The 71,733-nt window shown below is 48.1% G+C and overlaps 1 protein-coding gene across 3 annotated transcripts; it reads right to left on the reverse strand.

Moving 5' to 3' along the window:
• Nucleotides 1–3,742: 3,742 nt before the first annotated feature.
• Nucleotides 3,743–40,411, reverse strand: KCNA6 (potassium voltage-gated channel subfamily A member 6). Of its 3 annotated transcripts, none has more exons than XM_086402351.1 (4): nt 37,742–40,411; nt 16,219–16,362; nt 15,452–15,574; nt 3,743–4,158 (listed from the first exon to the last, which is right to left on the reverse strand). In XM_086402351.1, exon 1 carries the CDS (start codon nt 40,400–40,402, stop codon nt 38,816–38,818), a length of 1,587 nt encoding a protein of 528 aa, XP_086258477.1. In that variant the 5' UTR covers nt 40,403–40,411; the 3' UTR covers nt 3,743–4,158; nt 15,452–15,574; nt 16,219–16,362; nt 37,742–38,815. The 3 variants fall into 3 exon arrangements, with proteins under 3 accessions (XP_086258477.1, XP_086258476.1, XP_086258478.1); XM_086402350.1 differs by having other exon boundaries at nt 35,686–40,411; XM_086402352.1 differs by lacking the exons at nt 15,452–15,574; nt 16,219–16,362 and having other exon boundaries at nt 35,686–40,411.
• Nucleotides 40,412–71,733: the final 31,322 nt, after the last annotated feature.

Here is a 71,733-nt window from a genome sequence, read left to right on the forward strand (position 1 = left end):
ATTCATTGGAAGGACTGATGCTGACACTGAAGCTCCAGTACTTTGGCCACCTGATACAAGGAACTGACTCATTGGAAAAGACCCTGCTGCTGGGAAAGATTGAAGGCAGGAGAAGGGAATGACAGAGGACAAGATGGTTGGATGGCATCACCGACTCGATGGACATGAGTTTGAGCAATTTCTGGGAGTTGGTGATGGACAGGGAATCCTGGTGTGCTGCAGTCCATGGGGTCACAAAGAGCTGGACACGACTGAGTGACTGAACTGAACTGAGCAGGAGAAGATGTCTATGTGGCCAGCCCATAACAGTCACGACAGTGACTAACTTTCACTAACATTCACACATGTGCTGATAGCAGCCAGGCTCTGCTTCTGCGTTAACTCATGTGATCAGGACAACCCTGTGTTGCAGGCGATCCATCAACAAGCCATTCCTGCCTGGATCCCAGAACAGACACAGCCCATTGCCTCGTTATCACAATGCCTGTGGGTATTTGTGGTTCTGTCACTAAGTAGCGTTCAAGTGTCTGTGACCCCATGGACTGCAGCACGCCAGGCTCCCCTGCCCATCACTAACTCCGGAGCTTGCTCAAACTCGTGTCCATCAAGTCAGTGATGCCATCCAACCATCTCATCCTCTGTCGTTCCCTTCTCCTCCTGCCCTCAATCTTTCCCAGCATCAGGGTCTTTTCCAATGAGTTGGCTCTTCACATCAGATGGCCATAGTATTAGAGCTTCAGCATCAGTCCTTCCAGTGAATATTCAGGGATGATTTCCTTGCAGTCCAAAGGACTCTCAAGAGTCTTCTCCAGCACCACAATTTGAAAACATCAGTTCTTTGGTGCTCAGCCTTCTTTATGGTCCAGCTCTCACGTCTGTACATGACTACTGGAAAATCGTAGCTTTGAATATATGGACCTTGCAGGTATAGATGCTTAATAAGAATTGAATACATATGATCTCCCTAAGCAAGATGAGAGGGCTTTCGTCTGCTGTTAGGTATCCGGAAATCAATTTGCTCTCAGTTACTCAAGTGATGGAGTTAAACATCTCAGAATTCTAAGTGGGAAGAGACGTGGGAGATGGCTGAGTCCGGTTCCGCATTTCTCGGGTGATAAGGACATGCAAAGTCTCAACATGCGTCATGCAGTGAGTTTAGTGGCAGAGCGGGAACTGGGTCCCAAGTCTCTGGACTCTCGGCCTTCAGCACCTGCCGCTCTGCTGTGTTGAGGAAGCTAAGCTGAGCTGGAGGGCAGCCCCAAGACCCTTCACCTTGCATGGCACAGTGGGCTCCCCAGACACCAGCCAGCACAGCTGAGCTCAGGAAGCAGCGTTCCTCCTGACACCAGCCCCAGCGCCTGCAAGCGGCTTCGTAAATCAGTTTCCTGCTATCTCACCTCAGAACAAAGACAAGAGTTTGATGTATGATGCTGGGCACCCAAAGCTGGTGCTCTGTGACAACCTGAGCAGATGGGTGGGGAGGGGAGTGGGAGGGATTCAGGATGGAGGGGACACATGTATGCCTCTGGCCAGTTCACGTTGATATATGGCAAAAAGCCATCATAACGTGGTAATTATCCTCCAATTAAGATAAATAAATTTTTAAAAAATGAAGACAAGAGCCACTCCAGGAAATGGTGCATCCCAAGTGCAGACCAATGGCAGAGAGCAGGGCAGTCTGAGGGCGACCTGCTGTCCATTTCTCCACGCTGGACGAGGCCTCCATGGCCCTTCCAGGAGCCAGGAGAGAGGTGTTCTCAGCCTCTCTCTGCTGTTTCTTCTTTTCTCAGATCGATTTCTGGGTCTCCTACTGGAGCGCCCCAACCATCCCACCATTTCCTTCCCCAGGGTCTCAGCCTCAGGCAGTTCTGGTCTCCCATGTATCCACTCCGGCTTGGCTGCCCTGGGAGGCGACAATACCTTGACTGCCAAGGCCAAGGCCAGCCAGGTCCCCAGCCTTCCCAGCAGGGAGAGACTAGAATGAATCACAGAAATGCAGACGCAATCTGTCCTGGACATGGGGCCAGGGAGACAGATGGTGGGGGCAGAAGCAGCTGACCCTCACCCATCCACCAGTGGGGGCAGTGGGGCTGGGGGCAAAGTCAGGCTGTGATGGGGGCAGAGTCTGGAGGGTAAGGTCACCCCTCATCCCGGCTTCCGGGAGGGGGTTGCGGGGTCTCCAGCACAGCCACAGAATCCTCCAGCACAGTCCAGCCTCTGGTGTTTCGTCTCTCCCCCACAGGCTGGAAGTCATCCTTGCCTTCACTCTTTCTCTTAACCCCACACCCAATCCCTCCTGTGGGTTCTCTTTTCAAAGTTATGCAGAATCTCTGCTTCTCATCACTCCCCTCCGACTGCAGACAGCAGAATTCAACCACCGCTCTCACCTAGGTTATCCCACCAGCTTCCCAACTGGAAAGTCTGTTCAATTTTAAGTCTGATCACATCCCTTCTCCACTCAGAACCCTGGAGGAATGGCTTGCCCCCCAAGTCCAAGTCCAGGCAAAGTCCTTTCAGTGCCTCCAAGGCCCTGCCTGGCTGGCCCAGCCTCGGCGCTCAGCTCACCTTGACCTTGTGTCCTGCGGCTCACTGCCCTCTGGCCACGCTGGCCCCCTTGCGCTCCTAGAACACGCCGGCCAGTCTCCCACCCCCAGGCCTTTTCACCCAGATCACCTCCCTCATTCCTTGACCACTTCTGCTCTCCACTCGAACATCCCCTTCCAGGTCAGCCTTCTCCTGTCCCCCTACATTAACCTGGTCTCCACTCCCCTACTCTGGCTTCCCAGGTGGCTCAGTGGTAAAGAATCTGCCTGCCAATGCAGGAGACACGGATTCGATCCCTGGGTCTGGAAGATCCTTGGAGAAGGGAATGGCAACCCACTCAGTATTCTTGCCTGGGATATCCCATGGACAGAGGAGCCTGGTGGGCTACAGTCCATGGAGTCACAAAGAGTCCGATACGACTTAGCAACTAAACAAGTGCTAACTGAGTATATTAACCAGAGCCTACATTCATTCATTCACGACCTTACTCGTTCACCGGATCCTTTGTGAGTGACGATTCCACGTCTGGGGCTTTACTAGACATCAGGTGGCCATGTGGCTGAGAAGATGGTCCCTGCTGCCAAGGCACCTGCAGTTTGGTGACCCAGCACTCAGATCTGGGAGGGCCCAGCATTAAAGCAGACAGTAACCCTGGCAACACCTAATTAGAAAAGTAAGCCCAAGGCAAGAAAATCAGCCTCATGGGTTTTGTCACCAAGAGGACAGGACACTTGGATGAGTGGGCGCCCGTGGGAATGTCCCCCCTAGAGCACCCTGGACGGACGCTGCCAGGAGGGAGGGAGGTGAGGAGGAGGGACGTCCCGGAAGTTGAATCGCTCTCCTTCCCCAGGGCACAGGCCAGGAGTGGAGTGGGTCACACACGAGAAAGAAGCTCCTGCCTTCCTGGGAGACCCCGTGCACGGCTTCATCACCTGGCCTTGACATCCGCCTGCAGGCAGACCACTCCTTGACCACAGGTGGCACACCTGGCCTCCTTGGAGAACGTCCCCTGTCCAGGGTGGGATCACCGCGGAGGGGACTCAACCACTTTTCCTGATGCCACCCACTTTTTGTGGGTGGCCCCTGGGATGCTGGCCAAGTGTCCTGGCACCTCGGGTACCTGCCTGCCTTTGTCACGACTACTTGACGAATCTGCTCAACTTAGCTGTGGGTGTTTCACACAGTGAAACATGCAGCCTCCGAGACTCCGGCTGTATTTATTGTGAGTCCTCCATGGCCACCCTTTTCCTGGACGGTCCTGCAGCACAGCCATGCGCTTGCCGGCGTCACTCGACCCCTGACCCCTCCACACCTGGTTTCTTCTGTCTGCACCCTCAGTTCTTCTGTCTCACCTCCCTGCCCCAGCCTCAGCCCAGTATCCCAATTCCCATCTTTAAATGCCCATGGGTCCCATCCCAGTTTTTTCCAGCCTGGTCATGGCTCATGGGAGGCCACTGGAGGAGCGTCAGGCCTGTCCACCCTAGGAGCAGGGGAGGGGGGTGTCTCGTCTTCTGGAGAAGTTGAGGGTCCCAGTCCTCTTTGTCCAGTCGCTATCAGAAATACAGGTGTAGTTCTCCTGGTTTGGAACTCTGGGCCAGCCTCTTCCTTAGTTCCCTGCCAGGGACAAATCAGAAGAAAAGGAGGTGAGTTAGTGATGGGAGGCTTGGCTGCATGAGGAGCAGCCCCAGGAGACCTGGGATGAAGCTCCAGCCTCTTTCTTGGTTTCTCTGCATGCTGGTCCCCCGCCTGCCCCATCCCTGGACTCTTTGGTTCACTCACTCCCACCCCACTGGCTCCACAAGAGTCCCCACAGCCCATCAGTAACTGCTGAGCCCTGAAGGGCTCCTGCAGAAGCTGCCTTTATACATGGCCACAAATATTCCACCTGTAACGGCCCCTCAGTCTCCAAACTCAAGTCCAAGCAATTCATTCAACTCCCAGGCCCAGGAAGATGAAGCTTCATACAACTTATCAGCTGAGCTCCCTTCTTTTGGATGCTGACACCGTTCTCCTGGGTTCCAGGGCTTGTCTTGACCCTCGGCATCCATCAGGCACACCATCCTTCCCTGAAAGCGTTCTTGCCACAGCCTGACTACCCACCCTTGGCCCACCAGAATCTCCTGCTTCTCGCCCCAACCTCCCTCCATCTTCTCCCCATCCCTCCTGGCCCAGCCAAGCCCCAGAGCCTCCTGGAGCCTCCCTGGCCACATCAACACAATGGGTCTTTCTCTTCTCTGATTGCTGAAGCCTTTCCAGTCTGTCCCATGTGATATCAGACATCACTGTTTTCGACTGGAAAGCATGCGAGATTGGGAGCCCAGTGTTCCATGTTCAAGGTTTGTGTCTACTGTGCCCTGGGCTGAAAAAGCCATCTGGATGTGCCGGCATGTCCCTGTAACTCCCACAAAGCCCTTCAAGAATAGGCCAGGGTTGCCTTAGACCAATTCCTCCAGGTATCCTGCCCACTCCCACAAAACCAAGCCCCTACCCCTCTGCCACTCAGTCAGAAGAGGGGAAGTTTATCTGATTTGAAGAGGTACTGGCACCCCTATGTTTATAGCAGGACTATTCTCAATAGCCAAGACATGGAAGCAATCTGAGTCCATCAACAGATGAATGGATAAAGATGTGGTACACGTGTACAATGGAATACCACTCAACCATACAAAAGAATGCAATAATGCCTCTTGCATCAAGAGGACGGACCTAGAGATGATCATACTAAGTGAAGAAAGACAGAGAAAGACAAATATCATATGATATCACCTATATGTGGAATCTAAAAAAAATGATGCTGGCAATGCAGGAAATAATATTTGATAGTGATCATGGTATGAACCCTGAAAACTGATTTAACCAAAAAGTATGCTGGAAGCAGGGAAAGTGGGAATACGGTTTCCAGTCAAGACATGAGGTGCCGTCCCATCACTCAGGGTAGAAGCTGAGGTCATTCCAGCAGCCCACAAAACCCTACCCATTGGGCTTCCCCACCCCTACTAAGCCAACCTCACCCCCAGGGCCCTCCCTACTCATCTCGCTCCAGCAGCAAGGGCCTCTCTGCTGTTTGGACCCTCAGTGACCCCCAACCTCCTCCAACCTCAGGACCTCTGCAGTCGCTGTTGCCCTGGCCTGGAATGCCTTCTCCCCACACACCCACAGGGCTCTCCCCTCAATCCTTCCAGTCTTTGCTCAGATGCTGTTTCTCGGATGGGTCATCCCTTTCCCCCCTTCCCTTACTGACCTCTACATTCCTCCCCAACAGTGCCCACAGGACACCCATGGATGCCTATTCTTCACCATATTACCTATAACCATAAGAGCCTGGCGGGCTACAGTCCATGGGACCGCAAAGAGTTGGACACGACTGAGCGACTAGCACTTGCGTCCCTACAGAGCCCTGCCTCTATATAGAGAGAGGCTGACAGCCTTTTATTTAAACCTTTACGCGTCCTCCACACTGGCGTGATGGCTTCGTGAGGCGGGGGTTTTGTTCCCCACGTGTATTTGTATGGCGTGTGTTTTTGTTTACCGTGTATATTTTTCTTTACTATGCATACTGTGCTCAGGTGCTTTATAAATATTTATTAGCTGAAAAGACAAATTAGGAAATAACATAAGTATTACAGAGAAAAATGAAGGGAAATGACAGAAAGTAACTTAAAATAATTGAAAGCGCTAGCCTCTGAGGACTTGGATTCACGGTGAGAAGAGAGGTGGAGCCTGCCGGGTTTCCTTAAAAGCCTTACAGCATTATGTGGCTTTTCAAATTGTGTGTGTGTGTGTCTTGAATAAAAATGAAAATGTTTTAAATATGCTGTTTGCACCTCCCCCAGCTCTAATCATACTTCGTCACAATACTAAAGAAGTGAGTACTGGGTTTCCTATTCTTTTGTATTATTAATCCTAAAAAATCACCTCCTTCCTCTCTTCCACCTCTTTCTCTCTAACTCACCACGTCTCTGATTCACCCCGAGGCTGGAAGCGCTCACCTCCTCCATTGCTGTCAAATCCATTCACCTCCTCCTGTCTCTATCATTAGGGCTCTAGTGCCCTCATCCACCTGGATGCCGGCAAAAATTCTGTGACCAGTCCACCTTATCCATACAGAGCATCCAACCCACTGCACTGTGGTGAGACCAACTTGCTCCGTGGGTACCCTTCCCCTGTTGCCTTGGCAACCCCATCTCTGCACTCACTGTGTTAATCCCTTCTCAGGGGCTTTGGATACGGTTCACTCTGCCTGGGATGCTGTTTCTGGAACCTTTGCCTATTTAATTCCCTTCTCATCATTCAAATATCGTGAAGTCAAATCCCCCCATTTCAGGCCCTTGTAGCTCAGGTATGTGGATATCTGTGATCTGTAACACTTGTCATGGTTGTAGTTTTATGTTGGGGTTTACTAGATTAACATCTGCTTCCATATGCCCCATCACCGCACACACACCTCATGACTGCCATCAATTCTGTTAAAGGAAGAAATCATTTTTCATGATTTCACGTATCATTTTATTTATCATTCCATGTATCGTTCTATCGCCACTGCCAAGCACATACAGGAGCCCAATGAATAAATGCTGACTCTGTTGAACCACTACCTTTCGCTGCAGCAACAATCAATATGTATTGCTTGGGGGCGCATAACATTCCTCTCTGCCTTAAAACTCTAGGATATGGAGACTGCATCTTTTTTTAAAGCCCTTCCGCTCACACCTCTCTAAACTTGCAGTTCCCATCTTCACGCATAATTTCTGGAAATGTGTATTGATGTAAAATGTGCAGAAGATTATATGTTGTGTGGGGTTTCTATCCTGGAGTGCTAAGGTCTGATGAAATCCTTCCTCACGCTCTGCCGGGCGGATACAATCATCCAGGTCTATTTGCAGCAGTTCACACATGACTTTTCAATATGCTTCCTCCCTTCATAATCCAACAGATTCAACGGGCTGCATCCCAGCAAACCACTGATTGAAGCTAAAGATACAGCACTTCCGGCACATCTAATGATTCTTATCTTGTCTCAGCTCTACTAACATCCTTGCTTGGTGCTCTTAATTTTTCCGCGTTCCCCTCATTTTTCTAAAACAGAGGAAGAACATGCAATGGCATGTTCTGAACTATTGCATGCACACGACTACACAGAAAAGACGGTGACACTGGCCAACAGCCAGGCCACCGTGAGAATGATCGTTCGTTGCAGCTAACACACAAAATTCCAAATGCAACATAAGATCCAACATCGAGGGTTCTAAATTTGAACACGTAATGCTGAGCACCATTTGCGCACACTTCCTGTGCAATTAGGGACTACCTGGTAATTCAGTATTAATTTAACCCTTTGCTGAGTAAAGCAAGTTTTAATTCATCCATTTCTTCCTACTTATTCAGAATCGTATGAAAAATCAAACATTCTTTAAAGTTCCTTTTAAAGAGTGAGGCTGTCAGGTTTAACTCCCCTTCAGACATAAGCTAAAATAATCAGGGGGAGTCTTAAATTCTTGTGTTTCCAATGTAGCACAGTTGAACAACTAAATTTGAGAATTCTCATGCATGTATTTTTCAAACACCCCTTCCTTTGCCCCTAAAATCAACTCTTGGCAATTTCTGTTGGCAGGGAGGGGGTCACATCTTCAAACGGGCTGCACTCTCAAGAACATGGACCATGCCACATGGGCAGGGGAAGGCAAGGACCAGAATCTGGACGATTCAGCTTCTTGCTGGACCCAGTGTGAACCACTGACCACTTCAATCTCGTGTCTACACTCGCTGGTCTTATCGCTGTTTTCAGAGGTAGGCTCACCAACTGTTTTCCAACCACTCAGCCTATCTGTGAGTGATGTGGAATTTGGCATCCCTTCAAACTTTGAGCTTGATCAAAGTTTCTGCTCCTCTGGGATATGTCACCAAACCCTGTGCATCCCCAGAGAGATAGAGATGTGGCTTGCAGCAAAGTGAGGGCTCCGTCATGCTCCAGACACCGACAGGGAGATTGCTGGACTCCCCCAGGGCTTAGAGTTCACTATTATTTTTAAGAATGTGTGGCCAGGACATGGAAGCAACCTAAATGGCCATCGACAGAGGAATGGATAAAGAAGATGTGATATATATATGTCAGCCATGAAAAAGAGTGAAATAATGCCATTTGCAGCAACCCAGAGGGACCTAGAGTTTGCTATCCTGAGTGAAGCCAGTCAGACAGAGAAAGAGAAATACCCTATGATAATGCTTCTATGTGGAAGCTAAAAATTCATACAAATGAATTTATTGACAAAACAGAAACAGTCTCACAGACTTAGAGAACTTGCGGTTACAGAAGGGAAGGGTAGGGGGAAGGGAGAGTTAGGGAGTTTGGGACTGACATGTACACACTGGTATGTTTTAAATGGAAAACCAACAAGGACCTACTGTATATATAGCACAAGGAACTCTGTTCAGAATTATGTAACAACCTAGTAAGGAAAATCTAAAACCGAATCACTCTGCTGTACATCTGAAACTATCACCAGCTTTTAAATCAACAGTGCATGCAGGCTAAGTCGCTTCAGTCGTGTCTGACTCTCTGCGACCCCATGGACTGTAGCTCACCAGGTCCTCTGACCACAGGATACTCCAGGCAAGAATACCGGAGTGGGTTGCCATGCCCTCCTCCAGGGGATCTTCCCGACCCAGGAATCGAACCCACATCTGAGGCTCCTGCATTGCAGACAGATTCTTTATGGCTGAACCACTGGGGAAGCCCTAAATCAAGTATACTCCAATATAAAGTTAAAAGTTTTTTTTTTTTTTTTTAAAGAGCATGTGAACATTATAACTAGCAACAAAATACAAACTACACAAGATCCCATTTAATCCCCATCTAGTGAACAGCCACCCTCCCCAACTCAAAGCTGGTTGGTGACATAAACAGTCTCATATAGAGCTGGCGATTCCTTCTGTTTGTCCCAGTCTCTATCCATTGACCACACACTATAATGTTTCAAGGTGGAAATAACCTTTCTGATCCTAAAACGTACATACTCATTTTAAACAATGGAGGAACTACAAAGGAAAATTATAAAAGGAAACAACTTCACATACATCCCTTCCACTAAGACAATCATTTTGCCTTTGGAGTCACACAGATCCAGGTTGAGCCCAGTTACTCACGTGGTGGCCTCGTCTGATGGGTGGCAATGATAATCATGGAGGCTGCCTTACAGTGTGAAGATTTACGATAATATTTTTGTTCAGCACAGTGTTCAGTAACTGGTAGCTATGACTATTATTGCTGTTAATACACCTCCAGTCTGCTTTCTATGCACATGTACATGTGTATAAATGTCCATGTGCACACTTCATGTCCCCACAAGGTGCTTTTGTGTGCCAAAAAGATGATTTAGGAGATCTGTTGCTTCGAGAGATAAGTATTCAATTTATGAAGGGTATATATCTTTAAATTGAGTTCTTTCTGAAGCTTTTGAGCTCAGCAGACAAACTGTACTATTCTATTCATAAGCAGAGGCTGCCTGTGTTGTTTTTCAAAGCCTGAACTCCTTTAGACTTTGGAAGCAGTAAGAGGAAAACATCTTTAAAGATACATGTTATAGAGGACTTCCCTGGTGGTCCAGTGGTTAAGACTTCACCCTTCCAGGTCAGTGGGTGCCGGTTCCATCCCTGGTTGGGGAACTAAGATCCCACATGCTGCACAGCATGACCAAACAAATTTTTTTTAATTTTTTAAAAAGATGCATGAATGTATTGTTGTTTAGTCGTTGTCACGTCCAAGTCTTTGCGACACCATGGACTGTAGCCCGCCAGGCTCCTCCGTCCATGGGATTTCCCAGGCAAGAATACTGGAGTGGGTTGCCATTTCCTTCTCCGGGGGTCTTCAAAACCCAGGGATTGAATCCAGGTCTCCTGCATTGGCAGGCAGAGTCTTTACCATCTGAGCCACCAGGGAAGCCCAGAATATATAATTGAATTTAAAAGGTAATAAAGTATTTTTTATTTTTAGCTAAGTGTTTTACATGTACAAGACACATATAAACACACACACACACAAATCATCTGGAATAATTATACTACGATGACAGGAATTACCTCTGGACTGTGGGATTATTGGTGACCTTTATTTTGCGATATACACCTCTTTGCATATACAGTCGAACTTTGAACAACAAAGAAATGTGGGGTGTCCACTCTCCACAAAATCAAAAATCTGACTATAACATTACAGTCAGCCCTCTGTATTCTCAGATTCAACCAGCCCCGAACTGTGTACTGGAGTACACATATTTATTGAAAAAATATCTGCATAAAAGTGGACCCATTTCATTCAAGTCCATTCAAGAGTCAACTATGTTATCTTAACAATCAGAATAAAATAGTAAAGCTATTACAAGTTGGGGGGAAATGTACCAGTAACTTTTAAAAAAAGAATTATGCAAACGCATTCTTTGATCATCTAAAAAGCTAAAGCAGCAAGCCCATGTGTGTGGTTGTTCCTTGTCCCATTTTGGCATTGATTTACCTAAGCTATGATATTTTTCTCTTCCTAAAAGAGGCACAGAAGAACCTGGATGTAGTAGATAGTCACTATTTTTGTTTGTTTGGGGAGGGTGGTGCTTATATTTTTAGTTACCCAACATCTATGTTATCCCTTCTCTTCCTCATGGAGCACCAACTTTCCTCTAGAAAAACAGTCTCCACACTGTATACTCAGTCCATGTGCTTTGAATAAAACTGACCCCAACCTTGGCTCCAAGAGTGTGCATATGACCCAGATACGTCCAATTAGATAAGAAAATGAGCTGAAATTCTGACCAATGAAAATCAGATCATGGATTTTTTTTCTGATCCATAAAAGACTCTGTTTATGGGACTAGGACCTGGGAGGATATATGCCTAGAGCTACTGGCCATCATATCACCATCTGCCGTCCATATGAACAGCAGAATTGCATTAAGAGAAATGAAAAAAAAAAAAACAAAAAACTCTGTCTCCTGGATCACACTGTACCTGAAGCCCAATTTTTCCAAAAGAATTGTTATTATTTTCAACTAACATACAATGGACCTTAGACTTATTTTGAATGTTCCAGCACAAGCTCTGGTTAACTTAATGGATATGCTGCTGCTGCTGCTAAGTCGCTTCAGTCGTGTCTGACTCTGTGCGACCCCAAAGACGGCAGCCCACCAGGTTGCCCCGTCCCTAGGATTCCCCAGGCAAGAACACTGGAGTGGATTGCCATTGCCTTCTCCAGTGCATGAAAATGAAAAGTGAAAGTGAAGTTGCTCAGTCATGTTCGACACCTAGCGACCCCATGGACTGCAGCCTTCCAGGCTCCTCTGCCCATGGGATTTTCCAGGCAAGAGTACTGGAGTGGGGTGCCATTGCCTTTGAGGATGAAATTAATTGAGTCTAATAGCACTAACTGAAAAACATCATTTATAGGTACAGATAGAATCTCATGGGTAGATATACCCTGAGCCTAAAGAGGAGGCTGACATGCATCAGCACACACAGAATGTGTCTTGTATTTAATGACTTTGTCCTGCTTCTTGCATTGGCCTCCTCAGGACAGCCTAAATATCTCATAGTCAGCTTTTTTCAATACATTACAAAACTTCAGCAGTTAGAGCTATGCATTACATTATCTAGGCATTCTGGCACTTTCATTTTGTTAAAATTTGAGCCTTACTAAAGAAGTCCTCTCTAAGCCTTACATTCAGGCTTCCCTGGAGGCTCAGCAGAAAGAATCCGCCTGCAATGCAGGAGATGCAAGAGTCGAAGGTTCGATCCCTGAGTTGGGAAGATCTCCTACAGAAGGAAATGGGAACCCACTCCTTGCCTAGGAAGTCCCACGAACACAAGTGGAAATCCCATGAACATAAGCATTATTGCTTGGCAAATTCCATAAACTGCAGAGCATGGGAGGCTATAGGCCATGGGGTGGCAAGAGTCGGACAGGACTTAGCGACTAAAGCACCAACAGAGTCATTCAACCCCTACAGCTGTCCATGCTTTGGCCTATTCTACGGTATCTCTGCTAACCAAAGCCCAACTTTAAATGAATTTATGAGTAGTAGATTTCCCTTTTGGAATAAATTAGTTTGAGCCAGACATTTTAGTCTCTTGTAACCCAAAGAAAGCTAACTGGACCCATTTAATTATAGAATCACTAACACCTACGTTCTGCAGCCCAATTAAAATAATAGCTATTCTTTGCTCATCACTTGGTGTGTTCAAGATATTTTAAATGCATTATCTCATGAATAAGCCCACTCGTCCTTTGAGATAGACATTATTTTCTCTGTTTCACAGATGAAGAATCTGAGGCACGACGAGCCTAGATAATTACCCTCAAATCACCCCGCTAGATGGACAGAATAGGAAACACCGGCCCCACATTCCACCACTATGCCACGCTACCATCCTGTCTAGACTTAGAATTCTAAATTCCAGTCTCGCACTAGAGACATAATTCTTTTATTGGGCTTGGGTGTACTACCAGTTGAGTTAAAAAAAAAAGAAAGAAAGAAAAAAAAATAAAAGAGAAACTTACTTCCCACAAATAGCCCTGATAGAAGCCAAGCATAGGAACAGCACACAAACAGAGCCTTGTTTAAAGTGGGAGGAGAGGCTTCACGAGTGGTCCAGCGGTTAAGAATCTGCCTTGCAATGTATGTGGGTTGCATCCCTGGTCTGAGACGATTCTGCAGACCTCAAAGCAACGCAGCTCATTAGCCACAACTACTGAGCCTGCACTCAGCAGGCTCTGCAACTACGGAAGCCCACGCACGTAGGGCCCATGCTCTTCAACAAGAGAAGCCACCGCAATGAGAAGCCTGTGAACTCAACAGAGAGCAGACCCCACTCTCTGCAACTAGAGGAAGCAGCACACAGCAGTGACGACCCAGCACAGCCAAAAATAAAATAAACGCTTAAAAAATTAAAAACTAAAGTGGATGGAGGAAGTCCCCTCAGTGCCACCATGTTCCTCTGATTTCCAAGCAGCAATCAAGATCTGAGAGCAGGTTCGGGGCTCACGTGAGTCATGCCAAATGCCCATTAGCATCGTGTAACCTCCGAAGCGTCAGACTTTATTTCGGGAGGCTCCAAAATCACTGCAGACGGTGACTGCAGCCATGAAATTAAAAGATGCTTACTCCTTGGAAGGAAAGTTATGACCAACCTAGATAGCATATTCAAAAGCAGAGACATTACTTTGCCAACAAAGGTCCTTCTAGTCAAGGCTATGGTTTTTCCTGTGGTCATGTATGGCTGTGAGAGTTGGACTGTGAAGAAAGCTGAGTGCTGAAGAATTGATGCTTTTGAACTGTGGTGTTGGAGAAGACTCTTGAGAGTCCCTTGGACTGCATGGAGATCCAACCAGTCCATCCTAAAGGAGATCAGCCCTGGGTGTTCATTGGAAGGACTGATGAAACTCCAAAAGCTGAAACTCCAGTACTTTGGCCACCTCATGAGAAGAGTTGACTCACTGGAAAAGACTCTGATGCTGGGAGGGATTGGGGGCAGAAGGAGAAGGGGACGACAGAGGATGAGAGGCTGGATAGCATCACGGATTCAATGGACATGAGTTTGAGTAAACTCCGGGAGTTGGTGATGGACAGGGAGGCCTGGCGTGCTGCGATTCATGGGGTCACAAAGCGTTGGACATGACTGAGTGACTGAACTGAGTTGAACTGAACTGAACCTCTGAAGCATTAGTCAAAGCTGACTCCATTGGTGAAATTAGCTGGAAAGCTGCAGATTTTCCACTTTATAAGGACACTGTCTAAGCTGGATGTGAGCTATCACCAGATTTCCAATAAGTCACTTCTGTTTCATATAATTATATGAAAATGTAGCAAAATGGTTCGTGCGCATTTACCGGGGACATGGCATCCCATCTAGTTTGTTATTTCTCACAGTAACCCAACTTCACTCCAAGAAACTGAGGTACAACAGATCCATAAAGATAGAGTGTTCACAGTCAGACAGGCCAGGAGCAAACACATAAAGTACCCTGCTTTTCATGGTGTTAGCTGCTAAGTTGTGTCCGACTCTTTGTGACCCCATGGACTGTATACCGCCAGGCTCCTCTGTCCATGGAATTCTCCAGGCAACAATACTGGAGTGGATTGGTTGTCATGCCTCTCTACAGGGGATCTTCCCAACCCAGGGATCGAACCTAGGTCTCCTGCATTGCAGGGAGATTTCTTCACTTTTCAGAGGCAACTAAGTCACCTGGTACATTGAATCACATTTTATTTAGGCTACAGAGCCATTGGAGGTCAAAGGAAGCAGTCTTGCTTTCCTCGGGTTCAGTTCCCCACTGAGAGCACTCACATTAATCCCTGCCGCCCACCCCCTACCCCGGGCATGGATGGCATGATGCTACAGCTCCCCAGGCAGCAAAGGTGGGAGTCGGCGCCTATGGAAGCCTTGGGGAATGGAGGCTGGCAGGCAAAGCTTTTCCTTCTGAATAACCCTGCTTGTCAAACACCTCCCCTTGATGATTTCCTGGCAGCCCTGACTCTTTTAGGGAGAAAGTTCCAGGGACAAAAGAGTGGCTGTTCCTTCCCACTGGCTCTCAGCAGTGGAGGGAGGGCTTCTCGGGCTCCCAGAGAGGGTCCAGGGGAGCCAGGATGGCCAGAGGAGATGGGGTTTGTGAGACCTGTGCCCCTGAGGTCAGCAGGATGGTGACAACTCCCCCCACCCCACTCCCACTCCACACCCTCCAAGCACACACACATGGGCAGCTTCCACCTTCAAGAAACTCTTGGAGGCAGACAGCTTCTGCAGCCTGGCGCCGCAGCACCCCAAGTACAAAGGCTCTTTTCAAATCCACCTCCGAACCGCAGAGCCAGTGCCCAGCCTGTCCATCCAAGAGCTCCCGGCACACATGACCAGAACCTCCTCTATTTACCTGGATTCCTGTAGAAGCCTTCCTTCGGGGGCACACCAGGAGCAGTGCATTAAGACAAGTCTGCCCTCGCACGGGCAATAAAGGCCTGCCCTGTCCACAGTAATGAACCTGGCCAGAGGTCACCTGTGCCAGCAATGATGAACAATGTCAGTGATGAAACCTTGGCGGACCACTCCCACCACCCTTCCCCACAATGTGCCATGCCGGCCACTGCATAGCACTGGGTCTCAAGCCTCATTTCCACTCCGGTCCTCACTTCAGCCAGAGGGATCATTCCCAAAAGGCATCTCAGCAGGTCCTGTCTCTGACTGACAGCTCCTGCTGCTCCCACGGGTGTCAGAATGAATCCAGCCCCTAACAGTGTCACAGCTCGTCACCACCTGAGTCCACCCTATCTCTCCAGCCTCTGCTGCACACTCTGTCCCACCCTATGTGTCCCCAGCTCCCAGTTCCTTGAACACATCCTCTTTTTCTTTCTCCCAAACCTTTTTTTTTTTTTTTGCAACATGTGAGATCTTAGTTTCCAGCTCAGGGATCAAACCTGTGCAGAGTCTAAACAACCTTTGCTCAAGTTATTCCTTCTATCGAGAATTTTCAATCCTGAAAACTCCTATTCATTTTGCAAGGCCCAGCTGATATACTGATTTTTTGGGGAAACCTCCCCTGACTCCCTCCAGCCTACGGGAGAATTCTCTACCTTTCTTACCAGAAGCATCTTGCATATGATTTCCAAGGAAGGATTAAACCAGCTGGGAATGTAGACTTACTGCAATTTTCAGAGTCTTGCTCTCTCTCCTCCTTCTGCAAGTCACCTCTAAGAGAGCTGGTCAGATTCTGGTTTCCTCATTCTTCTCTTTCTGCTTTTGGACATGCTGGTATGAGGTCATGATTTCTGGAACCACTGCAGCCTTCTGTGGACATGAGGTAAGGCGGGGGTGCCAAGTGAGCCCCAGAGAGCAGGACCCCCTGAGCCTTGCATCATGAAGTGAAAGTGAAAATTATTCAGTTGTGTCCAACTCTTTGCGACCCCATGGACTATATAGTCTATGGAATTCTCCAGGCCAGAATCCTGGAGTGGGTAGCCTTCCCCTTCTCCAGGGGATCTTCCCAACCCAGGGATCGAACCCAGGTCTCCCACATTGCAGGAAGATTCTTTACCAGCTGAGCCACCAGGGAAGGACAAGAATACTGGAGTGGGTAGCTTATCCCTTCTCCAGCAGATCTTCCCAACCCAGGAATCAAACCAGGATCTCCTGCATTGCAGGCGGATTCTTTACCAGCTGAGCTACAAGGGAAGCCCTCCATCATGGTCATGGGCAAAGGTGGTTCAAACTTCCTTCTCTGTCCTTTGCAATGTGATCTGGAAGCTCCTTCCAAGGTAGAAAGGAGTAAGAGTCCCTCCCCACTTGGCCTGCAGTCCCAGGCAAGTTTCAACTCAGCCTTTTACCCCGGCGCCCTGAGCTGCAGGATCTGAGTGCTGCTTTGGTGCTAATAAAGTTGTTCCTTGATTCCTGCATCAGTGTTTGCCTGTGCGTCACCGACCAGTGGACATGAGTCTGAGCAGGCTCCGGAAGATGGTGAAGGCCAGGGGAGCCTGGCGTGCTGCAGTCCATGGGGTCACAGAGAGTCAGACACGACTGAGTGAACAACAACAGCAACACACAGTCAGAGCTCAGGGGTGATGAGAGGGAACAACAGGGCAGGACCTGGGCTTCATGGAAAGCCTGTCCCCCTAGCTTCCACCGCTGAGCACACTGTGCTGTGGCCAGCTATCTACTCATGTCTGCCACGTACTCCTTCCTCAAGATATTAAAGCCCTGCTCACCTTTGATTCTCCAGGGTTTGGCTCATGTGGGCCCATTATAAATGTCTGTTAAAAAAGAATGAGTGGGTACCAGACACTGAATAAGGCATTTCCTCCATCCTACCAATTCCCAGGACTGCTGCCATCCCCTGCCCTGCTTCTCTGTGCCCAGAAAGTCAGTTTTGTTCAAGTTTTTAAGCACGATGCTCTCCATGTTATAGCTGAGGAACACAAAGCATCAAAGAAGAAAGAAGGTCTCAAGGCTCGCGAGTCAGAGAGGCAGGGTTGGAACTTGCTCTGATGCTGCAGCCGCTGCTGGTATCTGCCAGGGGGTGCCGTCACCTGTCACAAGGATGCTGAGCAAGTAAAGGAAAGCAGGGTCTCTGCACCTGCACCTCCTCCCGGGACAGCTCCGCAGCCTGCAGCGCAAAACCCCGCCTCCTCCCTACCCCCTCCGCCCTCTCAGCATCCCAGGGACCAAGGATGCAGGGTTCTGACACGGAGCCTGCAGTCCCTGGGAGCTGGTCCAGGATCCTGCCTGCATGAGGGGAAAGGTTTGAACAAGGGAAGGAAGAGGAAAGAGAAGCAGAAGTCGTCGCTTTGAGTCGGGGGAGAGTGTGAGCCAATAGCTGGTTCCTGGGTGGAGGATGGATAGAGAAGAGCATATACAGGTACCTGCTTCTGTCCTCCTCAACCTGGTCCACGTTGTCAAGCACCAGTCTGTCCCAGATGTCCAGAGAGGAGACCCGCCACTGCAGGGGCTCACAGGAAGGACTCAGGTGGGCCTGAAGGCTATCCTGGGGGCGGGGGGTGGTGGGAGGGGAGTAGGTGCAGGAGAGAAGCTTTGGTGGTGGAGGGAGAATTCAGATGGGAGGTGACAGCAGGGGAAAAGCAGAGGGAGTCCCGGGCAGCTGCTGCTGGATGCGGCTCTGCTGGCTCCTGCCAGGCACTAATGCAGAGGATCAGCCATGAATGGCTAGGTCTGGGGCTGGGGGTCAGACCCCTTTGTCCTTGGGGCCATCATCTGTTACGTGGGGGTGGAGCTTGGGGAAAAGAGGTGACTGGCACCATTTCACGAGGAGCTCTCTGAGGAGGAGGCAGGGCTGCGGTAGAAGGGATGTGGGTGAGAAGGCAAAGAAGGAAGCTCCACAAGAAGGGGGCTGAGATAATTCCATCCTGCAAGATCTTCAGGGGAAAAGAGGCTGCCCCTTCCCAAAGGGTCGGGCGGGACTGGCCGGGGCTGGGCAGGGAATCTCTGCTCTGACTGGTGGGGAAGCTGTGTCACTTCGGGCAACTCAGTCAACCTCTCTGGGCCGAGGAAAGTCATAAAAATGCCTGCTCTGCTGGTCTCGGTGAACTGTTGTGATGTCCTGTTGCGATAGAGCTTTGTAAAATGTGAAGGGCACTTAAAGGTGAAGGTATAAAAGCATGAGCGCCAGAACCTCCTAGACCAGTGGTCCCCAAATGCAGCTGTACCCTACAGTCTCTCGAGAAGCTGTTTTTTTAAGTGTTGCTTCTTGACTGCATCCTAGATCAGTGGTTCAAACTGGAGAAGCGAGAAGGTGTTAAGACAGCAAAGGGGGCAGAAAGCGGTACTTTTAAAAATAAAGCTCCCAGGGTGATTCAGGCTTCCCTGGTGGCTCAGAAGGTAAAGAATCTGCCTGCAACGTGGGAGACCTGGGTTCAATCCCTGGGTTGGGAAGATCCCCTGGAGGAGGGCATGGCAACCCACTCTAGTAGTCTTGCCTGGAGAATCCCCATGGACAGAGGAGCCTGGCGGGCTACAGTCAACGGGGTCGCAAAGAGTCGGTCATGACTGAAGTGACTAACACTTCAGGGTGATTCTGAAGCACTGGAAAGGTGGAGACCCACCACCTCAGATCTCCTCAGGTTTCCTGAAGACAGTCATGCGGCACACACGTCTTAGAGAAGCAGACCCTCAGCTTCCCCCAGACCTCCTGCGTCGGGGTTTCTGGGAGGCCAAGGGGTCTCTGTGTTGAACACCATGATGAGGCAGCCCAGACCATCATTCTGTGACGTGTCTGTGATCCCCTCTTCCTTGCAGGATGAACAGTCACACCTGCGGGCATCACCTTGCTCTGGGCAGAGCCGCTCGGGGAGGGGACGTGCCCTCTTCAGGGAATACACACAGACATGTGCTTTGGGGACGGGGTGGCGCTAGACAGCGCTCCCCACCCCATTCCTGCTCCACTGGACTGACAGCCCAATTCTAATGTGACCAGTTTCCCAGCCATAGAGGCTGAGATGAGTTATCCTTGACGAATAACACCGAATAACCGTGTTTCATTATTTTGTCAACAGATATCCAGGCTTTTCTGCCCCATACTCTCTCTGTTGGCTCTACTCCATTCCTAAGATTACGTAAGTGTGTGTACGTGCGCGCACACACACACACACACACCAATCCCACTAAACACACAAATGTCAGGGTGAAGAGGATTCAAGGATTTAAGGAGTCAGGAACTCACACCAGGCAACCATGTTACTTGGGAACACGGCTAATGTAGAAATAAATGAGGTAGATGACCTTAGGACTGGATAGAGACCTGGGGACTGTTCCCCATCTCACGGGGAAGTTAAGAGCACGGATACTACAGCTAGAATGCCTGGACCGTGAGACTTGGACCAGCGGTCCTCTGGGGTGGAGATTCTCACAGTGCTGCTGGGAAAGCAAACAAGTCAGTGCAGGCGAAGCTCTTAGAAATGTGGCTGCACCCGCCACGCTGGTGCAGTGTCTCCTGCTCTTACTCGTTGTTGTTTCTGTTGCTGCTTTATGATAGGTGAGGAAGCTGAGGTATAGAAAATAATTTGCTCAATTTATCTATGGTACTTGACTCTTGGAGGAGCACAACCTAAGGAGAGAATCATAAATGTGAACACTTATATAGAGGAAAATGTCCACTGTAACATCACTTAGAACAAAAAGCTAGCAAACAACCAGAATGACCCACAGTAAGCGGTAGGTTACCAGAATGATGGTGGATCTATGTGATAATTGCATGAGAAAATGAGAGACAAAATACGGAGCTTTTTTTTTTAATGAAATACAAAATGGGTCTCAATGGAGAGAGATGCAGAGACAAAGCTGGTCTGGAAGAAACACCAGCAAAATACCAACACTGAAAGTCTCTGGTTATGGGACTGTGGGAACTTTTATTTTCTTCCTTATGCTTTTCTAAATTGCACTAGTTTTTCATAATGAGCAGATACAACTTTTAAAGTCAGTAAATAAAACTGTTTGTTTCAAGCCGTTTGCTCAGTGTGCTCGGAGTCCACATGGGCTTTCTCTATCTCTGGCCAGACCTCTGCTGCTTGTCGGGCTGCACCAGCAGTAGGAAGCGAGGCAAAATGGGATAAAGATGATGCACAAACACCAGGAAGCACCAGGACTGGGAGCTGGGCAGGACCGGGAGCCAGCTCAACAGGGACCCTGGTCCCGAAGTGCAGCCCCAGCTCCCGGGACTGAGCTGAAAGGGCAGAGCTGGACAGACCTTCCTATCAGAGAAACTGCATGGCCAGCGGGAACATCCCAGCAAACACTCCAACACCCGCCCTCGGGGTTACCCAGAAACAGAAAGAGTCAGCCCTACTTTGAAGACACCAAAGAGCTGTACCTACTTGGCTTTGTCTTTTCTACAGGTTCCCTCTGCAAGTGGGGAGCCAGAGACCCAAGAAGATACTAGATCAGCATCTCTGCTGGTCTGCATTCCCTGCTTCTCCTTAACACAGAAGCGTCCGTCCACACCCCATGTCTTTCCAGTCATAAAGCCAAGGTTCTGACACAGACAACACCAAGGAATGCTTATTTTGCTACTCTGAGATTTAAAAGATCTGGAAATCACTTAATGACTAAGAAAGACTTCATCTAAGAAAACAAGAAGGAAGGGAGGGAGGGAAGGAGGAAAGACGGAGAGGAGGGGGGAGGAGGGAAGATGGAGAGAGAGGGAAAGTAACTGAGAAGCAGAGGAAAGGGATTTATCATACTTGGTATCACATAAAAAGCTATGACCGCTTCCAAGACTTTGCTATAACCAACTCAGTGTATTTTTTAAGTGTTAAGTTCTGATCTTTGTAAAATAAGAGACTGGAGTAGATAACCTCTGAAACTGAATGATTCTATGTAAAGTTGAAATTGTAAGTTAACGCCCACTCTCTCTTTAAAAGATCACTCTAGTGGCGAAAGTCAAGCAATAAAGTTGGCCAAGTGATCAAGGGAACCAGCTGTACATTTAATGAATAGGCTTGAGCGCCCACAGAATTTTCCAGCAAAAGCTCAAAAATTGTCTAATGCAACCACCTCACTGTACAGATGAAGACTGGGACAGAATCATACCGACAGTTAATACCTGCCCAGTGCCAGGCAGGCGACCTGCTCAGGGTCACAGCAAGCCAGTGACACACCCAGAATTAAATGTGATTCCCACTTTTTCCACAGTCTACTTGTTCTGACTCTTGGTGGATTTAAAGATGAAACCATCAGTTATCAGAAGCTCCTCCTCATGGTCCAGGATGTTCAGAAGAGGAGCCGAGACAAAGGCAACAGCAGGTCAAGAGCAACCACATCCTCTCCTTTTGTCTCCAAGCACAAAAGGGACTTCCCCAGTGGCTCAGCAGTAAAGAATCTGCCTGCAATTCAGGAGACCCAGGAGGCCTGGGTTCGATCCCTGGGTCGGGAAGATTCCCTGGAGAAGGAAATGACAACCCACTCCAGTATTCCTGCCTGGAGAATCCCATGGACAGAAGAGCCTGGCAGGCTACAGTCCATGAGGTCGCACAGAGTCAGGCACGACTGAAGCGACTTAGCACACACACGTGCAATCTCTGATTTGGTTAACAACGTGCATGGAAATCAAACTGGTAGCACCGTAAGGCAACCCTGAAGTCAGTCATCCACTGGCAAAGTGTATCTGAAGTGTGGCCACTTGTAAGCAAAGCAGAACATAAACTTCACCTCTAATGAAGAACAGCGCTTACAGTTCTTTTTCTCAAGGACTTCTACTTAAGAGAAAGGTCACCAGGGGAGGGAATGTCTCCTTTCACATTATTCAGAGCCTTATCAACTCACTGATTCTGTAAGCCTCTGCACAAACTTAAGAGGAGTGTGGAAAACTTGAAGAGGGTTGCTAAGGAGGTCTACAACGATCCATTTGAGAAGACCTTATTTAAAGGGCTGAGGTTTCACGGACTCAAATCCATTGCCGTGAGTTTCAGATCTCTTTGACTTTCTCGAAATGTATTAATATTCCTTGGATTGCAGGGTTTTTTTGTGGGACATGAATAGAAGTTCCCTCCAAAAAGAGGTGGAGCTTCTGCAGTTAAAAATAAAAAATACTTTGAACAGCACTGACTTGAGAAGTGAAATAGCTTTACTTGTTGCAGGACTTCTCAGAGGCTTTAATCTTCTGCACATATGCCTCTGTATCTCTCAGAGGCAGTGCTTGTTTTCTTTTCTTTTCTTTTTTTTTAATTTATTTGGCTGGGTTGGGTCTTAGTTGCAGCACTTGGGATCTTCCTTGTTTTGTGAAGGATCTTTTGTTGCGGCCCACAAACTCTCCAGTTGCTGCTCGTGGGTGCCGGAGCACACGGGCTCAGTAGTCGTGGCGTGCAGGCTTAGCTGTCTCTCAGCATGTGGAATCTTAGTTCTCTGACCAGGGATCAAACTTGCATTCCCTGCATCACATGGCAGATTCTTAACCACTGGGACGATCATTTCTGAAATGGGCATCATGCCCAGAGATTCTGTTCCCGTGGGAATGTTGGACTGGTGCTCTGCAGATCACCTTGAGGAACTGACAGAAGGAGCTATTCTAGGTAATGCGGTCAGCTGAGTATACATTGCAGCAGAAGAAAAAACACAAGGAAGTTAAAATACCACAGGCGATGTGTAACTGACATAGGAGGGAAAAGTCCCGAAAACAAAGGCTGTGAAGCCCAAACGCATGTCCTGGAAGGGGTGTAGGATACGGATTCTCATTGGGGAAGTCTCAGAAGAGGCCTGGGGGACTTGCCTGGTGGTCCAGTGGCTAAGACTCTGGGCTCCCAATATAGGGGGCCCAGGTTCGATCCCTGGTCAGGGAACTAGATCCCACGTGCCGCAACTAAGACCAGGTGCAACCGAATAAATAATATGAAAAAGAAGAAGAAGAGGCCTGGGATAATTAGGAGCTTACTCAAGTGCAAGGCGGAGTACTGGATTCCCTGACATCTGGAAGTCTCTTCTTATTCAATTATTCCACGTCATTTTGTCTTATTTTCTACGTATTTACCATGGAGCTCAACTGACTTCCATGCAAATGAAACACACTCCTGAAATGCTGCATACAAAGAAATACGTTCTCTGTAAATTGAATCATATTTTCCACCAGTTTGTGTTGTAATTTCAAAGAACATCGACTCCAAACACATAACAAAAGGCACGTCAATGAGCTGCTGGGCACCCCAGGTAGCACCCCACCTGGACCCACTAGCCAGGCAGGTAACCAGCTGAGCCCCAGGTCTGTCTACACTCGCTTACTCACACGCTCAGTTAATTCCTAAGTGAGCTGGAGGCTCTCACTGCTCCCGGGGATATGTTGCCTCATTGCTTACATCCTTTTCAAAGGGATTTACTAGAATCCTTGGATACTCTCTTCTGCTGGCATTTTTAGCCTGGAAGTAGTTTTCAAGTCAAAAAGGGCATTAAACCACTTTCCATGAGTCTCCTCTGTGACAGTCAAGTATCTGATGATTGAATAGCTGGATCGTGGTCAGCCAATCTAAATCTACAAAGCGAGAGAAACTATTATATATACTCATATCTCCCAAAAGACTAATTTATGAGAGCTCCGAGTGGTTTCCACCATTCCGAAAGGTTGGACAGTTTTCAGACGCTTGCCGATTGAAGCCTCAACACCCCACTGAACCAGGGAAAGAAAAGAGAGACCATGGAAACAATACTGCTCTCTGATTGGATGCTTGCCAGGCCGTGTGACACATGGGTCAGCTCTGCCTCAGTGCATTCCACTGGCCACCATGAGGGATGTTTTTACAAGGAAGAAAAGGCTCGGAGAGGTTCCCAACACACCCAAGGCCACACAGCGGCAGAGCCAGAGGGTGGCAGCACTGGGCGCTGACTCCCGGCTTGGCTGAGATCACCTCTTCCGACTGGGCTTACAGAGGAACTAGGGGCTCAGAACTGTGTCCTCAATTCTCCCATCCTGCCTCACCTGACACTGCCTCAGGGACGGAAAATGCAATGCTGCAGGTGGCGCAGCGGTAAAGAATCCGTCTGCCAACGCACGAGACCCAAGAGATGTGGGTTCAATCCCTGAATCAGGAAGGTTCCCTGGAGGAGGAAATGGCAATGCCATTTCCTGAGCCTGGCAGGCTCATGAGGTCACAAAGAGTCGGACAGGACTGAGTGACGAAACTCGCACACGTCGGAATCCTGGCAGGTTCAGCACCTAGAGTCAAAATGCAGTAAGAAAGACATGAAAATGGTCAGAGTCTCCTCAAGTTTCCACTTTTGAAGATGCATTTTGAAAACTATCCCCTGCTTCTGCCAACAAATAGAGACGCTCTTTCTTTCTCAAATCTTTCTAATATGAGAGTATTCCTTTACCCGCCATTAGAGAAAGGAAATCAGGATGGTATTCATAGAAAGCGTGCCACGAACTAGTCCAGGTTCCTTTTTCTATAGACCAAATAGCCTCATGTAAGTTTAGCTATACTGTGATTTTTTTAATGCGAAAAGGCTCCTTACCATTGAAAACACCTCTGACAGAAAGTGAATCTATTATTTTTATACACACACACACACACACTCACACAACAAAAACAGCAACTTTTTAGAAGTGCACCTATTGGAAAAAGTGAGGCAGAGAAGCATTAAGATGGAAGGCCCATGATGGATTTCAAGTCCAACCTGATTTCATTTTTTCCACACTCCTGGAAACAGCAGATATTTTAGGGGGAATGGAAGGAAGGGTTATAGAATTCTTTTCAACTTGGGTTTTCTGCAGTGAAAGCTGTCCCTGGTAAGGGATGACCTCACCTCTCTTGGAATCCGGAGGAATTTGAGCTGATTGCAGCTCAAATTGCTTTTGAGACTTTCCATTTGAATTCTAGCCCTGAAATATCGCAATGAAATTACCCGTAAAGCACTGAAAAAAGGGAGACTTTCTTATCTGCCTCCCAAGGCGATATGTTGGACATGGATCCAATTCTACAATGATTTAACTTTCGGCCAGTAAATCTCACAAACACAAGAGTTCCCCTGGGAGCCAAAACTCACTGGGAATAATCTCAGAAGGACAAGAAGGGGTCTGGGGCTGACAGCGGGGTCATGATGTTCCAGACAGCCAAGAAATGCAGAGTCCGGGCTGCGAACAAGTGATGACCCAAGAAAGCCATATGGTCCCACTTTAGGAATGCCCTCTCTCAATTTTCTCCCGCTCCCAGCCGGCAGGCATGGGGGACACCTAGTGATCTGACATCAGAGATGCAGGAGGTCATCCTCAAATGGGAAATATCCCAACACCACAGTTTTCCTTTTTTCTCATTCTAGTCATTTTGATGGAAACCCTTTATTGCTGTCTCCTTGCCCACATAATTGAACAGAACATGTAACTTAGGGTGTTCTTTTTTCCCCAAATTGAATGGTCTTATTGCAATAATTCTAGGCTTCCCTTGTGGCTTAGATGGTAAAGAATCTGCCTGCAATGCAGGAGACCTGGGTTCGATCCCTAAGTCGGGAAGATTCCCTACGGAAGGAAATGGCTACCCACTCCAGTATTTTGGCCTAGAGAATTCCATGGACAGAGGAGCCTGGTGGGCTACAGTCCATGGAGTCACAAGGACTCAGACATGACTGAGCGACTAACATTGCAATAATTCTAACATTGGGTGCTGAGAACCTACACAAAGGTGATGGCAGAGAGCCCCAGGGTGTTACATTTGTACATTATATTTGCACATTAACTGAGCGTGTTCTTGATTGCTGGGAGGTCCCTGCTCCCCTGCAGCCACACCTCTCGTCTGGAGTTGTGACTGTCTCCTCCCCAGCTGCCAGCCCTCACTTCTACTCCCTCCCACTGTCTGTGTCTGATAACTACCCTCCTCCCACCCCGATCTTACAGTCTGCTGTGACTCAGTCCAACATGATCCCGCAGGAAGGCTCCCAAGAGCAGCCACACCAGATGGAGGAGGCCAGGGCACCATGGTTCAGTCTCTGATGTTCCAGCCCGGGGTTCAAATGCACACGTAGGAAGAGGTCTTCCTCCCAAGAGAAGCCCAACACTACAGGCACAGTGCCTCCATGGGCACCGGGCAAGAGCGCCTTAGTCCAGTGACTAAGACTCCACACCCCCAGTGCAGGGGGCCTGGGTTCAATCCCTGGTCAGGGAACTAGATCCCACATGCCTCAACTCAAGACACTGCATGCTGCAACAAAGACTGAAGATCCTGCGTGCCGTAACTAAGACCCAGTGCAGCCAAATAAATAATAATTTTTTTTAAAAAAGGGATCACTCCGCCCTTCTGAAGCAGTGACTGTGTTCAGTGCTTCTGACCAATGTTAGAAAACTGAAACACAAGCCCAAGGAGACCAGACCTATTATTCTTCAGAAGAAAACAAAAATCCAACACTGCATGTGAACTCTTCCAACATTTCTTCTGTTTTGTTTATTTATTTCTATTCTTTCCAGCTTTACCAAGACATAACTGTCATGTCCAGTATTTCTTAGTGTCCCATCATCTTTGATTTAGGACATGTGGTCAGAAGTAGCTGTGAAATCTCAGGTTAGGCGCTTTGTGACAGCTGTTTGGAATCCTGCACATATGTAAAACCATGTACCAGGGCAGTGCAGATGCGGAAAGAAAAAATAAAGAGTAAAGTAAAATACAAAAAAGATCTTCACGACCCAGATAACCACGATGGTGTGATCACTAACCTAGAGCCAGACATCCTGGAATGCAAAATGAAGTGGGCCTTAGGAAGCATCACTGTGAACAAAGCTAGTGGAGGTGATGGAATTCCAGTTGAGCTATTCCAAATCCTAAAAGATGATGCTCTGAAAGTGCTGCACTCAATATGCCAGCAAAGTTGGAAAACTCAGCAGTGGCCACAGGACTGGAAAAGGTCAGTTTTCATTCCAATCCCAAAGAAAGGCAATGCCAAAGAATGCTTAAACTACCGCACAATTGCACTCATCTCACACGCTAGCAAAGCAATGTTTAAAGTTCTCCAAGCCAGGCTTCAACAGTAAGTAAACCATGAAATTCTAAATGTTCAAGCTGGATTTAGAAAAAGCAGAGGAACCAGAGATCAAACTGCCAACATCTGCTGGATCATCCAAAAAGCAAGAGAGTTCCAGAAAACATCTACCTCTGTTTATTGACTATGCCAAAGCCTTTGACTGTGTGCAAAAAACTGTGGAAAATTCCTCAAGAGATGGGAACATCAGACCATATTACCTGCCTCCTGAGAAATCTGTGTGCAGGTTAAGAAGCAACAGAACTGGACATGGAACAACAGACTGGTTCCAAATTGGGAAAGGAGTACATCAAGGCTGTGTATTGTCACCCTGCTTATTTAACTTCTATGCAGAGTACATCACGTGAAATCCCAGGCTAGATGAAGCACAAGCTGGAATCAAGATTGCTGTGAGAAATATCAATAACCTCAGATATGCAGATGATAGCATCATTATGGCAGAAAGCAAAGAACTAAAGAGCCTCATGATGAAAGTGAAAGGGGAGAGTGAAAAAGTTGGCTTAAAACTCAACATTCAAAAAACAAAGATCGTGGCCTCCAGTCCCATCACTTCATGGCAAAAAGTTGGGGAAACAGTGGAAACAGTGAGAGATTTTATTTTGGGGGGTCCAAAATCACTGCAGATGGTGATTGCAGCCATGAAATTAAAAGACACTTGCTCTTTGGAAGAAAAGCTCTGACCAACCTGGACAGCATAGCAGAAACATTACTTTGCCATGTCTAGTGATGTAAAGGTCCATCTAGTTAAAGCTATGGATTTTCCGGTAGTCACATATGGACATGAGCATTGGACTATAAAGAAAGCTGAATGCCGAAGAATTGATGCTTTTGAACTGTGGTGTTGGAGAAGACTCTTGAGAGTCCCTTGGACTGCAAGGAGATCAAACCAGTCCATCCTAAAGGAAATCAGTCCTGAATATTCATTGGAAGGACTGATGCTGAAGCTGAAACTCCAATATTTTGGCCACCTGATGTGAAGAACTGACCTTGATGCTGGGAAAGACTGAGGGCAGGAGGTGAAGGGAGTGACAGAGGATGAGATGGTTGGATGGCACCACCAACTTGATGGACATGAATTAGAGCAAGCTCCAGGAATTGGTGATGGACAGGTAAGCCTGGCGTACTGCAGTCCACGGGGTTGCAAAGAGTCAGACACAACTGAGCGACTGAACTGAACTGAAAGTAAAATAAAAAGTAAGGCATGTACATGAGGAGCCCAGGTTCCCATTCACTCCCAGACTTCAGACGGGGACTTCTTGGCAGTCCAGTGGTTAAGATTTCACCTTCTCGTGCAGCGGGACGCGGGTTCAATCCCTGGTCGGGGAACTAAGATCTCACATGCCATGAAGGCAAAATACCAAAACATAAAACAGAAGCGACATTGTAACAAATTCAGCAAAGACTTTAAAAATGGTCTACATCCAAAAAAAAAAAACTTTTAAAAAACAAAATAAAACAGTAAAGGAACACCCTTCCAAATGAGCAGAGGGCAACTGCCTGAGGTCTAGGAGTGAACGAGAAGCTGGGCTCACCACACACAATGTAGCTCCTGAAAAGCCTGACACATCCCCTACAGCAGAGAGCAAACCTCACAGCCCACACGATTTTTCCCAAGCACACCAGACTTTTCTCTCTTCCCAGGGATACCAAATTGCCTTAAAGCAGCCGATGAGTGTCTGTCTGATTTATGACTCAGCTACCATGGCCTCTGGAAACTTTACTCTGTCTGACTCTGGTCCTGTGATTTTTGTTGTTGTTCAGTCGCTAAGCCACGTCTGACCGTTTGTGACCCCATGGACTGCAGCACGCCAGGCTTCTCTGTCCTTCATCATCTCCCTGAGTTTGCTCAAACTCATGTCCATTGAATCGGTGATGCCATTCAACCATCTCATCCTCTGTCACTCCCTTCTCCTCCTGCCCTCAGTCTTTCCCAGCATCAGGGTCTTTTCCAGTGAGTCTGCTCTTTGCATCAGGTGGCCAAAGTACTGGAGCTTCAGCTTCAGCATCAGTCCTTCCATTGAATATTCAGGGTTGATCTCCTTTAGGATTGACTGCTTTGATCGCCTTCCTGTCCAAAGGACTCTCAAGAGTCTTCTCCAGCACTACAGTTCAAAAGCAACCATTCTTTGGCACTCAGCCTTCTTTATGGTCCGATTCTCACATCTGTACTTGACTATTGGAAAAACCATGGCTTTGACCATGAGGACCTTTGTTGGCAAGGTGATGTCTCTGCTCTTTAATACACTGTCTAGGTTTGTCACAGCTTTTCTTCCAAGGAGCAAGCATCTTTTAATCTCTCTATATTAAATCATGTCTTACGCACAATTTATTTAGAGATTCTGCAATGAATCCTTTAAGAAAAGAGCCTTCAAGCTTAAAAGTTTATATCCTGAGTCTATTTTTTATGCTGTATTTCATTTCAATGTTGGTTTCAGAGAACGAAAATGAAATCACCTGGGATGCCCTTTCTTTGAGGTGCAGGTGGCTGGTCACTCTGGGTGGCCGATCAGTGTCACTGAATCCCCATCGGCTGCCTGGCAGAGTGGGGAGCCAGGCTCTCTTGAGAGTGTGTGGCCTGGGAAATGTTTTCGCTTGCAACCTCGCAACCACCAGGTGGGCTGAGTGGAATTTGCTTCCTTATTTTGCAGATGGTAAACAGAAGCATGGAGAGATTTAAACAAGGTACAGCTAACAGATGGTTCAGACCTAAGTTCTCTGACTCTGAAAGCAAGGAAGCCAGGAAGTTCTGAATTCAGGATGGGGAGGGCAGTCCCATTTCCTGCCTGGGGCCAGGTCCCCCGCGGGACACTGCAGTGGCCTCAGGAATGAGCTAAGGATGTGTACAGCTGTTGGCCCGGAACTGAGACCCCCAAGCCAGCAGCTGCCCTTCAGTCGCAGTGAAGAAGACCAGAAAACCAAAGGAGGTGGGGAGCAGCTTCTTTCGACCCTAGGGTCTCCTATACCCTCTGAAAGGAGGAAATTGCTCAGACACTCAGTAATGTCCAACTCTTTGTGACCCCATTGGCTGTAACCCGCCAGGCTCCTCTGTTCATGGGATTCTCCAGGTAAGAATACTGGAGTGGGATGCCACGCCCTTCTCCAGGGGATCTCCCCGACCTAGGGATGGAAACCATATCTCCTGCATCTCCGGCATTGGTAGGCAGATTCTTTATCACTAGCACCACTGCGGAAGCCCTTGAAAGGAGGAAAAAACAGTGGAAAACAACTAAGGAATGTCAGCAAGTACTCCACTGCAAAGGAGAAAGGACACGGTGGGACAAAAAAGGACGCTGAGGGTGAGGACCAGGGAAGTGGGATTCTGAAAGCCGCTAGAACTGTAGACAAAAACTCTGAGCCAGGGTCCAGCTTATGGGTTCTGTCCTGAGGGTCACCTGTGAGACCCTGCATTTGTCCCAAAGAAGAGGATTCAAAGGAAGTGTTAGAGGAAGGCTCTAGAAGAGAGCCACTCCCACCCTCCCAGGCTGCTAACACACGAGGGGAAGAGAACAGTGATGGGTGAGGAAAGACCCTCTAGAAAGATGCATGAGCAATTCTGTGCCTTCAGAGCCCCAGAAGGAAAACAGCATGGGAAGCCTGTGGATTTTCAGTCAAAAGACAAACTGGCAAGTAAATAAAAGCCTATCGGGAACTTCCCTGATGGTCCAGTGGTTAAAAATCTGCCTTGTGATGCACGGGGCTCGGTTTCGATCCCTGGTCAGAGAACTGGGATCCTGCATACTGCACAGCGAAGCCAAAAATTTTGTTTAAAAAACAAAACATGGGACTTCCCTGGTGGTCCAGTGGTTAAGATTCCATGCTTGCAATGCAGGAAGAGCAAGTTTGATCCCTGGATGGGGAACTAGGGATGCTTCGAGACGCGGCCAAACAAAAAGCTATGTGCACATTCAGGAACCATGATTCATTCTCTCTTCTTGCTGAATATCCATTGGACTTTTCCTAGGTTCTGCTCATCACGTCTCACCTGAGGGCGGTGGACCACTCAGTAGCCAGGTGCCCTTGAACTTGCCCACTGAGCCTCAACTGCCTTCTCTGCCAAAGAGGAAAACAATGCCTAGCCTTCCCATTGCATTTGGTTGTTGAAGGATAACAGCACTGATAATATCAACCTCTGTGTGGTGCTTGCTTACATCACACTGTGTGCATAGTGTTACTTGGTGTTACATAAATAGGGTACTCATATCAACTCATCTAATCCTCGAAACAGCCCTATGAGATTGTCCCCTTTATGCCTCTATTTTATAGAGAAGGAAACTGAGGCACAGAAGGTTCCAGAACTTGGTTTACATCACCCAACTGGTGAGCGGCAGAGGTGGGATCTGAACCCAGCCAACTGGCTCCAGAGTCCAGGCTCCTAACCTCTGTTATAAGACATGATGTCTGAAAGCACTGAACTGAGATGCTTTCTTAAATGAAAGATGCCATTCTCATCCCTGTTAGGACTACTCCCACGGGGCAGGATGGATTCCCAGATGGCGGTGCCGCCCCAGCCTCAGACCCACCACCCCACTGGCCGGGTGCCAGCCTCCTGGAGGAGCGGGAAGGCACAGCACCGACCACTCCCGGCTGCAGGACTGTCTTCCCGTATTCTTTTCCAAAGCAAAATGTCTGCTGCCAAAAGCAGGGTTTGTCTGTCTCCTGGAGACAGCGGTTGTCAGGTCCTGGGAGCAAGCAGGCATGTCAAAAATAGCAGCGCCGTAGACAGCTCGGCTGCAGGCTCCTTGGAGATGGTGGTTTCACTCTCGCCAAAGAGACAGGGTCTGTCTGCATTTCCTGCACCTGTGATGAAGGCCACTTAAGGCTCCAAGACATTTTCTAGGGCCAGGCAAAGAGTGTCCGCCGGGCGCGTGACAGACGAAAGGAAAACCCTCTCCATAGCAACAAGGATGAGGTCAGAGCCGTGCTCAAAAAAAAAAGTCATAGATAAACCATGATGAAAAAGAATATTAAAAAGGATGTCTATATATGTATAACTGATCATTTTGCTGTACAGCAGAAATTAACACACTGTAAATCAACTATACTTCAATAAAATAATTTTTTTAATTGTCATAAATTCCACCAGGGCTAGGCCTCCAATAGCTAATGCTGATAGCCAAGGTTAGACCAGTATGGATGGCCAAGGTGAGATACCAGTATTGAGGTGTCTGCCTCTTTTTCTTTCTTGTTCTAAAAGAAGCAGTCACTCATTCTAGAAAACCTTTCCAAGGTACTCACTGATAGGTTTTCATCTCCTTCCTAGGGATGAGCACCAAGATAACTCACAAGGACCTACTTATAGCACAGGGCACTCTGCTCAATACTCCGTAATGACCTATGTGGGAAAAGAATCTTAAAAAATGAGTAGATGTACATATAGGCATAGCTGAGTCACTTTGCTGTACACCTGAAATGAACACAACATTGTAAATCAAGTAGTCTCCAACAAAAAGATTTTTTTAATATATGGAACAAAGAGGTGGCAAGAACGCCCTTCTCTAGGAGTTCAGAGCAAAGGGAGGGGAAAGAAATGACCGTCTCCAGCCCCGCAGGGACCTCAGGCCCAGATCAGGAAAGTGGTTCATCACGAGACATGATAACACAGGAACTAGGAGCCCATCTGTCTTCATTCCCAGTGGCTTGCATCTAGAGGCTCTCTCTCAGGAGAAGCCCCAAGCTCCAGCCCAATTCTGCCCCAAGAGAGCCTCGTACCCTGGGGCAGCCCGGCGTCAAGTGGGAGTGAGAGAGGAAATCCTTCAGTTTAAAGAATGGGTTTCTTTTCCTTCCCTAAGTGACCCTGACAAGCTAGAATTAGACCAAACTTTGCTTCCCCAGGCAATAACTCACAGTCAGAACCAATCAGAGCCGGCCCGGCAGGTTCCAGCCAGATTGTCCCAGGAGGACTGCGTTCCTTGGAAATCTATCTTGGCATTTATGGAGAGATGCCGGGGGACAAAACATTGCCAAAAGCAAGGGCTCAGCCAGCCGAGAGAAGGCATGATAAATAGCAGGACTGGAAGGTGTCACGTAAGGAAAAGCACCAAGGGCAGGGAGGGGAAGGAAGGGATCAGTGAGGGGAAGGCAAGTGAGAGCAGAGAGCAATGGCATCTGATGAGCACTCCAAGAGGAGGACTGGCTAAGGGAAGACCCTCACCCCCGCTTCTCCTGTTTTCTGAATGAGCCATAAGCCTGCAACACCCGATCAGCCGCTGGAGGGTGGGGAGCAGACCAGGAGAATAACACCTTGGCCCCTGTGTAATTTCTCAAGGAACTCTGAGTTTCCAGGGAAACAGAGATGAGGTGGAATTTTCTGCATTTGTTTGTGAGGTTTTGCCAGTGAAGTATAAACCCCTTAGCTTTGGGTGGGTGGGGAGGAGCGGGGGCAGGGGGGGGTGGCAAGTTCATTGTCTTTGTGCTGTCACGAGTCACATCCAACGTGTTTATCCTAGTTCAAGACAAGCTGCCCAGGCTCTACATGGACTAGAAATGGCTTAGTCTGTCTTCAGAGCCAAAAGAAAGGAGCACGTCAATCCCACAATGGTCTCATTGTCAAAATTCAAAACAAAACAAATGGTTCCTAGCACTGGATGGGAGCAACATGAAAGCTCTCAAGTGTCCCCATGCGGCAGAGAAAAAAACTGTCATCCTTCTCGAATATGCAATCTGGTCCATCTTTAGAGAGGCTTAACGTCTAGATTCATAAAACCAAACCATCTCCCAGACAAGACATGAAACTCTGGGGTTATTAGCCTCATGTCACTTAAAAAAAAAAAAAAAAACAATTCAGTGACTTTTATGAGTTAACTTATGAAGTACAACTGTCACTGCAATCCTCTTTTAGAAAATGTCCATTACCCTCATTGGAAAAGACCCTGATGCTGGGAAAGACTGAAGGCAGAAGGAGAAGGAGGCAGCAGAAGATGAGATGGTTGGATGGCATCACCAACTCCATGGGCATGAGTTTGAGCAAATTCCAGGAGACGGAGAAGGACAGGGAGGCCTGACGTGCTGCAGTTCACGGGGTTGCAAAGGGTCGGACACAACTGAACAACCCTCCAAAAACCTAATATCCTGATACACGTGGGACTCAGTCTACATGACCTCCAGCAAAGAGATGCACAAAGAAAAAGCCTCCTTATAGACCGGTTGGTGAATCTCAAGCCATCTTTCTAAGGAGAGTCGTCCCCTGAACTTCACACCACTAGGATTTATGAACTCTGCTTTTGTTCTGTTTTCAGGATTTGAGAGAGACAGCTCTGAGAACCTTTGAGTGAATTCAGGGCATTCAGAAGGCCAGCCTTAAATTAAGGCTTTTTCTAGGTTAATTCCACTCTATGCTTTCCTCCTACATCCTCTTTCCTGTGTTTATTTCACTGTATCTATAGTGCATTGTCCGGAACTCTTCTGCAAGCTTCTCAAGGTTGGGGACCCAGAGTGAGCAGAGTCCAGTGCTACACAAGCGAAATATTTATCTGAAATATATGAGGTTCTCTTTCTTCTCTCCAACCCGCCTTCTCTATTTTCTACTTGCAGATTCAGGAAATTTCATCAGAGATGTTTTCTAAACCCACAGCAATCTCATCTTGCTTCAGAAACTCAGGACTCCGCCCCCAGAGGTGAGCACACTAGGACAGGATGCTGTACTGGCAGGAAAACAGAGAGTCCACCAGCTGGAGAACAACCTTCTGAGCAAACACCCAAGGTCACAGCCATCCTCGAATGCAAAGAGTGAGCCCCACTGAAATGCCCCAAGGTGCTCCCAGCTCCCGAGAAAGTGAGAGAAAGATGCACAAAGAAGGAAGAAGAGGTTCAAATGGCAGATGAGGGAAAGCCAGAAAGGTGAGAAGAAAGCAAGGCAGAGCAAGTGAGACTGCAGAGAAGAAGGAAGGGGGGAAAAATGCAGAGGAAAAGGGGGGGTGATTTAGAAGGGGGAGTGAAGGGAGATAGCAGTGTGCAAGCAGAAACAGAGGAGAGTAATATAGATGGAGACAGAAACACACGGAAAGAGAGAGAGCGAGGAGGCTGCTTAGGAAAGACAGTCAAAGGCTTCACTCTCCCCAGATGCACGCTCTCCTGCCCCCTTTCTGCCCCTCCCCACTCCTGTTCTCATTTGACCTGAAAGACTGAGCCAGAATGAAATTCCCCAGCAGCAGAACCTACCTCGGGTGCAAAGACGGCCAGCTGTCCCCTTCTCTCCTGGGGCTTCTCAGGCAGAAAGAATCCCCCCACGTCTCAGCTGAGCCTGACAGATCCAGGAAGACCTCTGGGAGCTCCTGCCGGCCCAAGTCAGGTGTAACAAAGACCTGAACCCCTCTGCTGACAGCTGTGAAAACGCCACCCCAGCTGTCATGGCGACATGGGGCACAGATTCCCTCGGTGCTCAGGGAACAAAATCCACATCAAGAGGCTCAGAGTCAAAGGGGGTCACTTGGCGAAATCCATCAGAGGAAGTAGGTCAGGTCACAGCCTCCCAGTTTGTCTTGGATGTCTTTAAGAAGAACCATCTATGAGGTCCCTCCCAGGAGCTAGACATTTCCTTGGGAAGAAGCATCATCTCTCTGTCTTAGAGCAGGGAGGGGCCGACGTGAGTGCTCCATGGTGCTATTATGGACTAAAACTAGTAGCAGCTGCCTCTTGAGAAGCTAGTCCCCTCCAAGGCCATTTCGAAAGAGAGAATATGGTCTAACTGGCAGTTGCCTAGCATTCAAGTTTCTGAAGACTCGAGTGAGATGAGATAGCTCCAGTGATGGGCTGGGGAAACCAGGAAGAAAGGTCCAGATAGGAAGCTTTGGGGATCTGCTTACCCTCATTTTCCAAAGGCCACACATCCCTGTCCCAGCCCTGCCAGCCCCTAAACAACGTTATGTGAGAGGCGTCCCCATTTCAGAAGCTGGGAATACATCGTCTCTCGTTCTCCCTGGCTGCCCAAATCAGAAGATAGAACAGTCTGGAAGGTTGCTACGGCAACCAGAATCCCCGGAGAGCCCAGCTCTTCATAAACCCTTTCCACTCGGGCATGCTCTGACTTGAAATGGTGAGGACGATGAAAACACACACACTCCCATTCTGAGAAGGACACATCCATGTTTCAACATTCACTCTCGACGTGAGCATCCCTTTTGCCTCTGGGTGGGCCTTCTCTTCCCCCCTCCCCCTGAACTGTCAGGAGTAATATTCCAGAACAGATGTGGAAAACTGGCACTTCATAGCCTCAGAGCAGGTGTGTGAATCATGAGCATTTTCTACTGCATTTCAGATTTGGAGAAGCCAAACTCCCAATCAAGATGGTGCTGGCCCTAAAAGGATGCCACTGAATCGCTCCAAAGAGCATCTTCCTTGCTGAAGGGGAAGAAGCAAAGAATAAGGCCCAGTTCAAGAGGCAAGGGAGGGATTTAAAAAGCTAAGGACCCAGAATGGCCTGGATGTGGGCTTTGGACCCAAAGCGGGAACCCTGGGAGGAGGCTTGGCCTATGGGACAGGGGGAAGCAGGGTAACGAGCTAGAAATCATTACAGAAGTTCACGCATTTGCATAGCATCACCCCCAGGATCCAAGCTGAGTTCCTGGGCCATTCCCCAAGAAGTGGGGGTGGGGGGACAGACATCAATGTTCCCATCAAATGGGTGGGGACACCGAGGCACAAAGTGGAACTGTGGCCCCCAAGTTACCCTGTAAAGTGCGGCAACATCCAGACACAGTGTCTCTCAAGAAAACCCTCAAGAGGCTGTACCTCGTAAGTTGGCTCTTCGAGAAAAGCTTTAGAAAAAAAAAAAAATTCTCATCAAGGAGTCTTAAAGCCTAGATTATAAAACTGAAAACATGTTAACAGTCCTTTCGGTTTCTGAACTGCACCCAGGAGAGCTCAGAACAGTACATCACAGTTGATCAAGGCAGCAAATGAATGGCAGTGCAAAGAGGAGAAAAAGGGGACGTGGGCAGGTGGTACAGGAAGAGCAGTTCAGTTCACCATGGAAGAAGATGGCTCAGACCAGGTGGGGGCACCACCGGGCATCTCCCCGGTGACAGCCAACGGCTGCATCTCCAGGGCTGGAGCAGGACAATGTTTACCTGACTCAGCAAAAAAAAAAAAAAAACAACCCTCTACCGGTGAGGCTGTCAGCAAAAGAACAATGCTTCTTCCTTACTCTAAACCGCCTGTCTCATTGCCCGCAAAATGCAAACAGAAACCCACGCTAGCATCCAATGTGTGCTTTTACCTGGCGGCAGATTTAAGCTGGAGTCTGCTTTAGCAAGCCTTCAGCTGCAAACCTAAGTCAGATTCCCAGGAAGAAGGATGGAAGGCTAGAGAGGGCTGGGGGAAGTGAGGGAAAGGAATTTGCTGTCAGCAAAAAGACTCCTCCACCGCTCTGAGATGGCACTGTCTAAGGGACACTGCTTCTCTAAGAAGTGGTCAGGCCAGGTACTTGGTTCCGTTCGGCCATTTCTTGCAGCTCCGTGGTTCCCCTTTGTCAGTTCCTCTGCACAGGAAGGCACCTGAACAGACAGAGTATTTGGCTCTGAGAAGGAGGAGCCTTCCTGGAAGCCAGAGAGTCAGGGGAATCAGAGTCGAGAAAGCTAAGTGGAGACCAGAGACTAACGTCTGTCGTGCCAGGTCACGCTAGAAGAATCCACTGGCCCTTTTGGTCCAGGACTGACCTCTCACGTCCTCCAAATGGCCAAGTGTCATCGTAGTTTCTCTAATTGCATCCAAGATTAGAGACAGATAACATATGTTCAGGCTGTGCAACTGAAGGCTCTCCTAAGGCTTCTCTGCAGAATGACCAGCCGACCTTACAGGGCACTGGAGGAAAACAACAGGATGAGTACTGTTTCTGTCCACCGGCTTCGGCTAGTTAGCATGTGGCCAGAAGCTACGATGGGAGGGTGCATGCCCCAAAGCCAAGGATGCTAAGGAGAAACAAGACCCAGGTATGCCTGGTTTCCAGCCTGTCGACGTCACTCTTCCTAGAGACATCACAAGTCCCAAACGTGAAAAATCAGAGTCTCAAGGGAAGGTCAGATGGAAATCTCATCCACGTGACATAGATGGGCACGAATGGGTGGCACCATTAGAATTTCAAAAATGTCACTTAGATGGAGAAACCTGGGATGCTGCAGGGGTCAAGTAACAAGGCTGACAGTCCAGGTGTATGGTCCTGGCGCCAACCACTGTGGGGTGAGGGAGTCAGGAGGTCACCTGGAGCTGGGGTGCGAGTAGTGGAGGATAAGAAGGGTCCCTACAGAAGGGTGTGTTTGGTGTCTTCCTTCCATGCAGGCACTGCCCGCATCCATCAAACCTCAGTGAGCATCCTTTTCTCTGCATACCCTCGATGTGGTGTGGGAAGGTAGCTGGGTCTCCGCTCCCGGGTGGCCTCTGAGAATTCAGGCTTGCCAAGTCCGCTGTCAGCTGCCTTCAGGTCCGGGGCAGGCTGCCCACAAGTGACGTGGGTATACTGCCCTTGCTCCTCCTGCTCTGTCTCTCGGTGGTAGAAGTAGTTGAAGTTAGAGACGATGACGGGCACGGGCAGGGCGATGGTGAGGACCCCAGCGATGGCACATAGCGAGCCCACGATCTTGCCCCCCACCGTCATGGGGTACATGTCCCCATAACCTACGGTGGTCATGGTGACCACCGCCCACCAGAAGGCATCCGGGATACTGGGGAAGAGCGAATCGTCGTCGTCAGCCTCCGCGAAATAGACGGCGCTGGAGAAGAGGATGACCCCGATGAAGAGGAAGAAGATGAGCAGGCCCAGCTCCCGCATGGAGGCCTGCAGCGTCTTGCCCAGGATCTGCAGCCCCTTGGAGTGGCGTGACAGCTTGAAGATGCGGAACACGCGGACCAGGCGGATCACTCTGAGGATGGCCAGGGACATGGCCTGCTGCCCGTTCTGGCCGCCCCCACCAGTGGCCGACTGCTGCTCCTGCTGCTGCACCAGCTCGGTGCCCAGGGTGATGAAGTAGGGGAAGATGGCCACCAGGTCGATGATGTTCATGATGTTCCGGAAGAAGGCTGGCTTGCTAGGGCAGGCGGAGAAGCGCACCAGCAGCTCGAAGGTGAACCAGACGATGCACAGCGTCTCCACCAGAAAGAAGGGGTCGGTAAAGAAGGAGCCCCCGAGAGTACTTAGTGAGGATGAGCCCCCTGCCACCATTCCCCCGGGGGCGATGCCAGGATGGAAGGTATAGGAGTCACCTTCATCCTCCTCTTCCTCCTGACTGCCCCTGGACCCTGGGGAGACGCCGCCACCGTTGCTTCCACCTCGACCGTCTGCACGGAACTGGGGCAGCGTCTCCAGGCAGAAGATGACGATGGAGATGAGGATGACCAGGACGGAAACGATGGCGATGCCCCGGGCGGGCCCCGAGCTCTCCGGGTACTCGAAGAGCAGCCACACCTGGCGCTGGAAGGGCTGGGAGGGCAGCGGCTTCTCGTCCACGCCACCCTCGGGCAGGCAGCCCTCATCCTCGCGGAAGGCCGCCAGGGCCTCGTCCCCCAGCTGGTAGAAGCGGATCTCCTCCAGGAAGATGTCCAGCGGCACGTTGACCGGCCGGCGCAGCCGGCCCCCGGACTGGTAGTAGTAGAGGATGGCGTCGAAGCTGGGCCGGTTGCGGTCGAAGAAGTACTCGTTCCTCAGCGGGTCGAAGAAGCGGACGCGGCGGCCGGGGTCCCCCAGGAGCGTGTCCGGGAACAGCGACAGGGTGCGCAGCTGCGTCTCGAAGCGCAGCCCCGAGATGTTGATGACCAGCCGCTCGCTACTACAGCAGCCGCCGCCACCGCCGCCGGCCTCCGGGAAGTCTCCCGCATCCTGTTGCTCGCCCTCCGGCCCGCGGACCTCCCCCGGCGCCGCCAGCGTCAGGGATTTCTCCGATCGCATGTCCCCTCCGCGCTGCGCTCCCCGCCGCTAGGACGGCGCCCACTACACGACCACCACCCGGGCGCCGCGGCGCCTCCCAGCTCTCGGCGGCGCCCTCTTTGTAGGGTGGGGCTCGCAGTCCGACCCGGCGGCGGGTCCCTGAGTTCCGAAGCCCTGGTCTCTGCCGGGCTAGGTCTGGGGAGGCGACCAGGGAGTGGAGGGTTCGGCCCCGCGCCTCCAGGTATCCGCGCCGGATGCCAGATGGAGCTCGGAGTACCTGGAACCGCAGCCTGGCGCGTGTGCAGCTGGACGCCCGAAAAAGACGCGTGGCTTGGCCCCTCTCGCCCCGCCCCAGACTGGGCTCCGCGACGCGGGGGTCCGCCCTGGGTGTCAGCACGTCCCAGCTCCCACGGCTCCAGACCCCCTGCCGCCGCTGGGACTCGTGCCCCAGATGTGCCTCCCTCCGACTCGGCCAAGACGCCCGGCGGGGCTCGGCCTCCGCCCAACGGCCACTGCGCGTTCCGCTGGCCAAGGTCGCCGTTCCCGCCGCCACGGCCGCCACCGCCTCCCTCCGAGCCGCGCCGCCGGCCTGCGAGAGGGGCCCTGGGGCCGCCCCGGAGGCCGGGGCGCGCGGACCCACCTCCCCAGCGCTCAAGCCTTCGCTGCAGCCGCCGCAACTGCAGCGGCTCGGCTCTCCGCTCTGCCCTTCCTTCCCAACACACTCTCTCCAAGTGACGTGGCAGGCCCCGCCTGCTGCCCCCTCCCACCCCACTCCCGCATGACACCCCTCGCCCGGCCAGGGGCTGCGCGAGCCCGGGCGCGGCGAGCAGAAGCACCCTAGCCTCTCCCGCAGTCTTTCCCGCGCTCTCCTGGCACGCCTCTCCCTTAAGCGCGTCCGCATCCACGGCCCTCTGAACAGGCGCTTATCCCCCTGCCACACCCCCCCGCCCCCGCAAGCCGATTCTCCCTTTTCGGTTTGCGGAGTTGACCTGCGCAGTGCATTTCATCAATAAGAAAACACCCCGCCCCGCCATCCGGCGCAGAGCTCCGTGCCTCCACTCACCCCGAAACTGAATGACCAAAAAAAAAAAAAAAAAAATCAAATCATCTTTTCTCCTTCTGAATTTACAAAGACCCATTTGCCAGTTTTTTCCAGTCTCTACTTAAAAAATAAAGGAAGCACGTTTTGATGTCCTGAGAGCTCCCAATTTAAACTGTACTCGAGTGTTACTCCCCAGAGAATCCCATGGGTCTTTTTGCAAACCGAGGAAGGCGGGTGAGGCTGCCCTTCTTCTAGGATTGCAAAGTGAAAAGGATGGGAGGTCGCCTGTTGCCTTTCCCAACAGAGGTTTTCCAAAGGAGCTTGGGCAGCAATCCCAGGGGAAAAAGAACCAGAAGATGCTGGCATCTCACAGGTAGCATAATCTAAGGAAGCATTATACATCCTGGAATTCATAAGCTCCCAGCCTCCCTGGGAACGAATCTGGAGTGTCTGAGAAGGGCGTGTTAATTAAACTAATAGCTGTGCTTCCTGGGCACCTAATATGTGCCAACCACCTTCTGGGTACCTCACCTGCACCATCTCATTCACTCCCCCACAATCTTGTGAGAAAGATGGCCTCTGCTCCTGGGCAATGTTACAAGGAAGACCCACCTGGCAGTATTTGGGGAGGGACCCCATTTGGTTGAAGGGAGTTTCCAGGAGGGAGGAGGTAAGAATGGTTTTCCACCCATTTCAGCCAGAGACCATCACTAGATCAGACAGGTTAGGGTCTGATCATTTCACACTGCCTACCTACCCAGCAGGGTTGATGGCTGGCTTCTCACTGCCTCAGTTTTCCCCTTTTGGGGTGGCTACCGCCAAAAGTAAGTTGGCTGACAACCAGAACAAGAAGGTTTTTTTTTAGTACCTCCTGGTGCTCTTAGAGCACTGGTATGAGTTCATGGATGATCATGATGGGAAGGGTACATGGAGCTACTCTCAAACCACAAAACTCGCGTGAGAGTTCTTTGCATAAAGCGCGGTGTTGTAAAACCACAGTGGTTCATTCCCAGCAGGGTGCTGGGGAGGAAGGTGAGTAGGGAACCAAGTGTGCTAGATGTGTAGGGCAGAGGTCAAGTGATGAGAGAGTAGGAGACAGATGGCCGCACCACTGCGTCTTCGTTCTCTAGTCTGGTCGCTCACCACGTCTTCCAGGTAGGTGTTTCCATTTCATTCCTGGTCGTTTCTGCTCCCTTCTCCCAACGTGCGTGTTTCCCAATTGTGTTGATATAACGCAATTATATCACCCAGTCAGTATCTTTCTTTTTCACAAGCTATTGTCATTAATCAATTTAAACTTTGCACTAGTAGGTTGCTCCATTAAATTTTTTTTTCTTTCAAGAAAGAAAAGGAAACCTACAAGTATAACACAGAAAGTACTGGGGTTTTTTGCTTGTTTTTACCCCTGTCCAATTATCTGTAGTTCTTTCCTGAGTGGTAAACTGACTTACTCACGATTCCCTTTGTTTTTGGTGATCAGTTTTTACCATGGAGTAGTCATGGGTGTGTTTGTTTTCATCACTGCCATTTTTATGCACGAGGTTGTCCGCTAGGTCAGTCACTCTTCCAAGCAAACCTTGGAGAAATGTGGGGAGGAACCTGAATTCTGTCTAAAATGTGATGGGAACAGACCTTTGAGTATCGCCTGGGTTAAGGCTTCCAAGCTACAGGCAGAGAGAAGCTCCATAGTTCCCTTGACATGCGGCAGAAGGCTCTGCCCCAAGAGAGGTTTCACTGTGCACAGAAAGTTTCCCCCCGAGGGAAAACCCATTAGCAAGTTCATGAATCAGAGTTCTGTTTTTAGTTCTTGTGTGAAAGAGACTCATTTCTTAGCCACAGAAAAGCCCTTTTCTCTAGATCATTCCTCTCAAGCCGATATTAAAGGGTGAGTAAAATCACACCTTTAGAAGTGCCAGTTCCCACGTGAAGGAAGACAAGAGGAATAACCCCATGCTCAGACTGCACAAGTGAACATTTCTCCAGAATTCACGGAGCCCCAATTTCACGACAGCATAGGCTTTCCTAACTCTGTCTAAAGCCAGACGTTTTCACTGATGGTCGCTATCATTCATTTATTTAATCTTGCATTGAGAAGTTATTGGGTGCTCATCATGTGCCAGGTGCTGGGGTTTTAGGAGCAGCTTGGACAGACCGTCTGCTTTTATTTCTTGCAATAAATATATGACATTCTAGATAGAAAATTTTCACAGTAAACAATAAAGAAGATATTTATATATTGTACTGAAGGCTCTGAAGAAAATAAACTGGATGCTGAGTTAGGCACGAACCTGGGAATTCTGCTTTGAAGCATCAGGTGGTTGGGAAAGTTCCTTCTGAAGAGGTACTGATTTAACTGAGAATTCAAAGAAGAGAAAGAACCAGACTTGCTACAAGCAGGGAAGATCATTCTGGGCAGACAAGTTCCAAAGCTGTGAGCTAGACAGGTCATGGGTGTGTGTGTGTGTGCGTGTGTGTAGGAACATGTGCGCTTGTCGTTACCCCAGCAGTGGAATCTTCATGGTTTTCCTCTGGGGAGACTTAGCCTTGCTTCTCTGAGTAATCTCTATGAATGGGCCTCTCCACTGCCCTTTCAGCCACAGACCTCCGTGAAAGGAGAGTGGTAAGGGGTCAGCTCCCTCAGTTCCTACCTGTCTATAGGTGTGTATACACACACTCTCCCTAAGAAGAATCACCTCTCTCTGTAGCTTTTCACCGTAGATTGTTGAGGACAGGAATAAAAAGTCTAACACCGTGTCCCATGACCATTTCCCTCCCTCTGGGCTTTCCCTGGGACCAAAGTGACAAGAGGAAGGACAAACGCAAATACATCTTATAGATAAGGATCATTTATAATTAGCTGCTTAGGTGAAGTTTTTGACGATGATGGTGATGATATCAGCTACAGACTGGTGATGGAGATAATGATGCTCCAGAATCCACCAGAGAAAAATCTAACAGTTTTCAGCTGAGTGAAGCTATATATTGGAAAAGGAATGCATTAGACATCTGAGTCGTGCAAATCAACAGCCCTAGGAGATGACTAACCCTGCCAAGAAATAAATCTATAAAGAGCATTTTATCATGCAGGGAGGATCCCAAGAGCACTTGTTAGTTCTGCAAGTTTGCAGCCTGCTTTTTCATCCCATTTCCCTACTGTGGCATCATCAGTGATATTTTCCAAATGTCTCCAACTCTCTCCATTTCAGGAAGGTGGGGAATTGTACACTCTACCTCACTTATGGTTGGACCAGGCCAGTAGTTCTAACCAACGAGCTGTAAGCAGAAGCGATGTGTGCCATTTCTGAACCAAAATATTTAATTAAAGGTTCCAGAGCTTTCTTTATCATAGCCACGTGGTTGGCATCATCCATGATGGTGACTGCTCTGGCAGAGTGAGATGAGTCCCAGAGTGAGGTGACCTGAGACAGGGCCCCCAGACAAAGCAACAGGGATGAAGCGTAAGAAAAAATCTTTTGTTGTTCTGATTCTCTGATATCTGGGGATGGACTTGTTACCATGGCCTAATGTGGTCTACCCACACTTACTCACTGTAATACCCAGAATTGAGAAACGACTATAACCAAAACCTAAAATTCATGGCCTGGTACGTTGCCTGGAAAATCCCATGGACAGAGGAGCCTGGTAGGCTGCAGGCCATGGGGTCGAGAAGAGTCGGACGTGACTGAGCAACTTCACTTTCACTTTTCACTTTCATGCATTGGAGAAGGAAATGGCAACCCACTCCAGTGTTCTTGTCTGGAGAATCCCAGGGACAGCGGAGCCTGGTGGGCTGCCGTCTATGGGGTCGCACAGAGTCGGACACGACTGAAGTGACTTAGCAGCAGCAGAGGTGGTTTAGACAGTAAAGAAATTGTCTGCAATCCAGGAGACCCGGGTTTGATCCCTGGGTCAGGAAGATCCCCTGGAGAACAGAGTGACTATCCACTCCAGTATTCTTGCCTGGAGAATCCCGTGGACAGAGGAGCCCAGCGGGCTATAATCCATGGTATCACAAAGAATTGGACACAACTGAACAACTGCCGCAATAACAATCAGGGGCCAAGTTATGGGCAATAAAGACACTTTACTGGAGGCTGTTATGGGCCATTTATGTTATGAGTGGAAAAATATTTGAAAAATCGTTGCTGGTGATAACTTAGAAGGCAGATAATGTACCTAAAAACTCGCACGTCTGTAAAGAAGTTGGAAACCAGATTGTTAGTATCACCTGGTGGCTACTATTGGCCAGCAGAGATGAGACGGACAAGAGAAGAGTCCTGAAACATGGGGATTTTCAGGGTTGGTGGAGGCAACTGCTTGTCAATCAGAAATAAATAAAAATTAAAAGACTTCTGTGCCAGAAGGGCTGACTAGGATTCCGGCTTGCTTCATGGAACAAATCAAGCATAAGACAATTATGCCCCTTGCTAATACCTCTGAAGAAAATAAGGTGTTTTACAGAAGTCTAATTAAAGTTGTGGCTTTCAAAAGATAAGTATTTGATTTAGACAAAGTGACTCGTGGGGTAAAGGGGAGAAGCTAGAGGTGTATAAGCTCCAATTGAAAACCCATAAACCTGGGACTTCCCTGCTGGTCCAGTGGTTAACACTTCACCTTCCAATGCAGAGGATGCAAGTTCGATCCCTGGTCTGGGAGCTAAGATCCCATATGCCCTATGGCCAAGAAACCAGGACATAAACAACATAAGCAATATTGTAACAAATTCAATAAAGACTTAATTTTTTTAATTGTTAAAAAAAAGGAAACTAATAGGCTCAAATTATCCACTGTTAGGTTGATTTCAAGAAGAACTGTGGATGTGGTTATTGGCCCCAGGATGTATGGCTGTATTTCCAGAGAGCTGCCTGGACAGGTAGGAGAAAGTCTAAGATGATTTACACCAGTCATGCCACCAAGGGAAGCACCATCTGGACTAACCTATGCAGGACTGTTCAAGACTTGCAACAATCTTTTTTTTTAATTATATTTATTTATTTTTAATTGATTGATGTGCAACAATCTTTAGTGTCCTAAATCTTTATGTTCAAGAAGCAGGCAGAGAAAGCTGCTCTGTCTCCAAGGAGCATATCACTTGCAACACCCATCTCAGGTAGGACCAAGGAAGATGACAGAGAAAAGGGGGGGAGAAGTCGGGGGACAAAGAACAGTGACCTGGGAATCCCTTCCAAGCAGCCACATGAGGACCTCATTCTGTGAAGAGCTGTTTAGAACCATCACGACCACAGCCCAGGGATGCCTGCACTGCTTCCATCTCTCCCCTTTCTGAATGGGAATATTTATTAAGGTTGTGTGTGTGCGTGTGTGTGTGTGTGTGTGTTAGTCACTCAGTCGTGTCTGACTCCTTGCGACCCCCTTGACTATAGCTCGTCAGGCTCCTCTGTCCATAGGATTTCCCTGATAAAATACTGGAGTGAGTTGCCATTTCCTTCTCCAGGGGATCTTCCCTACCCAGGGAATCCAACCCAGGTCTCCTGCACTACAGGCAGATTCTTTACCATCTGAGCCACCAGGGAAGCCCCAAATCAATCTTTGTCTGTTGTGCTGTAGACGAGGGAAAGATAATCTATCTTTTTGTTTCCCTGAGGTTTTGAACTAGGAGGAGCCACGTCCATATCTGATTTAGAGACCAGAACATGTCCCTTTTCTAAATGCATTTATTTTTAATTGGAAGATAATTGCTTTACAATATTCTGTTGGTCTCTGCCATACATCAACATGAATCAGACATAAGTATACATATGTCCCCTCCCTACTGAACCTCCCTCCCACCTCCCACCCCATCTCCCATCCCTCTGGGTTGTCACAGGGCACCTACTTTGAGCGCCCTGCATCATGCAGCAAATTCCCACTGGCTATCTATTTTACATATGGGAATATATATGTTTTATGCTTCTCTCTCAATTTGTCCCTCTTTCTCCTTCCCCCGCTGTGTTCACAAGTCTGTTCTCTATGTCTGCATCTCCATTGCTGCCCTGAAAATAGGTTCAGCAGTTTCATCTTTCTAGATTCCATATATATGTGCTAATATCAAACATGTCCCTTTGAACACAAATACTACTGCCCATCACTGGAGGTCCTGTACTTTGAGCTTGATATCTGAACTGGATAGGACTTTTGCATTGTCTCCCTTAGAAAGTACGTGTGTTTCACCTGTGATGGTCAAACATTTTTTATCAGGAGTGCAGACAGTGGTAGTCATTGCTGCTATTTACCAAATATTTCCATCTTCTTACCTTCTGAGTGCATGGTAGGATTGTGTCCTTCCTGGTCCATGGTCAGCAGGGTGGGGTCACGTGACTAGTTCCAGCCAATTCACTGTGACTTGTGTTCCATCTATGGCATCACTGACTCAATGAACATGAGTTTGAGTAAACTCCAGGAGTAGGTGATGGACAGGGAGGCCTGGCATGCTGCAGTCCATGGGGTCGCAGAGTCGGACATGACTGAGCGACTGAACTGACCGACTATGTCCTATCTGGCCTGCAGCACTGAAATACCGAGAGTCTTCTCCTCTGCCATAACAATCCTGAGTGCTTGAGAAGGTGGCCACTCCATCAACCTGGGCCCCGAGAATGCCAATGAAGTGTGCATAGTCTGAGAAATAAGTAATCCTTCAGTGGAACCCACTGAGAGGTGTGGGATGTTGATCACTACAGCTTAACGTAGCCTCTCCTGACTCATTCACCTACCTGTTTTCCTTCTTGGAGATACATACAACAGACATCATTTTTATTTTTTGGCTGCACTGGGTCTTCATTGCTACACAGGCTTTTCTCTAGCCATGGTTCACCAGCTTCTCATCGTGGTGGTATCTTTTGTTGCAAAGCAGGGGATCTAGGGCAAGCAGACTTCAGTAGCTGTGGCTCGTGGGCTCAGTAGTTCTGGTTCCTGAGCTCCAGAGCACAGGCTTAATAGTCGGAGCACCTGGGCTCAGTTGTCCCATGGCATGTGAAATCCTCTTGGACCAGGGACCAAACCTATGTCCCCGGCATTGGCAGGTGGATTCTTCACCACTGAGCCACCAGGGAAGCCCAACAGAGATCATTAATGTTCTATTTTCTATGGCCACAAGAAAAACATTGAACATAAATCATGAAATTCATTTCAAAAGCTTAATTTTGGCCAACCTTTTGTTCTTGGTGTTCTTGTTGTTAGCTATTTCTTCCTCCACCATATCATCCTGCAGAGGGGATGCTCAGAAAAGATGGAGAAAACATTTCCCTGCTTCTTCCTCCACTGGAGTGAGGTTCAAGTTCCTGAAGAGATAGATCTGGAAGCTTTGACACAGTTAAAGGAGTTGTTTATCTAGTTGATTTTGCTAACTGGGGACTCCATGGAGTAAAAAGTTCTTTTAGTTCCGATGACAAATGAAAGGATTTTTATAATTAAGAGTGGTGAAACTGAGCCGGTTTGTGATGGGAGCTTAAGGCAAAGGAAATTCTATTGCTTTGCATCAAAACAGAAGTAAAATGATTTTTGATTGTCTTCCCAGGGTCAGGAACTTGCAGGAAGCTAAAAAGGAACAAATTGGGACTTCCCTATCGGTCTAGTGGTTAGGATTCAGCACTTTCATTGCCCAGGGCATGGGTTTGATCCTTGGTCGGAGAACTAAGATTCCACAAACTATGCAGCACCACCAAAAAAAAATTTGTAAAGGAAGAAAGAAAGAGAATAAAAAAATAAAAAGGAAGAAATTAGAGAAGGCTGTCTATCAAGGAGGACAGGTCCCAAAACAGGGTGGGGAGGCAAGGTCACAAAGACTTTGTGAGGCAGCCTGTCGGACACAGAGATTGAAACAGAAATGTCCGGTGTGCACTTTTAGCCTGTTTTCTCTTCTGGGCTTGGCTTCCCCTTAGATAACGACAGAGCTGCTTTGGAGAAAGAGATGGAGGAAGTTAGGGAGGACTCTACAGAAAGAGGAGACCCCACTAACATCCACCACTCCCCTCTCTCTCTTTCAGATACAAACAGATAGATGGGAGCAGTAGGGGAGGCCAGATGGCTGGTGCCTGGTTCCCTCCAAAGCACATATGCCTCCCACCCCCCAAGTGTAAGGATGTATGGATGTGAGAGCTGGACCATAAAGAAGGCTGAGTGCCAAAGAGTGCCAAAGCATTGATGCTTTTGAATTGTCCTGGAAAAGACTCTTGAGAGTCCCATGGACTGCAAGGAGATCAAACCAGTCAATCCTACAGGAAATCAACTCTGAATATTCATTGGAAGGACTGATGCTGAAGCTGAAGCTCCAATACTTTGGCCACCTGATGCGAAGAACTAACTCATTGGAAAAGACCCTGATGCTGGGAAAGATTGAGGGCAGGAGGAGAAGAGAGTGACAGAGGATGAGATGGTTGGATGGCACCTCTGACTCGATGGACATGAATTTGAGCACACTCTGGGAGAAGGTAAAGAACAGGGAAGCCTGGTGTACTGCAGTCCATGGGGTAGAAAAGAGTCGGATGCGACTTAGCGACTGAACAACAACAAAGCCCCCAAGTGCCCTGCAGGCAGAGAGCCACTGTCCCTTGCCCAGTGAGTCTCAGTTAGATGCAGTTGGGCCTCCAAGGTGCTGCTTCCTTTCCTGAGGAGCTAAGAGTGTGATTTTCATGTTCTGGCTCGTCCACTTCCCCAAGGGAATGAAATAGCTGGGGCTGAATAATGCAACACTTTCAGTCTACCGATGGTAGCCTCTCTCTTTTTTTAACTACAGCCTCTAATTCACTCCCAGGAACAAATTATATTTGATAGCCTTTTACTAAATTATTCATCCCTCCTCCCACTGCTCTCAGTGGTTCAGGAAGCCTGGAGATGGCCTGGGGTAGGGAGGACCTCATTTCCACCCATATACAGTTCCCAGAGGCAGCCAGGCTCTGACCACAGTGGGGCAGGATGCTGGCTGCCAGGCTGGGAGCAGGGATTCCAGAATCCCGCTCCATAGTGCTGGTCTTCCGGGACACCTGGAGGTTGGGGGCCTTGGGGGCCTCAAGGGCCATACGGGAGGAGAGTGAAGGGGAGTCATGCTGCTCGCCTGGTTTCTCCACGATTCGTGAATTTCTTCTGAAGACATGGAAGGCCAGCCAAGCAGCCTTCACACATGTCCTTCGTCCTCCACACCCTCTTTTCTAAAATGTACGTGTTGTTCCCACCCAGGCCCAAGGCCAGGACACCAGCAAGGGGGTCAGAGTCCAGAGAAGGGGTGAGGGGAGGCTGGTGGGAGGTGGCAGAGGGAATTTAGGGGAGAAAAGGGAGGGGTGATGGCTGCTTTCTCTCCATGTATGTTTCCCATCCAATGACCAAGGGACACGTGTTCATAATATCATGAATAAGGCCCTCACTTGCTCACAGTGCTTTACAGTTGGCAAAGAACAGTCACATTCAGAGCCTTGAGCCCTGAAGTCAAAGTTGGGGAGCTTGACTTCCAGATCCGGGGTGTCTGTGTTCAGCCCACATCATTGCACTTTACCGGGCCTCAGTTTCCTCGCTTGCACAGTGAGAGGTTTATATGAGAGGTCTTTGGGGTCTAAGGTAAATTCTAACCCTGGTTCTACAACCCTCACTCTCCTTCTTGTGAGCTCCTAATCCTAGGCTGTTACCATTTTAGAGGGTCTCTGGGCATTTGTTCACTGAAGGTAGAAAGAACTCCATTTTCTTCCAAAGCAATAGCATCAGTAGAGAGAGGTTTCCCAATGCCAGTCTCACATCGTGATCCCTGGCATCACCCACTAGGTCCTTCCCTTAGTGGGGGGAGAGGTGGACTCTAGGCACCCCTCCCAGCTGGCCAGGGACCTGATTCTCAGAGGTGGTGCCCAGGAGAATGTGTATTACCAGCTGCAGTGCACAGAGCCAGTGAGAGAAAAGGCAGACACCCCCTACACCCAGAGGCCACTTCCCCCCATCTTCCTGAGCAAGCCTGGTCCACTCCGCATGGGGACATGCTCATGAGGACAAGAAGAAGGATCTGACACTAACAGCAAATTACAGTAGAGGATTTTCCCAACTAATTTGTCATCTCGAGATCTCAAAGTACTCTGTGTCTCTCAGTTATTCCCAGAACCTGTTCATGTAAAAAGACTAGATTAGTTAATGTGCACATTTTCAATTATATGAGACAGAGTATGGATGAGAATGTGTGAGTCCTGGACTCCTCAAGCTGTATTAGCTGTCAAATAGAATTCTCCTAGTCCAGAGTGACCTGAGCAGTGTTTCTGTGTGGGGAGGGCACAAGTGGCTCCTTGAGAGGGCTGTCACCATGCTCACTCATCTTGTCATTGCCCCCTGTCTTGGTCATACATGTTGGTAACCCAAGAGGCAGTCATTCATCTATTCAACAAATAATCATTGAGCGTCTCCTGTATACCAGTACTGTGTTACATGCTGGGTTGAGAGTGTTGAATGAAATAGTCATAAGCATGACTCTAACTCCCAGTCGACCTAACTGGGGAGGGGGAAGTATATACATACAGGTGTACAGGCTTCCCAGGTGGCTCAGGGGGTAAATGAGAAGCAATGCAGCAGATGCAGGAGTCACCAGTTAGATTCTTGGATCAGGAAGATCCCCTGGAGGAGGGCATGGCAACCCAGTCCGGTATTCTTGCCTGGAGAATCTCATGGACAGAGGAAGCCTGGCATGCTGCAGTCCATGGAGTCGCAAAGAGTTGGACACGACTTAGCAACTGAGCACGCATGCATGTACAGACATAGGTGTAGAGACACAGGTGTACACACACCCTCACACACACACATACACACACACATACACGTTTAAAGAGACTGAGAGACTCCTCAAGCAGCCCTAGCTGTTTCGGGACTCGGTAATTCACATCATCCCAGCTGAGACCCCAGACACCACAGAACAGATACAGAACAACGCCACTCTGACTTTTCTGGATTCCTGAGCCCCAGCATCATGAGCTATAATGACAACAAATCAATATTTGAAGACACTAGGTGTCAGCTGCCCTGTCATGCAGACAGAGATAACTGAACCCCTCAGAGAGGCCACGTAACCTGCAGAGAGTTGCTCAGCTATTAGGTTTTACAGCGGAGGTTCCAACCCAGCTGAGTTGTGACAATAGATTACCTCCTGGGGAGTGAGGCGGGGTGGTAGAGTCCAGGGGAGCCCAGAACTTTCCTCAACGTGGAACTAGCCCTCTGCACTTTCTCGTCACACACACACACACACACGCATGCACACAAACACACACGCACACACAAACATACGTAGGCACACACTTGCACACACATGCACACGTGTGCACATGCACACACACGCACACACACACACGTACTCACTCACCCCTAGGCATCACATTTCACCATCTCATCACCAGAAGGGAGTCCATGCAGGAAAAGCACCGGCAGAAAGCCCCTCCTTTAGAGAGAAAGCTGCAGCTCAGCTAAGCCGAGTCAGCAGACCTGTGGAATCCGAGTCTGGCTGGTGCAGGCCACACTCTAGCCCTGCTCTGCAACACATAAGGTTCCAATTTGAATTCCATTTCCATGAAAAACACGTCCAGTAGAATCCTCTGGTCCTTCCCGAAGCCAGGAAGGGGCCCCGGGCTAGGAAAGAGCCTTGCATCCTTACAAAACAGGTTCCTGCTCTCTTGTCAAAAACAAGGAGGTTGAGAATGGGGGACGCAGAGGGGGCAGGGGAGGTGGAGGGTGGGCCCCCACTGTCTGGAAATTCTGCTTTCAGAATGTCTCAGTGTATTTCTCAGGTATTCTCAGTGTCATTTGCTCAGGAATTGGCAGAGGAAGGGGCAGAGCGACATTATGGAAACAGGAAAGGGAAGTTGCAACTTTTGATACTTATCATATTTTGTTGCTTAGTTACTAAGTCCTTTCTGACTCTATGACCGCATGGACTAAAGCCCGCCAGGCTCCACTGCCCTTGGGGTTCTCCAGGTAAGAATACTCGGGTGGGTTGCCATTTCCTTTTCCAGGGGATCTTCCCAACCCAGGGATCAAACCTGCATCTCCTGCTTGGCAGGTGGATTCTTTACCACTGAACTGCCAGGGAAGCCCACCTTCCATATGTCCAGATTCTATTCCCACTTGGGGAAATATCAAACCACACGGGCATCCCCAGATTCCCCTGGAACCCTGGGTGGGTGGGGACTGAGCATATGGGGCCTGCACCCTGAATTGTAAAGGGGAACCAGGCAGGGTGTGGACTAATTTACAAGGTCAGAGAGAAGCCTTCGTGATCTGACTGCAGCCCCCATACATCACTGTCTAAATAATAGACATTCATACTTTATTGAATGAGTGGAAAAAGAAATGATCTCCATACAACTGCCCTGATGTCAAGTCCCTAGAATATTAGGAAGTGGGCGGCCTGCTCCCCATTCAGATGCCCTCTGATCTTCTGAGAAAGAGGGGAGGCTCCTTTGCCCACTGGCAGGGCCCAAGCTCAAGGGAGATAACGAGGAAGGAGCACAGGCCAGACGCCATCCTCCAAGTGTGTGACCCTGGATGCGTTTCCCAGCCTCTCTGAGCCTCTGTGTTCTCATCTATACGTGGTACTTATATAGAGAGGAATATTACTTGGCCGTAAAAGGGAACAAATTGGAGTCAGTTGAATTGAGATGGATGAAACTAGAGCCTGTTTTACAGAGTGAAGTCAGTCAGAAAGAGAAAAATCTCATGCTAATGCATATATATGGAGTCTGGAAAATTGGTACTGATAAGCCGGGGCAGGGCAGGTATACCAACGCAGACATAGAGAATGGACATGCAGACGTGTTGGGGGATTAGCATTGACATATATACTCTACCATGTAGAAAGTAGAGAACCAGTGCAAAGTGCTGTATAGCCCAGGGAGCGCAGCTCGGTACTCAGCTGGAGCGGTGAGATGGGTGTGGTCGGAGGGAGGGAATAGGTGTGCACCTCCAGCTGATCCACTTTGTTGTACACCAGAAACTAGCACAACATTGTAAAGCAATTGTCCTCCAACTAAAGATAAAAAAAATTTTTTTAAGAAACATTGACCAAACGGGAAAAAAATGAAGCTAAAATGTCTTTCCCCCCCAAATTAATGAATGTGAAGACATACGGGATACTTTTCATCAAGCAGAAACTTCATAACTGTAGTTCCTTTCACCTTACCTTCTGTTGGCACAAGGAATAAACTTTAGCCATGGAAGTCTGTAGCCCTCGTTTCTTCATCTTCCTTCTACCTCCTTGCCCTTGCAGTCTGGGTACATTACAGCCCAGGTATGAAGATTCTGTTTGGGGTGTGAGGTTGTATATTGGGTTTAAATCTCATCTCCCCCACTCCAGGGAAGTTACTCAACTAATAGGGACTGCCTACTTCTCATCTGTGAACTAGGAGTCCTGACAGTACCCGTGTCAATGGCGTTAAAAGGACATCGTCATGAACTGGCATCCTATGGGGCACCCTGACCTGGCTGCTCACTTCCAGAGAAAGGGGCATCTTTCTCTAATGCGCATGATGTTCTCTATGGGCTAAAGCTGGCTCTGAGCTGGTGTGAGGATGAAATGAGATAGAGCAAGAAGGTCACTCACCCTAGTTCATTACAGGAGGAAGCTTTAAAAATATGCCCCAAATCTAATGACTTTTTCTCACCTCTTTAGAGCTCTAGGAGTTTCTCCACTGGCCTCCTGCCAGCAATGTGCTGGTACTCATACTGATTCACAAATGTCAACTGCTAGCAACTCAGGTGTCCATCCACAGATGACTGGAGAAAGATGAGGTGCATATATACAATGGAATAGGACTCAGCCGTACAAAATATGAAATAATGCCACTTGCAGCAACGTGGATGGACCTAGAGATTATCACACTAAGTGCAATAAGTCAAACAGAGACAGACAAATATATGATATCGCTTATATGTGGAATCTCAAAAAGGGAAAAAATGAACTTACCTAGAAAACAGAAACAGACTCACAGACATAAAAAAAAAATCCTTTTTTTTCTTTGCTTTTTTAAAAAAGTGTTTACAATGTTGTGTTGGTTTCTGCCATACAAAAAAAGGGTGTTAGTCACTCAGTCGTGTCCGACTGTTTGCAACCCTATGGACTGTAGCCCACCAGATTCCTCTGTCCATGGGATTCTCCAGGCAAGAATCCTGGAGTGGGGTGCCATTTCCTTCTCCAATACAAAAAAAGGAATCAGCCATAATTGTACATATATCCCTTCCCTCTGGAACCCCCCTCCCTTCCCTGCATCCTATCCTTCCAGGTCATCATAGAATGCCAGGCTGGGCCCTCTGTGCTGCACAGCAACTTCTCACCAGCTATCCATCTTAAACCTGATAGAGTATCTTTGTGGATGCTACTTTCTCCATTCATCTCACTCTCTCCCTCCCCTACTGTGTCCACAAGTTTCTTCTCCGCATCTGTGCTTCCATTCCTTCCCTGTAAGTAAGTTTGTCAATACCATTTTTCTAGATTCTATATATATGTGTGTGTTAATATACGATATTTGATGTTCTCTTTCTGACTTACTTCACTCTGTGTAACAGGCTCTAGGTTCCTCCACCTCACTAGGACTGACTCAGAACAATCTTATGGTTACCCGAGCTTCTAGTACATTCTCTCTCTCCTCCTCCATCTCTCACTCCCGAGTCATCTTGTCTCTGCTCCCAGCTCACCCACCTGTGACCCCTCATGTTTGACTAGACGCTTGCCTTTCATGAGTTGTCTCCAGTTTTTCTGATGACTCCCATGGAACCCCATGCATCCAAGAAAACCCTCAGCATCTTCCTGATTTCTAACAAGAAGGCCTGTTCTTGAAAGGCTCCAGGTGGCACAGTTTGTCAGTGGCGGCACCATAACTAGAACCCAGGTCTCTGAACTCCAAATGGGGACAAATCTCATGAAAAATGCCTTCAGATTTCCATTTGCATGAGGACAGCTCTATCACACTGTCTGAGATGTCTTTCCCATATTCATCTCCTTGATTAAACTAAGAATTTTTCACACCATCAGTTAACTTTGACAAGTGATTGCTAAGAACCAGACACTGTCGGGGTTTTACATACATTATTCTTTTAATCCTCACTGTTCTTTGAAGCTCTGAGAGTTTAACAAACTTCTCCAAGTTCACCAAGTTGACAAATGGTTGAGTTAGAATTTAAACCTAGGCTTTTTTAAGAAAAAAAATTTTAATATTTATTTATTTATTTGGCTGCACCGGGTCTTTGTTGCAGGATTTTTTTTTAAGTCACAGCATGAGGGATCTTTTAGCTGTAGCATGTAGGATCTAGTTCCCTGCTGCTGCTGCTAAGTCACCTCAGTCATGTCCGACTTTGTGCAACCCCAGAGATGGCAGTCCACCTGGCTCCCCCGTCCCTGGGATTCTCCAGGCAAGAACACTGGAGTGGGTTGCCATTTCCTTCTCCAATGCATGAACATGAAAAGTAAAAGTTAAGTCGCTCAGTCGTGTCCGACTCCCAGCTACCTGATGGACTGCAGCCCACCAGGCTCCCCTGTCCACGGGATTTGCCAGGCAAGAGTACTAAGAGTCCCTGCAGTGGAATCTTAGCCACTGGACCACCAGTGTGTAATACCTGTGTGCATGCTCAGTCATGCCTGATTCTTTGCAACCGCATGAACTGTAGCCCATCAGGCCCCTCTTGTCCATGGGATTCTCCAAGCAAGAATTCTGAAGTGGATTGCCATTTCCTCCTCCAGGGGATCTTCCCAACCCAGGGATCGAACCTGTGTCTCCTGTGTCTCCTGCCTTGCAGGTGGATTCTTTATCACTGAGATCCCATCGAAACCCCACTAGACCACCAAAGAAGTCCCCAAATCCAGGCTTTTAACAACACACATGGGGACCCCCTTTCCAGAGGAGATCCACCACCAGGAGAAGAGTCAAAGGGAAGAGCAGACAGAGATCTTTCACCCAATGTCTTCACCCATCATCTCTCTTTGGTCCTCACCCCTAGAACAGGGACCCTGGGGCCTCTAGGAGAGAAATCCTGAGTCCTGGGTTCTCTACTCACCACCAGGTGCCTTCTTCAGCTCCTCCTCCTCCGCTCTCCTCTGGCTCCTGGGCAGAGCGAGCCTTAACCTCCAGTCTGCCCCCTGAGCCCCAGCCCAGCACCCTCTCTTCTCTTTCACATCCTCCCTCTAAAGCAAAAGCAGCCTCCAGCCCTCTCCCCACCCCCAGCAGAGCAAGAATAGCTCGAGGCTGGATAAGAGCTCTGAGTCCTGAGCCACAAGCCTCATTTCACTTTAACTCATCGTGTCCTTTCTTTCCAACGACATGCATTCATCACTCTCTACAGCCTGCCCCGCAGCCCTCAGCAGTTCTCTTTGGATGGCTTCTTCTTGGGCATCTTCAGAGACAGACTTGCTTCCCAAGGCATCCTTAGAAGGCCCCTCCCAGCCAGCCCCGAGCCTTCGGATCACAAGGTTCATTACCGAGCTCGCTGCAGCTCTCAACAACCAGACGCTTGGTGGAGGCGCGTCTGTCCCCCGGGATGGCTGTAAAAGCAGCATGCTCGCTTGGTGGTTGCTTCCTGATGCTTTTTCCAAGGTAGGGCTTGAACTGATGAAAGGGAGAGGAAATAATCTCCACCTTATGTCTTAAGAAAATAAATCCTTGCCCTAATAAAATCAGCAGTCCTGAAATAGGCAGGAAGGGAGATGGAAGGTCCTCCATTCCTAATTAAGTTTCCATCCTGACATGGGAGCTGAGTAGGATGGGGGATTGGAAAGGCATTAGGGCCCTAGCACTTGGAAGAAACAGTCTTACTTTGTTATAAGACGTTAGGATGAGCTGTCCCTCTGCTTTCTGTTCAAGTGATGTGCATATTCCCTTGCACAAGCGTCTGAATTAGTCTGGACCTTTCTCTTAGGCCAAATGCCACTTCATTCTCCTTTTGATAACTGAGTGCTTAGTCGCTCAGTCATGTCCAGCTCTTTGTGACCCCATGGACTGTAGCCCACCAGGCTCCTCTGTCCATGAGGTTTTTCAGGCAAGAATACTGGAATACGTTGCCGTTTCCTTCTCCAGGATATCTTCCCGACCCAGGAATTGAACGTGTGTCTCCTGTGTTTCCTGCATTGCAGGCAGATTCCTTACCTGCTGAGCCATTGATGACTGAGGTTGCCTTACTTATTCCTCTAAATTATTTGGTCCAGTGTAACCCACCCATCTCCTGTATATCACTCCTGAGTCAGCCCCTATTAATCCTCCATGAGGGGAAGTAGTGTGGGTGTCGGGGAGCGGTCTGAGGATGGGAAAGGGGGCAAATCATTGAAGAAGCAGCAGCAAAGGAAGCCGAAGAAGCCTAGGGACTCTGACGCCATCAGAGCAGACAGGAAGAAGCATCTCCTGGCAGACAGCATCTCTGTCCTAAGGGTGCCAAGGCTAATGCAGTTTTCCTTTGAAGGATGTTTTACTGCTGCTAATGGACTGTTTCTTACTGAATCTTGTTTCCTGGTACATTTAAAGCAACCATGAAGGAGGAGAGCTCTCACAACCCACAGTTTACATTTCCTTCCTGGGGTGTTTGTTTTCTTCAGAGACACACTTTTCTGGGCACAAAAACCACATTCAGAAAAACAAATAGCATACATTAATGCGTATATGTGGAATCTAGAAAAATGGTACAGGTGATCTTATTTGCAAAGAAAAAATAGAGACGCAGACGTAGAGAACAAACGTATGGACAGCCAGGAGGTAACAGTGTGGAGGAGTAGGATGACTTGGGAGATTGGGATTGACATATATACACTACTCATGCATGCATGCATGCTAAGTCGCTTCAGTTGTGTCTGACTCTGTGCAACCCTGTGGATTGTAGCCCACCAGGCTCCTCTGTCCATGGGTTTCCCAGGCAAGAATACTGGAGTGGGTTGCCATTTCCTTCTCCAGGGGAGCTTCCTGACCCAAGAATTGAACCTGTGTCTTCTGCACTGGCAGGTGGACTCTTTACCACTGAGCCACCAGGGAAGCCCCAATGTATGTATGTGAAAGTGAAGTCGCTCAGTCGTGTCTGACTCTTTTGCGACCCCATGGACTGTAGACCACCAGACTCCTCCGTCCATGGGATTCTCCAGGCAAGAATACTGGAGTGGGTTGCCATTTCATTCTCCAGGGGATCTTCCTGACCCAGGGATCAAACCCAGGTCTCCCACATTGCAGGCAGACGCTCTAACCTCTGAGCCACCAGGGAAGCCCACATGTATGTATACGCAGAGCTAATTCGCTATACAGTAGTGTATACTATAGCACAAACTAACAACATTGTAAAACAACTAGACTCCAATAAAAATTCATGAGGGAAAACCCCACATTCAACCCTTACCTGCCCAAGGCACTGCTAGAGGCACTGATCTATCAACAATTTAACTCTAGAACATTTTGCCCATAGAGTCAGATGGGGGAAAGACTCACCCAGTGTGCGGTGAACCGTTTCCTTCTCATCCTAGGTTCACGACTGGACTACATTTCCCAGCTTCCCTCGCAATTATGTGGATACACCCATGTGACTGGGTTCAGCCCAGTGGAATGTGGATAAAAAGGATGTGGGTCACTTCCCAGGCTGGCCCATGGAACCACACAAACCTGAACACTCTCTCGCCTTCCCGTATCTATTGACCAGATAAGGAAGATGCCGAGGACTGCAGGGTGGAGGGGTTGAGGGAGCCATAATGTAGAGGCTGGCTGAGTCCCTGAGTCACAAGGTGGAGGAGAGCTAAGCAGAACACCTGTGTGGCTGTTGTATGAGTAATTCATAAACTTTTATCGAGTTAAACTACTAGGTAAACATTGGTTACCACAGTTAGCCTACCCTGGCTAATACAGGGCTTCCCTGGTGGCTCAGACAGTAAAGAGTCTGCCTGCAATGCAGGAGGTGTGGGTTCGATCCCTGGGTTGGGAAGATCCCCTGGAGAAGGAAATGGCTACCCACTCCGGTATTCTTGCCTGGAGAATTCCATTAACAGAGGGGCCTGACGGGCTAATACATCCCCCATTCTAAAGATTATGCAATTGAATTATAGCTGAATTTCTGTGACTTGCTCACTGTCGGATGCTGTTCAGTGGCAGAGCTGGGATTCACAGGCAGATTTTCTGACTAACACTGGTGCTTTCACCCCATCCCACAGCTGCTCCATCATTGCTTCTGCTCCTGCTCTCAGAGAAACAACAAATCTGCTGAGACAAGCGATCATCTCCTACAGCTGCATTTACAGCTCATTGATGCTGTCCTAATTAGGACCTTAATGAAGATGGCCCCTTGGGGTGGGGGGAGGTGGGGAAGACACTGGAAGCAGGGAGGTAATCAGAGCCTCGTCCTGGACATAATATGGGAAGAGATTCTGCAGAGTCACCTTTGAGGACCTTGTGGCAGCCTTAGCAACAGCAGGCACCAGGGTTAACCCAGAGGGTGGGTTGTGCTCAATCCCTCATTCATGTCCAACTCTTTGTGGCCCCATGGACCGTAGCTTGCCAGGCTCCTCTGTCCATGTGATTTTCCATGCAAGGGTACTGGAGTGGGTTGCCATTTCCTTCTCCAGGTAATCTTCCCAATTTAGGGATCGAACCCACATCTCTTCTGTCTCCTGCATTGGCAGGCAAGCTCTTTACCACTAGCACCACCCGGAATGCCCCAGAATGTGGGTTAAGAGGGTCCTAAAGGGCTGCACTGTGCTCATTTTAGAAACAGGTAGAGTGTGTGTGGGCCCCAGGAGGAACCCAAGGAAGCCCCAAGCACACACAGAAGAATCCCTGGAATGTAGTGATACCTAGCCAGGACATCAGCACCACTGCTGCTCTGCTCAGAAACCCTTCAGTGGCTTACTCGTGGCTACAGCATGAAGTCCAGCACCTTAACTGCACCCAAGGTCCCCCGAGATCTGCCCGTTCTTACCTGTCCATCTCAGGCCCCCTCCTCAAGGACAACACAGGCAGAGCATGGAGAAGTATCTTATGCTCCAGCAATGTAGACGGTCTTAACTACCATCCCACCCAGGTCTTTGCAAACTCTGTTTGTTTTGCATGGACCCTCAGCCCCGTCTCACCCCCTTAAATCTCAGGCCAGCTGCCTTCTCTTTCTCCAGTCTGGGGGGATGCTCCTGTTTTGTGCTTCACAGCAGCCTTTGCACACCCACATGTCAGATTACAGTAGATGGCTGAATAAGCAGAATCTTGACATAAATCCACTTGGCACGGTAGTAGGTAGAATAACGGCCCCTCCAGTGGTCTCCACATCCTGATGCCTGTAACCAGTCACTAAGATATGTTACTCAGCACAGTACAATTAAGGTGATCAATGGACCTTAAGACAAATAATCCTGGCGACTTCCCTGGTGTTCCAGTGGTTAAAAATCCACCTTCCAATGCAGGGGACACAAGTTTGATTCCTGGCCAGGGCACTAAGATCCCACATACTTCATGGCCAGAAAAACAAAACCTTAATCAGAAGCAGCATTGTAACAAATTCAATAGAGACTTTAAAAATGGTACACATCAAAATAAAAAATCTTCAAAAAAAAATAAATAAATCCCAGAAAGGAAAATCAGATAAGCAGAGACTTTCCAAACCGAGGGACCAAAGAAAAGAAAGAGATTGGTAGCAATGTTTCTTCAATAAATACATATCATTTATAGAGTCTGGAGGAAAGGTGTGTTTTAGCAAAAGTGATTTGAAGTTATGTTTTTTGTTTATTTCAAAGGCTATAGTTTTCAATCCTGGTACACCCTGGAAACTCATTTATGGTCCTCATCTGACCATTCACCAGTTGTGTGATCATGAACTGGTATATTAATCTCTGAGAGACTTACTTTCTGCCTTTGTAGAGTGTGGGCATAATGCTTACGTGGTCAGGTTGTTTGGAGGATGACGAACAGCATTTGCACAGCCCCCAGAGCCCAGCACCTAGTAGGTGATCAATAAATGTCATCTCGGTTGAGGAGCATATTCCAAGGTGGGGGGCTCCTTTTGCTCTCGGCTGGGAGGTGCAAAGAAAGGCAATGCCAAAGAATGCTCAAACTACCTCACAATTGCACTCATCTCACACGCTATAATGCTCAATATTCTCCAAGCCAGGCTTCAGCAATACGTGAACTGTGAACTTCCAGATGTTCAAGCTAGTTTTAGAAAAGGCAGAGGAACCAGAGATCAAATTGCCAATATCCGCTGGATCATTAAAAAAGCAAGAGAGTTCCACAAAAACATCTATTTCTGCTTTATTGACTATGCCAAAGCCTTTGACTGTGTGGATCACAATAAACTGTGGAAAATTCTGAAAGAGATGGGAATACCAGACCACCTGACCTGCCTCTTAAGAAATCTGTGTGCAGGTCAGGAAGCAACAGTTAGATCTGGACATGGAACAACAGACTGGTTCCAAATAGGAAAAGGAGTACGTCAAGGCTGTATATTGTCACCCTGCTTATTTAACTTATATGCAGAGTACATCATGAGAAACGCTGGGCTGGAAGAAGCACAGGCTGGAATCAGGATTGCCAGGAGAAATATCAATAACCTCAGATATGCAGATGACACCACCCTTATGGCAGAAAGTGAAGAGGAACTAAAAAGCCTCTTGATGAAAGTGAAAGAGGAGAATGAAAAAGGTGGCTTAAAGCTCAACATTCAGAAAACGAAGATCATGGCATCTGGTCCCATCACTTCATGGGAAATAGATGGGGAAACAGTGGAAACAGTGTCAGACTTTATTTTGGGGGGCTCCAAAATCACTACAGATGGTGATTGTAGCCATGAAATTAAAAGATGCTTACTCCTTGGAAGGAAAGTTATGACCAACCTAGACAGCATGTTCAAAAGCAGAGACATTTGTCAACAAAGGTCCATCTAATCAAGGCTATGGTTTTTCCAGTAGTCATGTATGGATGTGAGAGTTGGACTGTGAAGAAAGCTGAGTGCTGAAGAATTGATACTTTTGAACTGTGGTGTTGGAGAAGACTCTTGAGAGTCCCTTGGACTGCAAGGAGATCCAACCAGTCCATTCTAAAGGAGATCAGCCCTGGGTGTTCTTTGGAAGGAATGATGCTAAAGCTGAAACTCCAGTACTTTGGCCACCTCATGCGAAGAGTTGACTCATTGGAAAGGACCCTGACGCTGGGAGGGATTGGAGGCAGGAGGAGAAGGGGATGACAGAGGATGAGATGGCTGGATGGCATCACCGACTGGATGGACGTGAGTTTGAGTGAACTCTGGGAGTTGGTGATGGACAGGGAGGCCTGGCGTGCTGCGATTCATGGGGTCGCAGAGTCTGACACAACTGAGCGACTGAACTGAACTGAACTGGGAGGTGCTGACTCCATCATTACAGACCAGACATAGTCCTGTGGGTCTATCGTCACTCGAGAACAGTCCTAGGAGAACACACACCTAGGAGAACAGAACTCTTTCTTTCTAATGCACCTGCCTCTGCCTTCTTCCTCTTGGAGCAGCAGCCCCGGTGCTGGCCTGGTTGACGGAGGAAGTGCTCTGTCCCACCTACAACTTGTGTCTGAAAGATTCACCCACACCATCATTCCACAGAGTCATCTTCTAAAGCCTGTACTAGAAACATCTGTCTTTCAGCAGGTGTCTCCTCTATATTCAGAAATAATGAACTAGTGAAAAAGGCTGGATTTCTTTAAAGTATTAAATTTAAAAATTCAAGCTACACCTGTGTATAAAGTATGATCCTAATTTTAGAAAATGTATATCTTCAGACACATAGATTCAAAGGAAAAAGACAAGAAGAAAATAAGGAGAAATGTATAATTATTACCTGAAAGTGGTTGAATGATGTAAGCTTTTTTGTTTGTTTGTTTTTCCTTTATGTGTTTTGGAAATACTTACAATGAAAAATAAGACTTGAGTATTATTTATCCCTCGGAGAAGGCAATGGCAACCCACTCCAGTGTTCTTGCCTGGAGAATCCCAGGGACGGGGGAGCCTGGTGGGCTGCCGTCTATGGGGTCACACAGAGTCAGACACGACTGAAGCGACTTAGCAGCATCAGCAGCATTATTTATCCTTTTGCTTCTCTATGCATCCCTGAGGGAGAAGGCAGGGTGGAGGATGTTTCTTTTCTTTTTCTCTTTTATATACATTCTTTTTCATCAATCTTCTTTTCCACTATGGCTTACCCCAGGAGGTTGGAATATAGCTCCCTGTGCTATACGGTAGGACCCTGTCCGGCCATCCTGAATGCGACACTTTGCATCTGCTAATTACAAACCCCCAGTCCAGCCCTCTTCCTGCTCCCCTCCCCCTTGACAGCCAGGAGTCTGTTCTCTCTGTCTGCGAATCTGTTTCTGTTTCATAGATAGGTTTATTTGTCTCATATTTTAGATTCCACCTATAAGTGTTATCATATGGTATTTGTCTCTCCCTTTCTGACTTACTGCAGTGGGTTACCATTTCCTCCTCCTGGGGATCTTCCCTACCCAGGGATCGAACCTGCATCTCCTGCATTGGCAGGCGGGTTCTTTGCCACTGAGCCACTGGGGAAGCCTTGTAAAAGGACTTTTAATACACTGTTTTCTTTTATTCCAGCTGTGGCTTCAGAGCTGACTTGCATTCCTAGTCTAGAAGTCATTTTTGATCACAAATATCAGGAGTGATGACAGAGTTGAAAGTCTTACTTATCAGAATAAGAGTCCCAGAGAACCCCTGATTGACTCCAAAGCTTCCCCCTTTTAAACTTGGGATGTTTGTCTCTCTTCGTGCCGCTATGTCAGGGGAAAGCACTGCCAAATGGAGTTTTTCCATATTTGACTCAAAGCGGGTGGAGGGTTGAAGTTGATCCTTGCTATAACGTTGGTGCCAACAGTTGGCCAGGAATAAGCATTCACAGCCAGATTTTTGAATTCCTGTAACCAGGAGCCCATAATAAAAAGACTCCTACAAACCCCCACCTCTCTTTCTCTCTCTCTCTCTCTCTGAGGCCTCTGGCCAAGAAAAGCAGGAACCTCTGGAGCCAAAAGGATCCAAGGATGGAGTGGAGAGAGATGAGAGTCCTGGCAAAGAACTCGACGGGGTGCACTTATTCCAAGCATGTCTGAGACAAAGTCTCTCCATTGCTGGACCGGCCAGGCCACTCCCACCTCAGGCCCGGGCAAGCTGGACTTCAGAACGGTTGCTGTTTCGACCACATCACACTCAGTTGGTGACCAGCCAGCTGGTCTATTTGCCCAAAGAGGCCCAACCCAACCACAGCCACCACCCCACAGAGAACTTGGCTGATTCTTTAAGAACCTCCCTTCCTTGCCTTCTGGATAGAACAGATTCTGGACTGTTTTTATTTTTTCAACACCCCTGCCCTCCCTCCAGACATAAGCGGGATGTTTAGAAAAGCTCAAGATGGCCAGGGGTCTGCGGTGTTGGCCACTGGTCCCCACTTGGAAAGTAGTTCTGATCAATATCAGTGGATCAACTTCTGCTAAGGCTTTGGATAGAGCCCAGGACTCCTGAACCTCTCTCTCTCTTTTTCTCTCTCTCTCTGTCTCTCTCTCTCTCTCTCCCTGAGAGAACTTGGCTACAGGGAGTTCTACAGGGTGAGGTAGAAGATATGCCTTCCCTTTTTAAGGATTTTTCTTATTAGACTTTTAAGAAATCTTTCCCAATCCCAAAAAGTTCAAGGGAGAAAGTAAGTCTCATTTTGCTGTTGTTTGTTCACTAAGTCCTGTCCAGCTCATTGCAGCTTCATGGACTGCAGCACACCAGGTCCTCTGTCCTCCATTATCTCCCAGAGTTTGCTCAGATTTGTGTCCATTGAGTTGATGATGCCGTCCAACCATCCCATCCTCTGTGGCCACTTTCTCAATCTTTCCCAGCATCAGGGTCTTTTCTAATGAGTCAGTTCCTCACATCAGGTGGCCAAAGTATTGGCGCTTCAACTTCAGCATCAGTCCTTCCAATGAATATTCTGGCTTGATTTCCTTTAGGACTTTGCTCTCTTTGCAGTTCAGGAGACTTTGAAAAGTCTTCTCTAGCACCATAATTTGAAAGCATCAGTTTTTTGGTGCTCAGCCTTCTTTATGGACCAACTCTCACATCCATACGTGACTACTGGAAAAACCATAGTTTTGACTATAGGGACTTTTGTTCAGCAAAGTGATATCTCTGCTTTTTACCATGCTGTCTAGGTATGTCATAGCTTTCCTTCCAAGGAACACGCATCTTTTACTTTCATGGCTGCAGTCACCATCTGCTGGGAGTCTGAAGCCCAAGAAAATAAAATCTGTCACTGCTTCCAGTTTTTCCCCATCTATTTGCCATAAAGTCATGAGTCTCATAGCTGGGGGTCTTACCCCTTGCAGACCTCTTCTCAGTCTCCTAAGGGCTGGGGTAGGATCCGAAAAAAAAAAAAAAAAAAAGAACTCCTCTACGGAAAACAACCTGTCTGATTAAAGGTCTGTTGGGCAAAGTGTCCATGAGTAAAGACCCCCTCTTGCTCCCTCCAGACTGAACAGAAAGATGCACAAGGGCAAATTCACCACTGATGAATTGAGCCAGTGCCTGCTCCTCTAGAACTGAGTTCATCCCAGAAGCAAAGGTCCTAAGATTTGAGGATGGAGATTGGGAAACCTCAGGCACAGTGAGAAAGCCAGAGCTGCCCTGCAGGAAATGGACCAGGAGCAGCGGCAGCCACACAGAGGCCCCCTTCTTCCGGCGCTTTCACACGTGCCTGCTTGGCCAATCCCCAGGCTTAGCTATCAGTGTTTTACTACCTGCCACTGCCAGAGCTCCCTGGGGGCTGTTCAGCACTGTGGGGGCTCCTGCAGCAGCTACTAGAGGCAAGACTAGTCCCTGCCCACCCTGCACCTTCCATCACCCCACAGGATCTGCTGCCCTAGGACGTGCAGGTACCGTTGATGCCCACACAGCCACATCCATCCCGCAGGTCCTCCATCACCCAAACTGGCTTTGCAGTGGCCATGCCTTTTGCCCCCAAGTCAATTCTTTTCTGCCCCCTCAGTCCATCCTCCTGTTCCCTAAGCCATGCTGGACAATTCCCAGTGATGCTGTTCCAGTCCAGCAGAGCAAGGCAGGCTCGGCAGTTAGCCAGTTGCCAGAGCAGCAGCCCTCCCAGGACCAGCAACTGGTTACAGTTGTGGAAGATAAGCCATCATCAGGATGGCAGGACCCATGCTTAGAGTGGGCTTCCTTGGTGGCTAAGATGGTAAAGAATCTGCCTGCAATGCAGGAAACTTGGGATCGATCTCTGGGTCAGGAAGATCCCCTGGAGAAGGGGATGGCTACCCACTCCAGTATTCTTGACTGGAGAATGCCATGGACAGAGGAGCCTGGCAGACTACAGTCCATGGGATCTCAAAGAGTTGGACATGACTAAGTGACTAACACTTACGGCTTAGAGTGTGGAGCATCCATCCTGAGGCATCTTCACAGAATCCATAACATGCCCCCTGCACCTTCTACCAGTCAGTGACAAAAAACTCCAGCAGCCATTGAAGGCATCCCTCCATAAGGCTGGGGCTGGGACTTTTGGAAGAAAAGGGTTCCCCAAATTATGATACTAGAGCTTTATGTAGAGTCCCCTTTTTTGCCACTGTCGTTGTAACCCATATTTCTAAATTTTTCCCCTTTCCCGCATGGATCAGAGGAAACTGGGGAAGTATAAATACATTTGACTTTATTCAGCCTTCAGCAAAACTCTCCTGCCCTGGAGAGAAGCCCTGGAAGATTAAAAAGTCACAGGGAACCAATTACTTAAGATGGTTACAATTGTGAGAACCACTGTGCACCCGTGGGAAGCCACCAGACACCATATCCAGGCTGCTCCCCATGGGGCCATGGCTCCCCTGGCCGCCCACAGCACAGGGATACATGGACACGAGAAGAAAAGGCTTCTGGGAAAGTAGCTTTGTCAAAGGCATTTTGAAAAGTTTGGCAAACGTGTGACAACATGGCTAGACCTAGAGGACATGATGCTAACTGAGATAAGCCAGACGCAAAAAGACAAATACTGTATCATCTCATTTATATGTAGAATCTGCTGCTGCTGTAAGGTCATCAGCCATGTCCAACTCTCTGCGACCCCATGGACGGCAGCACGCCAGGCTTCCCTGTCCATCACCAACTTCCGAAACTTGTTTAGACTCATGTCCATCAAGTCGGTGATGCCATCCAACCACTTCATCCTCTGTCATAGAAGGTTAGTTAGTTTCAGATGTCGTAGGTTAGTTTTTTAAAACTAACTAAATTTATAGAGGTAGAGAGTAGAATGGTGGGTGCCATGGGTCAAGGAAGGAGGACACAGGGAGAGGATGGTCAATGGGTATAAAGATGCAAGATGAGTGAGCTCTGGGGATCTCCTCTACAGTCTAGTGTCTATGGCTAATCATTCTGCATTTTTAAAAACTCTGGGGGGCATGTGGGATCTTAGTTCCTCCACGAGGGATTAAACCCAGTCCTAACTGCTGGACCACCAGTGAAGTACCAATAATTCTATATTTTACACTTAAAATTTTCCTGAGAGGATAACACTTACAGTGTGTGTGCTAATAATGATAATAATGGCCAAAGGAAACTTTAGGAGGTGATGGATATCTGTGCTCTTGATAGTAAGGAGGGGTTCCCGGGTGACAATTGTCCCCAGACTCGTTAAACTGTGTGCATTAAATGTGTACATATCAGTCACTCCTCAGTGAAGTGGTTTTTAAAAAAATGTGGCCAAAAAAATTTGGTGAAAAAGAAAAAGGACAATTTAGTAAGAGGAAATCCTGAGAAACGTGATTTGATTGACTATTTAATGGAAACCCTGGACAATAAATTAGGGGCAACCACCTGGGAGGCTCCAGCGCTGTTAAGGTATTATTCCCAATAGTTTATCAACAGGTGTTATCTTTAGGGTTCAGGAATAAAAATTAGAATTTGCGGAATTTTCACTAACACCCCAAATCTTAAGTTATTGTTTGTTAGTGCCTCAGTCATGTTAGTTGCTCTTTGCAATCCCATGGGCTGCAGCCCACCGGGTTCCTCTGTCCATGGAATTCTCCAGACAAGAATACTGGAGTGGGTTGCCATGCCTTTCTCTGGGGGATCTTCCTGACCCAGGAATGGAACCTGAGTCTCCTGTACTGCAGGCAGATTCTTTACCATCTGAGCCACCAGGGAAGCCCAAGTTATTCTTTAATTATTTCTAAAATTAATTATATTATTTACTCATGGATATCTAAAAAATTGTATACAAAGAGATATTAATTTTAGTTGCATTTATGAAAACTATAGTCTATAGCAAATATTCAAACACTAGAAAACACCAGCAGGATGCCCTGGTAAGTTGGAACTTCTCCTTCCAATGCATGGGGTACAGGTTTGATCCCTGATTGGAGAGCTAAGAGCCCACATGCCTCCGGCCAAAACACATAAAACAGAAGCAGTATTGTAACAAATTCAATGAAGACTTTAAAAATGGTCCAATATAAAAAAAATCTTTAAAATAAACACCAGGAAACATCACGGTGTATTATAATGTAACATTCAGATTTCCCAGTGAGACATTAATAGTTAACAGCACTAGTCAGAATCATACATTGAAATTGCTCTTTTTAAAACTTCCATTTAAATTTTGCTTCCAAAATTTATTATTTCTTGGAACACCATTCATAAGATTTGTGGAAAGCATACAATGTACAAAATGTATTAATAAATTAATAAAATTTATTAGTTATTATTTTATAATAACTACTTTTTAATAACTATTTTATAATAACTACTACAACAATCACTCACCATTAGAGACAGGCAGGTCACAGACACACACACACAACATGGCTATAGCTATATCTTAGAAGATCGACTGGTTAATCATCACTGCTCTTCTTCTGGGTGTTCCTGTCTGGTTTCCAAAACTACCACCCTTGACCTTGGACTCTGTGTGTCAGCATCTCCTGAACTCATGTTCCACTGCACTTCAGTGGATTCCTTCAGATCAGTAACATCTCTGTGTTACTTGCAAAGCTTTCATTCTTGAAGGAGAATAATAGAGTTTTTTCTTGTTTTCCTGACTTCTCCACTGGTTTTCCTCGAAATTTGAAATTTGGAAAAACAGAGAAATTTCCCAAGCAATTCTTTCAAGTAAAGAATTCTCACATGCAGCTCAAAATAAGCTGCAGGTCTGGTGGGGATGGGCCATCAGCAGGGCCCTGGAAGGGAAGTAGGTAGCTTGATGGGGTGGGGGAGGAACTGGGACTTGGGGCTGCAGTCCAACCTCAGGACAAATCACCTGTGAAAACAGGAACCCATAAGCCTGTCTTCTTCAATTTAGCCTTGGCTAGAAAACATATTGGCTTTCCTGGTGGCTCCGTGGTAAAGAATCTGCCTGCCAATGCAGGAGACCCAGGTTCAATCCCTGGGTCAGGAAGATCCTCTGAGAAGGAAATGGCAACCGACTCCAGTATTCTTGCCTGGAGAATCCCATGGACAGAGGAGCCTGATGGGCTATAGTTCATGGGGCCACATAGAGTCGGACACAACTTAGCGACTAAACAATAGAAAACACATTGGAAACAGCAGCCCCCAGCCTCATTTAGTAGCCAGTGAAGAAACTTTAAAGAATGAAGAAGACTGACAAGGTGCTTGGAAAAGATAAGTCCTGACTTAACTGTGATGACTTGTCAAAGAAAGAAGGAAAATATTAGGGAAATACTGACACAACGGTTTATATCAATTAAAATGAAAACGACACCTATTTCTTCCTTGTCATAAAGCTGAGTTTCTGCCTAAGGCTCTTTGTTTGGAAGGCCAAACAACTTTCTGGTAATATTGAGAGATTTGATTTTTATAGTTTCAAGGACAGTAGACTTGAAATCCTGACACAGGTTTGCTCTTTGAAACTACACTTGTCAAAATGTTTGTGGGGGCTGGGGGGGACTGTGTTTGTTAAATTATAACAACTTAAAGTCAGGAGAAGTTGATTTATTCACAAGTTCTAGTGATAATTTTTCACCAGAACGTTACTCAGTTCAGTTCAGTTGCTCAGTTGTATCTGACTCTTTGTGACCCCAGGGAGCCCGCCAGGCCTCCCTGTCCATCACCGACTCCCAGAGCTTACTCAAACTCATGTCCATTGAGTCGGTGATGCCATCCAACCATCTCATCCTCTGTCGTCCCCTTCTCCTCCCGCCTTCAGTCTTTGCCAGGACGTTACTGGCCTAACTCTATTCCACTTAATCTTTATAAAAGGACTTTATGGGGCTTCCCTTGTGGTCTAATGGTTAAGAATTTGCCTTGCAATGCAGGGAACACCGGTTCAATCCCTGGGTCAGGAAGATCCCACATGTCACAGGGCAACGAAGCCTGTACACCACAGCTACTGAGC

Source organism: Bos grunniens, chromosome 5, assembly GCF_055505025.1.
Source record: "Bos grunniens cultivar Pamir isolate PY7600 chromosome 5, Bosgru_T2T1.0, whole genome shotgun sequence".
Classification (NCBI taxonomy): domain Eukaryota; kingdom Metazoa; phylum Chordata; class Mammalia; order Artiodactyla; family Bovidae; genus Bos; species Bos grunniens.

Bases quoted from the DNA above. Each gene is read 5' to 3' on its own strand.
- KCNA6 (XM_086402351.1), bottom strand. From the start codon at position 40,402: ATGCGATCGGAGAAATCCCTGACGCTGGCGGCGCCGGGGGAGGTCCGC.